At 41.3% G+C, this 72,089-nt stretch overlaps 1 protein-coding gene across 1 annotated transcript; it reads left to right on the top strand.

The window, feature by feature from the left end:
- Positions 1 to 45,398: 45,398 nt before the first annotated feature.
- Positions 45,399 to 58,484, top strand: LOC133800213 (uncharacterized). Its single transcript, XM_062238167.1, has 4 exons — positions 45,399 to 45,530; positions 46,171 to 46,269; positions 46,615 to 46,700; positions 57,758 to 58,484. The coding sequence occupies exons 1-4, from the start codon at positions 45,399 to 45,401 to the stop codon at positions 58,482 to 58,484; spliced, it is 1,044 nt and encodes a 347-aa protein (XP_062094151.1).
- The last annotated feature ends 13,605 nt before the right edge of the window (positions 58,485 to 72,089 follow it).

Genomic DNA, 72,089 nt, shown 5'->3' with positions numbered 1-72,089 from the left:
AGCTCCCATTATCTATGAGAACTCGGCGCACTCTTTTGTTGGCAAGCTGAAGAGTAATAACCAACGGATCATGATGAGGGAACTGAACATGGGAGGCGTCCCCCTCAGTGAAGGTTATTGGTTGTGTTTCAATCCTCTGGCTTTTCAGTGCCCTAGGTTCAGGTTCATAAGGAGACCCGTCCCCTGTCTTCAACTCGTTAACATATCTCTTTTGAGCATTTCTGCCCCCTCCTGCGAGGTGAGGCCCTCCCGAGATGGTTATCACGTCCTCTCCATCTATCGGCGGGGGCCTGTCTTCTTCCCGAGATCGGGAGTTATTATTTTGTGCTGTCGAAGGCGCGGCTACTCTCTGGCTTGCAGTAGTCTGTCCAGTACTCTGGTTTTTGACATACTACTGGAAGTAACCTCTCGAGATCAACCCTTCGATCTCATCCTTCAGCTGTCGACATTCATCAGTTGTGTGTCCGGTGTCTCTGTGGAACCGGCAATACTTACTGGAATCCCTTTTGGATTTTTGATTTCTCATTGGGTCCGGACGCCTGAAGGGGACCTAGTTTTCATTTGCCAGGTATATGTTTTCCCGAGACTCGTTGAGCTCGGTGTGCACTTTATACACGGAGAAATACCTCTCCCCTTTCTTTTTCTTTCCTCCCTCAGCTTCGGGGTTATTTCCCTCGCTCTTTTTCCTCTTGGAGGGATTCTCCGAGGTAGGCTGTGGAGCTGCTGGGTCAGCCGAGGTTGACGCGGAGTTGATGTTTATCGTTGTAGTTTCGGTCTGCGAGGTCGCCTTGAGCATTGACCTCGCCTCCTCTACATTGACAAACCTCTGCGCTCGTCTGTTAAACTCGGTTATTGACCTCACCGGTTTCCCTTGCATGTCATCCCAAAGGGCACTTCCGGGTAAAACACCAGCTCGGATAGCCATAAGGTGCCCACTGTCATCCACATCTCGAGCTCGTGCGACCTCCAGATTAAATCTTGTCAGGTAGCTTTTCAGTGTTTCGCCTGGCTGTTGTCGGACGTTAGTCAAAGTGGATGCCTCTGGTCTGACTCCCATCATAGCTCGGAACTGCTTCTTGAAGTCTCTAGACAACTGTTCCCATGAAGTTATTGAGTGTCTCTTGTACTTTTCAAACCAACTTTTGGCAGGTCCTGCCAATGATGTCGGAAACAACATGCACCTGAGCTCGTAACCCACGTTACTAGCTCTCATAATAGTGTTGAATGTACTCAGGTGACTACATGGGTCGGTTTTTCCTTCAAACGCTGGGACGTGAGGAATCCGGAATCCTTGAGGAAATTGAGTGTTGGAAATATGTGGAGCAAACGGCTCGAGCTCCTCATCAGAGTCCTCATATCGACCATTTCCCCGTTCATTCTTTAAAAGCCTAAAGGCTTTTTCGAGCTGATCGATCCTTTCTTGGACTGGGTCAATAGGAGGTGTTGTCTGGAATTGACTGTCATTGATCATGATTCCAGGCTCGCGTCTCCGTGAGGGATCTCTACGCCTATTCAAGCGGTCCCTCAGGTCCGAATTTGTCTGATCTCCCTTTCCCCTACTCTGATTCAGATGACTTCGCAGGTCAGGACGATTCTTGCGACTTCCAGTATTTTTACGACCTCGGTCGTGTTTACTGACGGACCTGGTCTCTCCGGACTCGTCACTGGTGAAACTCATTGATCGGTCATTTCGTGATGGATTCTTCCCATGTCGCCTCATCTCTGCAGTGCGAGACCGAGACGTCTGACTTTTCTCAGATGGTGCGCCTCTCCGCTCCTGGAATGTCTCCCTATTTCCTTGTCTTTCCCATGTACGCCCTTGATCCTGATCTCGAACAGGTTGAGCGTTTCTGCGGGGAGGTGAAGGATATCTTATGGGTGACGGAGGGAACCGTATAGGCGATGGTGGCTGCCGCCCTTGTCGCGGCTTAGAGGGGCCAGAATTTGCCCGAGATGGGTCAGTTGCATTCGGTGCACTCCCAGGTACCTGAGTCCGAGCCTCTGCAGGGGTTCGGTTATTCTCAGTTCCTGCAGGCACTTCCACAGGTGGGTTAGGCGGGACTCGAGCTCGAGTACTCCTCTGTGGCCTAGGAGGAGCAGATGGCTCTGCTGGTGCCGGAGGTTGAGTCGGCCTCCTTGTGGCAGCATTTTTTTGTGGACGTCCACGGGGCCTCCGGGGAGGAACATACACGTCCCTTGGAGGAAGGACTTGGTTTTTGCGTGGAGGCGGGGGCTGAGCCACCTGCGCCTCTGCGGCCATCCTAGTCAACTCCTCGTTCCGTTTGTTGGCCTCTGCCAACAGCTGTTTCAATTGCCGGTTTCCAGTTCTACAATAGGAACGTAACGCTCAGGATTGTAGTACATATCCTCATCCCTTGGTGGAGGCGGTGGTCCCCGAGAATCAGAGGACCCATTTCTCTCCTCAGCATCCGGGTTTTCCATTGGTTGTTTTCGAGGACGCCTTGGGTAGCTTTCATCAGGGGTGTTCTGATTGTTTGTGGCCATGGCTTTTTCAGGGATGAATGCTTAAGGCTCTCAATGAAAGCACCAAACTGTTGACGCCGTTTTTTGTCAAACAGTGAAAGAAGAGCACGTAAACAATAATTGATAATGGCCAAATACAATAAAACAAATCAAACACACGATTTTTACGTGGTTCAGCAGTTAAATCTGCCTAGTCCACGAGTCTCTGTTATTAAACTCAAGATTATCTCTGAAAATTCTTAAGCATGAATTCTTCAGAGTTTTCTCTCAAGGTTCAGAATTTCGGTCCCTTACAATGGTGCATGGCTTCTCTATTTATAGAGAAGGATGCAGAATACTATCCCACATATTTTGGGTAGTTACTCTTTTTGTGTAAATAAAATAAATGGCTTTAAATGCCTATAATCATATATAAAAGGAAATGTCCCTGAAGACTAGGAAACGCATAACTGACCAAATAATATCCCACGATTCTAGGGGATTTACATTAATAAATGAGGATTACATCTCATATTTATAGTACTTGTAGATATTCAAAGTGGTTATCGCGTATCTCTAAGGCTTTAGCTTCCCAGGTTTCCCGTCGTCGTCCGAGCTAATGACATCTCCCGAGTTCACGTGGCTTTCGAGATCGTACGTACATCGAGCTCGAGACCCCTGATCCGAAGTCGTCCCTGAAGATGAGTGTGTTCTCAGAGCTACCTTTCGAGATCGCAATCGTTTCGAGGTCACCATATTCGAGGTCATATATCGTACTTTGCAGGCTCGATATACCATCCTGGAGCATACTCTAATCCTTACGAGACCATTTGTTGCAAATCCAAATTTCGAGGTCACATTTACCATGGCTCGAAATCTGGGTATAACAACTTTGAATATCTATAAATGTTGATTATAAGGGGCGTGTTCTGCATTTATTATTGTAAATCCCATAAAATCATGGGATATTATTCGATTAGTTATACACCCCCTGGTCTTCAGGGGACGTTTTCTTTTGTTGACGCCGTTTTTCGTCAAACAGTGAAAGAAGAGCACGTAAACAATGAATGACAATGGCTAAATGAAATAAAACAAATCAAGCACGCTATTTTTACGTGGTTCAGCAGTTAAATCTGCCTAGTCCACGAGTCTCTGTTATTAATCTCAAGATTATCTCTGAAAATTCTTAAGCATGAATTCTTCAGAGTTTTCTCTCAAGGATCAGAATTTCGGTCCATTACAATGGTGCATGGCTTCTCTATTTATAGAGAAGGATGCAGAATACTATCCCACATATTTTGGGTAGTTACTCTTTTGTGAATAAAATAAATGGCTTTAAATGCCTATAATCAGATATAAAAGGAAACGTCCCTGAAGACCAGGAAACGCATAACTGACCAAACAGTATCCCACGATTCTTGGGGGTTTACATTAATAAATGAGGCTTATATCTCATATTTATAATACTTGTAGATATTCAAGGCGGTTATCGCGTATCCCTAAGGCTTTAGCATCCCAGGTCTCACGTCATTGTGCGAGCTAATGTCATCTCCCGAGATGACATGTCTTTCGAGATCGTACATACATCGAGCTCGAGACCCCCGACCCGAAGTCGTCCCCGATGATGAGTGTGTTCTCGGAGCTATCTTTCGAGATCGAGATCGTTTCGAGGTCACCACATTCGAGATCATATATCGTACTTTGCAGGCTCGATATACAATCCTGGAGCATACTCCAATCCTTACGAGACCATTCGTTGCGAATCCAACTTTTAAGGTCACATTTACCATGGCTCGAAATCTGGGTATAACATCTTGCCCCCTCAAAAGTATTTGTTCGAATCCTAAGAGATGGAAACTTTTGAACTACTTTCTTTGAGAACTGTACCGTCATACACTCTTGAAAATGGACACGCGTCAGCCGGGTATTGCTCACTTTAGGTACTTGAGTACCTTGGAAACACGCCCACGATCGTCCGTCTGACAACTTTTCGGCGCCTTCTTGTCATTGATCCCCATCCGTTCGATCTAGTGAGGACTTCATTCGATGCTCCTGATTAATTCCTTTTCCCCGCCTATATATACAAGACCCCACTCTTCATCTTCTTCACTTTTATCTTCATTCGCCATAAGCAAGAAAAGAAAAACAAGCCCATAAACCTCTTTGCAAAGTTCCTGTTCCGTGCATGTTTTCTCGACCAAAGAAGCAAAGGAATCCTGGTCTGTTCGAGTCAGTGAGTTCTTTCCTACAACCTCTTCTTCAATCGGCGATCTCTCTGCAATCACCATTACTGTGTAAGTATGCCATTTTTGTTCTCCATTTAAAATGTTCTTGCTGTGTGTGCTAGTTTATGTTCTTAACATGATACGATAGGAGGTTTTGAACCGATAGGCTTTTATGCTTTCTAGATTTTCATTTTGGATGTTCGTCTCTGGTTTATACCCAGTTTTGACGTTTGAGTGTGGTTCCCATTTTCTGGATTTTGAAACCCTTAGGCAGCGTTTCTTGTACATTAAGTTTTCGGATAAAAACATGGGCTTTGACAAATGCACGAAACCCAAAAACGCTTTTCTTGGCTAACCGCCACTCTTCTTTCCCTTGAATTTCGGAATTTTCAAAAAATTATCCACACTCCTTTTCTTTTTCGTGGAATACACGCCCCTGACTCTTCAATAAGGGTCTTAGTATTTTGTCTCGTTCCTAAACCTCCGAGCTCATTCCATCGGGCTCGTGACTCTTGCATGCATGGCCCTCACCATTTTTTCTTTCTCGCTAGATGTCACAGAATCTGGAAAGACGGTGGGGGTCATTGCTGGCAGTCCCATACGAGCCGAAATCTCCGAGCCCGGAATCGCTCTTTGCCCGGAACCAACGTCGGATAAGAGAATACGAGCTTGCACGTGAGCAAGAAGAAATTCGAGCTCACTATCGCCGCCAGATAGACGAAGTCATCGAAGGGAAGAGAAGAGTTCTTCGGGAGGCCATCTATCCGGAGCCCAATTCAGGACCTAGGCCTATTCCCCTCGACCCTGCGCTAAAAATCACTGTTGCGTATCACCCAGGGGAACTCCAGTTTTCATTAATGGGGGAAACTTCATCTTCGCAGCCGAGGAAGGAGATGTTCGAGACCGAGCTCTACTGGAGCACGGTTTCCACAACCAGCCAAATATCCGAAATATTGGCCTTCCATGGCCTTAGCTCGTCCGACGCCTTTAAGTGTCGAGTTCCGACCAGCCATGAACGGAGCTGTTTCGCTCCTGGCGCCCGCGACGCCACAATGAGATACGCGGCATGGAGCCAGGAGCACATGAGGGCAGGAGCTTTGCTGCCCTTGAAGTCTTTTTTCAAAGACTTTACTGATTTCGTTGGGTTGGCACCGTTCCAGCTCAACACCAATTCGTACAGGGTGCTGACTGCCCTGAGGTCCTTGTATCACGAGCTGCAGTGGAAAGGACCCTCACCTCAAGAGATTTTATATCTCTTTTGTTTGAAAAGTAACCCCTCCCGAGCTCGGGGAGGGGATGGTTTTTACTACCTCTCGAGCTACCCCAAGGAGACGAAGGTTTTTGGGGATCTTCCCAACCACCCACCTGATTTCAAAAAGGCCTTCTTCTGGACAGATGGTCTATCCCCGTCTCGACATTATTCGTTCAGGCGGATTCGTAAGTATTCTCGTTACTTTTAGTCCTGAGCTCGTGACTTTAGTTCTTAAATCCATATTTAGTTGAAATGTGTCTCGCCTTTCAGATAATTTCCAGCGTCCCACCCCCGATGAGGCAATGAAAGGCACAGAGAAGCCTTGCTCCGACTCCCTTATGGCAGGAGATCTCTTTCATATCTATTGCATGAGGACAAGCTCCGAGCCTGCGGGTTGTTGGGAGAGGGCCAGTCAACCTCTGACTGGTCCAGTAAAAAATATGAACGCTGGGAGGAAGTGCCACTGCCCACAGGCGCCCTTCCTACGAGGAGAGAAAGAAGACCATCACTCCCAGTTCGCCTGAGGAGTCCGCGATCGGGGAATGAGGCCAATGATGAAGCCTCAAGCTCGGATTCGGATGGAGGTAAAACCCTTCCTACTTCGCGAATGTGGTCCCCCACTTTACTAAAACACTGGCCCAATAGGTTAGTCTCGTGCCCACAGGATAGATACCACTTCTACATATGGAGTTGGGTAGATGACTGTGTCCATAGGTTTGATAGTGGGCTCGGGAAATACGATACCATGTACACCACGGACGAGGTGTGGAATGGGATAGCTGTGCAGTACGGGACCAATGATTATAGGGACCTCTTGAGGTTATCACCTACTTATAGGGAAGGCACTCCCCCCGCCTCCTCTGAAGACGGGGGAATTTCATGGTCCCCAAGCTCAAGCTCGGGGGAGAGTTCCAGTTAGGTTTCTTCTATCTTCACTCTATATGTCTGTGATACTGAAATAACTTGATGTACACTTTTCCTTTACTGACTCACTATGTTGTGACTTGTGCAGGCGAGATGGACTCCGACCTTGACACCCTTATCGACAATGCAGGCGCCAAGAGGAGTAAACTCCCTAGGGCGGGGTCACTGAAGACCGGCCAGCCGGGCAAAGGCTCCAAGAGATCCAAGAAGACACCTCCCCTTGCCCCGCCGGCTTCGAGCTATGTTGCTGCGTCGATTGTCCAGGCTAGCGCCTCCACGACAATGCCATCCTCGCAGGCCATCGTCTCCGCGGTTGCACTGACGTCGCTGGTTGGTGCCCCTGCCATTGCTGAGTCCCAACCTCCCGTGGTGGGTGAAACGTCTTCTGTTCAACTTTCCAGAAGACCTTCTGCTTCTCGAGTTCAGAAGCTAACAATCTCCACCCATATGGACTCATATGTGGTGGACAATGCTGCTGGTCCTCACGGATCTACTCTGATCTCGGATGTCATGTCCCGGATCAGCCAGAGCTATGGCAGTTTCAAAGCTCCCCAGTGGCAGTGCTTAACCGGCACCCGAGACCGCACTGTTCTTTACGAGAAGAGTATCGAGCACACTGCTGCGGTAAGTATTCTTCTATGTTCCTTTTGCTTACATTCATACTGACCCGAGGCTAATGGTGGTTTCTTCCTTTTTTCAGGCTCTTGCCTTCACTGCCCGGCTCAATTACGAGCTAAACAACGAGATCCATTCGATCAGGACTCATGCTCAAGAGGCGAAGGACCTCCACCTTAGAGCGAACGACGATCTGAAGGCGGCGAATGCTAAGCTCGAGGCAGTGGTTAAGGAGCGTGAGGACATGGCCAAGGAGCTTGGAAAGCTGAGAGCTGAACTCGAGGAGCAAAAGAAAGATAACTCCCAGCTTCGGGAGACCAATAAGAAACTTGAAGAGGACAAGGCCACCACCTTCGACGTCATAGAGGATGCCAAAACTCGCCTGCTTGCCGAGTACAAAGAAAAGAAGGAAAAGGCGGTCGACTCAGCTATGTACCAGATGTGGGCTTATAACGAAGAGCTGGACACCAGCTTCTTAGGTCCCCACGAGGCGCCGCTTCTTGAACGATGGAATGCTCGGCTCGAGAAGGAAGAGGCTGAACGGCTTGAGAAGGAGAAGGCTGAGCAGCTCGAGAAGGAAAAGGCTGTTTCGGGCACCGTTTCGGAGGAAGCTCAGGAGGATAGTCATGCTATTCTTCCTGAGGGGTTTGGTGCCACTGATGCAGAGAAGGCCAAGGAGACTCCTCTTCCTTGAATCTGACCTCGGGGAGATCAGTTATCGGACCTCGAGGAGATCAGTTATCGGGGCTGCGTCCCCTTATTTTTGTAACTATTTTAATATATGCCCACGGGGCTGATACAATTTCTTTTACCATTCTTTTATATGCTTTACATTTCTTGGCTCGAAATATTTTGCATATTTTTATATTGATGAACCGGTTATGTTTATTTATTCATACAAACATAGTTTGGATTTAGGCTCGAAATTCGATGCATTCATGCATAGTTTATTCGAATTATCCGCTTCCGACCTCGTTACTTATCAAGGTTGGATATTACTTTAACCATGAACTCAAAAGTACTTATATGGTATGTAATGTGAATGATCTGGTTATATCTTTTTTGTTTAGTCACTTTTCCTCATCCTCAGTTTTTGTTCCGAGGTTAAGAGTTTGAAACTATTTCTCTTAAGATATTCCAGCCTCGATCTCGACTTGTCTCGTTATAGGTTTAGGCTCCTACTTATCATCGATCAATTTTTTGGCTGGTTTGTTCCAGACCTGTTAAGTTTGCACATCTGGTTAACTCCAAACGTTTTAGGTTTTTGGTAGTTCGGTTTTCTCCGAACCATCTAGGTTCGCGTATTTGGCTATATCCAAATACTTCATATGTTTTTGATAACTCGGTTATCTAGGCTCGCGTATTTGGTTATCTCCAAAGACTTTTATCTTTTTGATAAGTCGGTTATGTCCGAACTATCTAAGCTCCCGTACTTGGTTATATCCAAATACTTTATCTATGTATATATATTTTTTTATTTTTTAATCTGATGGTATATATACCAATGATGCCCCCTTAATATCCTATGAGTGTGACCATAGGTTATTAAATTAAGAGAGGTTGCAAAAATAAAAAGAAATTACATATGGAACAAAATAGACCTTTTATTTGATGAAATTACAAAACAAACAAACAAACTAGTACAGATAGAAATTCATGGTTACAGGCAACACTTCCTACACTATTGATAGTAAGGTCTAAGGTGTTCGCCATTCCATGCTCGCGTTATTAGGCTCCCATCCAATCTCGCGAGTTTGTACACACCAGGTCGGATGACTGACTCTATCTGGTATGGTCCTTCCCAGTTCGGCCCGAGCACTCCGGCTGCTGGATCTCGGGTTGCCAAGAATACGCGTCTTAATACCAGATCTCCCATTCCGAACTTTCGATCTCGAACCCTTTTATTGAAATATCGTGTAGTTCGTTGCTGGTAAGCAGCATTTCTCAGCTGAGCCTCTTCCCTTTTTTCTTCGATCAAGTCTAGGGTTTCTTCGAGCTGAGTATGATTTGAATCCTGATCGTAAATTTGAGTTCGGATCGTCGGGATTTCGACCTCGATGGGCAACATTTCCTCGCAGCCGTACGCTAGAGAGAACGGAGTATGTCCTGTTGATGTCCGAGCTGTGGTCCTGTATCCCCAAAGGACTTGAGGCAATTCCTCGGGCCATCTTCCCTTTGCCTCCTCCAACTTTTTATTTAGAGAGCTCTTGAGAGTTTTGTTAACAGCTTCGACCTGACCATTCGCTTGAGGGTGAGCCACTGATGAAAAACTCTTTACTATGCCGTTCTTTTCACAAAAGTTGGTGAATAAGTCGCAATCGAACTGGGTTCTGTTATCGGATACAATCTTTCTCGGTATTCCGTATCAGCATACGATGTTCTTTTCCACGAAATCAAGGATCTTTTTCGTAGTTATAGTTTCCAATGGTTCAGCCTCCGTCCATTTCGTGAAGTAATCAACGGCGACTACAACATATTTCACTCCGCCTTTTCCAGTTGGGAGAGAGCCTATGAGGTCGATGCCCTATACTGCGAAAGGCCATGGGGATGTCAACATGGTCAGTTCGGATGGTGGAGCTCGGGGTATCGTGGCGAATCTCTGGCATTTGTCGCATTTCTTCACATACTCAAAAGAGTCTGTTCTAATGGTTGGCCAGAAATATCCTTGACGTATGATCTTCTTGGACAGGCTATGCCCCCCGGTGTGGTCTCCGCAGAACCCTTCATGAATTTCTTCAATGATCTTCTTTGCTTCGGGAGGGGTTACACACCTAAGCAGTGGCATGGAATATCCTCTTCTGTATAGCTTTTCGTCCAAAATGGTGTAACGAGGAAGTTGATACATCAACTTTCGAGCTTGATTTCGATCTTTTGGAAGAATTCCATTTTCGAGATAATCAACTATTGGACTCATCCAGGTTGGTTCTGTTTCAATCATACACACATCTTCCTCATCTGGCTCAGTAATGCTGGGTGCTGATAGGTGTTCTACGGGTACAACATTCAGCTCTTCATTTTCGGTGGAAGTGGCGAGTCGAGCTTAGGCATCTACATTTGAGTTTTGTTCTCGGGGAACCTGTTCGATTGCATAAAACTCGAAATACTCCAATGGGGATTTTGCCTTCTCCAGATAAGCTGCCATTCTTGTGCCACGAGCCTGGTACTCTCCCAAGATTTGATTAACCACGAGCTGGGAGTCGCTGTAGCAATGTATAGCTTTGGCCTTGAGCTCTTTTGCTATTCGTAGTCCCGCGAGTAGAGCCTCGTACTCAGCTTCATTATTAGATGCTTTAAAGACAAATCTTAAAGCAGAGTGAAATTTTCTCCCTGCAGGAGTGATCAGAATAACTCCTGCCCCCGCTCCATTTTCATTTGACGAGCCGTCGACGTAAAGTTTCCACAGCTCGTGGGCCGTGGTTATTACCTCGTCGTCGGCTATACCAGTGCACTCCAGTATGAAGTCTGCCAAGGCTTATGCTTTAATGGTCGTTCTTGGATGGTAAGTGATCTCGAACTGTCCGAGCTCGACAGCCCATTTAAGAAGTCGACCGGACGCCTCTGGTTTAGACAGGACTTGCCTAAGTGGTTGATCTGTCAGTACATGGATGGGATGTGCCTGAAAGTAGGGGCGGAGCTTGCAAGATGAGTGGATTAAGCTGAGGGCGAGTTTCTCCATCAATGGATATCTTGACTCTGCCCCCAGTAATCTCTTACTGATGTAATAGACGGGTTTCTGCACCCTCTTTTCCTCTCGAACGAGCACCGCGCTTATCGCGTGTTCGGTGGTTGAGAGGTATAGGTACAATACTTCTCTTGTTTCGGGTTATGATAGGATGGGTGGTTCAGCGAGGTGTCTTTTGAGCTCCTCAAATTCTAGCTCGCACTCTTCTGTCCATTCAAATTTCTTACTTCCTTTTAATAAGTTAAAGAATGGAAGGCCACGATCCGTTGACTTCGAGATGAATCTGCTTAGGGCGGCCATCCTGCCAGTCAAGCTTTGGACATCTTTATGCTTCCGAGGCGAAGGCATATCAATCAGGGCCTTTATTTTGTCGGGATTAGCCTCGATTCCACGAGAGTTGACAATGAAACCCAGAAATTTTCCCGAAGATACCCCAAAAGTGCACTTCTGAGGATTTAACTTTATGTTGTACTTTCTGAGCACGCCAAAGCACTCTTCGAGGTCATCAACATGGTTCTTGTTAAGTTGAGACTTCACAAGCATGTCATCAACATAAACTTCCATGTTGTTCCCTATTTGTTCTGAAAACATCATGTTTACGAGCTGTTGATATGTAGCTCCAGCGTTCTTGAGTCCGAACGGCATAACATTATAACAGTATAGCCCTTTATCTGTAATGAAGCTCGTATGTTCTTGGTCGGGGGCATGCATGGGAATCTGGTTATATCCAAAATATGCATCCATGAATGACATCAAGCCATGCCCCGCCGTGGCATCCACGAGCTGATCAATTCTCGGCAGCGGAAAACAGTCTTTTGGGCAAGCCTTGTTGAGGTCCGAGTAGTCAATACAGGTTCTCCACGTCCCATTGGGCTTTCGGACCAACGCTGGATTGGCTACCCAGTCAAGGTAAAAGGCATCCCTAATGAAATGGTTTGCTTTTAATCTGTCAACTTCCTCCTTTAATGCTTTCTTTCTGTCCTCGTCCAGTTGTCTTCGCTTTTGTTGCTTCGGGGGAAAGCTTTTGTCTATGTTTAATGCGTGGCTCGCAACATTCGGGCTTATCCCCACCATGTCTGAGTGTGACCATGCGAAGACATCCTGGTTTTTCTTCAGAAAGCAAATTAATTGCTATTTTGCTTCGTCTTGGAGGTGTTTCCCGACCTTCACCTTCTTTGAGGGATCAGCCTCGTCGAGCTGAACTTCTTCGAGCTCTTCCAATGGTTCGAGGTCAACTTTATCCTCAATCCTTGGATTGATTTCCTCGTCAATTTCTAAAACCGTTCCATCTTTATTTTGTATGATAACGAGTGCTTGAGCGCTCGTTTGTTTCTTTCCCCTCAAAGAAATGCTATAGCATTCTCTTCCTGCCAATTGATCTCCTTTTAATGTTCCGACCCCGCTTGGGGTTGGGAACTTAAGGGCCAGGTGCCTCACAGATGACACTGCCCCCAGCCCGACCAGGGCGGGTCTCCCGAGCAATACATTGTAGGCAGACGGTAAATCTACCACCACGAACTCCATTATCTTGGTCACCGAGACTGGATAGTCTCCCAAGGTCACAGGGAGTTCAATGGATCCCATACAGGCAGTCCCTTCTCCTGAAAAGTCGTACAAAGTAGTTGCACATGCCTTCAGGTCGCGAAAGGAGAGTCCCATTTTCTCGAGAGTCGCTTTATAAAGAATGTTGACTGAGCTCCCATTGTCTATGAGAACTCGGCGGACTCTCTTGTTGGCAAGCTGAAGAGTAATAACCAATGGATCATGATGAGGGAACTGAACATGGGAAGCGTCCTCCTCAGTGAAGGTTATCGGTTGCGTTTCAACCCTTTGGTTTTTTTGGTGCCCTAGGTTCGGGTTCATAAGGAGACCCGTCCCCTGTCTTCAGCTCGTTAACGTATCGCTTTTGAGCATTTCTGCCCCCTCCTGCGAGATGAGGCCCTCCCGAGATGGTTATCACGTCCTCTCCGTCTATCGGCGGGGGCCTGTCTTCTTCCCGAGATCGGGAGTTATTATTTTGTGCCGTCGAAGGCGCGGCTACTCTCTGGCTCCCAGTAGTCTGTCCAGTACTCTGGTTTTTGACATACTGCCGGAAATAACCTCTCGAGATCAACCCTTCGATCTCATCCTTCAGCTGTCGACATTCATCAGTTGTGTGTCCGGTGTCTCTATGGAACCGGCAATACTTACTGGAATCCCTTTTGGATTTTTGATTCCTCATTGGGTCCGGACGCCTGAAGGGGACCTGGTTTTCATTTGCCAGGTATATGTTTTCCCGAGACTCGTTGAGCTCGGTGTGCACTTTATATACGGAGAAATACCTTTCTCCTTTCTTTTTCTTTCCCCCTTCAGCCTCGGGGTTATTTCCCTCGCTCTTTTTCCTCTTGGAGGGATTCTCCGAGGTTAGCTGTGGAGATGCTGGGTCAGCCGAGGTTGAGGCAGAGTTAATGTTTATCGTTGTAGTCTCGGTTTGCGAGGTCGCTTTGAGAGTTGACCTCGCCTCCTCTACATTGACAAATCTCTGCGCCCGTCTGTTAAACTCGGTTATTGACCTCACCGGTTTCCCTTGCATGTCATCCTAAAGGGCACTTCCGGGTAAAACACCAGCTCGGATAGCCATCAGGTGCCCACTGTCCTCCACATCTCGAGCTCGGGCGACCTCTAGATTAAATCTTGTCAGGTAGCTTTTCAGTGTTTCGCCCGGCTGTTGTCGGACGTTAGTCAAAGTGGATGCCTCTGGTCTGACTCCCATCATAGCTCGGAACTGCTTCTTGAAGTCTCTAGACAACTGATCCCATGAAGTTATCGAGTGTCTCTTGTACTTTTCGAACCAACTCTTGGCAGGTCCGGCCAATGATGTTGGAAACAACATGCATCTGAGCTCGTAACCTACGTTACTAGCTCTCATAATAGTGTTGAATGTACTCAGGTGACTGCATGGGTCAGTTTTTCCTTCAAACGCTGGGACGTGAGGAATCCGGAACCCTTGAGGAAACTGAGTGTTAGAAATATGTGGAGCAAACGGCTCGAGCTCCTCGTCAGAGTCCTCATATCGACCATTCCCTCGTTCATTCTTTAAAAGCCTAAAGGCTTTTTCGAGCTGGTCGATCCTTTCTTGGACTGGGTCCTTAGGTGGTGTCTGGAATTGACAGTCATTGATCATGATTCCAGGCTCGCGTCTCCGTGAGGGATCTCTACGCCCATTCAAGTGATTCCTTAGGTCCGGATTTGTCTGATCTCTCTTCCCCCTGCTCTGATTCAGATGGTTTCGCAGGCCAGGACGATTCTTGCGGCTTCCAGTATTTTTACGACCTCGGTCGTGTTTACTGACGGACCTGGTCTCTCCGGACTCGTCACTGGTGAAACTCATCGATCAGTCATTTCGCGATGGGTTCTTCCCATGTCGCCTTGTCTCCGCAGTGCGAGACCGGGACGTCTGATTTTTCTCAGATTGTGCGCCTCTCCGCTCCTGAAAAGTCTCCCTGTGTCCTTGTCTATCCCCCGTACGCCCTTGATCCTGATCTCGAACAGGTTGAGCGTTTCTGCGGGGAGGTGAAGGATATCTTATGGGAGACGGAGGGAACCGTATAGGCGACGGTGGCTGCCGCCCTTGCCTCGGCCTAGAGGGTCCAGAATTTTCCCGAGATGGGTCAGTCGCGTTCAGTGCACTACCAGGAACCTGAGTCCGAGCCTCGGTAGGAGCTCGGTTATTCTCAGTTCCTGTAGGAACTTCCACAGGTGGATTAGGCGGGACCCGAGCTCGGGTACTCCTCTGGGGCCTAGGAGGAGCAGATGGCTCTGCTGGTGCCGGAGGTTGAGTCGGCCTCCTTGTGGCAGCATCTTTTCGTGGACGTCCACGGGGCCTCCGGGGAGGAACATGCACGTCCCTTGGAGGAGGGACTTGGTTTTCGCGCGGAGGTGGGGGCTGCGCCTCTGCGGCCATCCTAGTCAACTCCTCATTCCGTTTGTTGGCTTCTGCCAACAACTATTTCAATTGCCGGTTTTCCAATTCTACAATAGGAACGTAACGCTCAGGATTGTAGTACATATCCTCATCCCTCGGTGGAGGCGGTGGTCCCCGGGAATCGGAGGACCCACTTCTCTCCTCAGCATCCGGGTCCTCCATTGGTTGTTTTCCTGGACGCCTTGGATAGCTTTCATCAGGGGTGTTCTGATTGTTTGTAGCCATGAATCTCTCAGGGATGAATGATTAAGGCTCTCAATGAAAGCACCAAACTATTGACGCCGTTTTTCGTCAAACAGTGAAAGAAGTGCACGTAAACAATGAATGACAATGGCTAAATGAAATAAAACAAATCAAACACGCTATTTTTACGTGGTTCAGCTGTTAAATCTGCCTAGTCCACGAGTCTCTGTTATTAATCTCAAGATTATCTCTGAAAATTCTTAAGCATGAATTCTTCAGAGTTTTCTCTCAAGGATCAGAATTTCGGTCCATTACAATGGTGCATGGCTTCTCTATTTATAAAGAAGGATGCAGAATACTATCCCACATATTTTGGGTAGTTACTCTTTTGTGAATAAAATAAATGGCTTTAAATGCCTATAATCAGATATAAAAGGAAACGTCCCTGAAGACCAGGAAACGCATAACTGACCAAATAATACCCCACGATTCTTGGGGGTTTACATTAATAAATGAGGATTTCATCTCATATTTATAATACTTGTAGATATTCAAGGTGGTTATCGCGTATCCCTAAGGCTTTAGCATCCCTGGTCTCACGTCATTGTGCAAGCTAATGTCATCTCCCGAGATGACGTGTCTTTCGAGATCGTACATACATCGAGCTCGAGACGCCCGACCCGAAGTCTTCCCCGATGATGAGTGTGTTCTCGGAGCTATCTTTCGAGATCGAGATCGTTTCGAGGTCACCACATTCGAGATCATATATCGTACTTTGCAGGCTCGATATACAATCTTGGAGCATACTCCAATCCTTACGAGACCATTCGTTGCGAATCCAACTTTTAAGGTCACATTTACCATGGCTCGAAATCTGGGTATAACACCTTTTATATCGGATCGCAGGCATTTAAAGCCATTTATTTTATTTACACCAAAATGAGTAACTACCCAAAATATGTGGGATAGTATTCTGCATCCTTCTCTATAAATAGAGAAGCCGTGCACCATTGTAAAGGACTAAAGTTCTGAACCTTGAGAGAAAACTCTGAAGAATTCATGCTTAAGAATTTTCAGAGATAATCTTGAGTTTAATAACCGAGACTCGTGGACTAGGCAGATTTAACTGCTGAACCACGTAAAAAATCGTGCTTTATATTGTCATATTTTAGTTGGCCATTACTAGTAATTGTTTACGTGCTCTTCTTTCACTGTGGACGAAAAACGGCGTCAACAGTTTGGTGCTTTCATTGAGAGCCTTAAGAATTCATCCCTAAAAAGTCATGGCCACTAACAATCAGAACACACCTGAAGAAAATTACCCAAGACGTCCTGGAAAACTACCAATGGAGAACCCGGATGTTGAAGAGAGAAGTGGGTCTTCTGATTCCCAGGGACCACCTCCTCCACCAAGGGATGAGGATATGTATTACAATCCTGAGCGGTATGTTCCTATTGTAGAACTTGAAAACCGGCAATTGAAGCAGCTATTAGCAGAGGCCAACAAACAGAATGAGGAGTTGACAAGGATAGCCGCAGAGGCGCAGGTGGCTCAGCCCCCGCCTCCGCGCGAAAACCAAGTCCCTCCTCCAAGGGACGTGCATATTTCTCCCCATAGACCCCGTGGGCGTCCACGAAAAGATGTTGCCACAAGGAGGCCAACTCAACCTCCGGCACCAGCAGAGCCATCCGCTCCACCTAGGTCCCAGAGGAGTACTCGGGCTCGGGCCCCAGCTAACCTGCCTGTGGAAGTGCCTGCAGGAACTGAGAATAACCGAACCCCTGCAGAGGCTCGGACTCAGATACCTGGGAGCGTACCAAATGCGACCGACCCATCTCGGGCAAATTCTGGACCCTCTAGGTCACGACATGGGTGGCAACCACCATCGCCTATACGGTTCCCTCCATCACCCATAAGATATCCTTTGCCCCCCCGCAGGAACGCTCAACCCATTCGAGATCAGGGCGAAGGGCGTACGGGGGGAAGACAAGGAAACGGGGAGGCTTTCCAGGAGCGGAGAGGCGCCCCATCTGAGAAAAGTCAAACGTCTCGGTCTCGCACTGCGGAGACGAGGCGACGTGGGAAGAATCCATCACGAAATAACCAAGCAATGAGTTTTACCAGTGATGAGTCCGGAGATACCAGGTCGGTCAGTAAGCATGACTGAGGTCGTAAGAATACTAGAAGCCGCAAAAATCGTCCCAACCTGCGAGATCACCTGAATCAGAGTCGGGGTAATGGCGACCAAACAAATCCGGACTTGAGGAATCGATTGAATAGGCGTAGAGATCCCTTGCGGAGACGCGAGCCTGGGATTGTGATCGATGACAGCCGATTCCAGACACTGCCTCTCGCGGACCCAGTCCAAGAAAGAATTGACCAGCTTGAAAAGGCTTTTAAGCTTTTGAAAAACGAGCAAAGGAATGATCAGTATGAAGACTCTGACGAGGAGCTCGAACCATTTGCTCCTCATATTTCCAATACTCCATTTCCTCAAGGGTTCCGGATCCCTCACGTCCCAACGTTCGAAGGAAAGACCGACCCGTGTAGTCACCTGAGCACGTTCAACACTATCATGAGAGCCAGTAACATGGGTTACGAGCTCAGGTGCATGTTGTTTCCAGCATCATTGACAGGACCTGCCAAAATTTGGTTCGAAAAATATAAGAGACACTCAATAACTTCTTGGGAGCAGTTGTCTAAAGACTTTAAGAAGCAGTTCAGAGCAATGATGGGGGTCAGACCAGAGGCATCCACCTTAACTAACGTCCGACAATAGTCGGGCGAAACACTAAAAAGTTACTTAACAAGATTTAATCTAGAAGTCGCCCGAACTCGGGACGTGGATGACAGTGGGCACCTAATGGCTGTCCGAGCTGGTGTAATGCCGGGAAGTTCCCTTTGGGACGACATGCAAAGGAAACCGGTAAGGTCCATAACCGAGTTTTACAGACGAGCGCAGAGGTTTGTCAATGTAGAGGAAGTGAGGTCGACGCTCAATGCGACTTCCCAGCCTGAAACTACAACGATAAACATCAACTCTGCCTCAACCTCGGCGGACCCAGCAGCTCCAAAGCCTGCCACGGAGAACCCCTCCAAGAGGAAAAAGAACGAAGGAAGTAACCCCGAAGCCGAGGGAGGAAAGAAAAAGAAAGGGGAGAGATATTTCTCCGTGTATAGAGTATACACCGAGCTCAATGAGTCTCGGGAGAACATATACCTGGCTAATGAAAACCAGGTCCCCTTTAGGCGTCCGGACCCGATGAGAAATCAAAAGTCCAAGAGGGACTCCAGTAAGTATTGCCGATTTCACAGAGACACCGCCCACACAACCGATGAATGTCGACAACTGAAGGACGAGATCGAAGGATTGATCTCGAGAGGTTACTTCTGGCAATATGTCAAAAACCAGAATACTAGTCAGGTGGCCGCGAGCCAGAGAGTAGCCGCGCCTTCGACGACACAAAACAATAGTTCCCGAGCTCGGGAAGAAGACAGGCCCCCGCCGATAGATGGAGAGGATGTAATAACCATCTCGGGAGGACCTCATCTCGCAGGAGTGGGCAGGAACGCCCAAAAGAGGTATGTTAACGAGCTGAAGACTGGGGACGGGTCTCCTTATGAACCCGAACCTAGGGCTCCAAAAAGCCAGAGGATTGAGACACAACCAATAACCTTCACCGAGGAAGACGCATCCCATGTCCAGTTTCCTCACCACGATCCGCTGGTCATTACTCTTCAGCTGGCCAACAAAAGGGTCCACCGAGTTCTCATAGATAATGGGAGCTCAGTCAACATTCTTTACAAAGCAACCCTCGAGAAGATGGGACTCTCCCTTCGCGACCTGAAAGCGTGTGCAACTACTTTGTATGGCTTTTCAGGAGAAGGAACCGCCTGCATGGGATCCATCCAGCTCCCCGTGACCTTGGGAGACTACCCAGTCTCGGCAACCAAGATGATGGAGTTCGTGGTAGTAGACTTACCATCAGCCTACAATGTGCTGCTCGGGAGACCCGCCCTGGTCGGGCTGGGGGTAGTTTCATCAGTAAGGCATCTGGCCCTTAAGTTCCCAACCCCTAGCGGAGTCGGGACATTTAAATGAGACCAATTAGCAGGGAGAGAATGCTACAACATCTCCTTGAGAGGAAAGAAACAGACGAGCGCACAAGCACTCGTCATTGTACAAAACAAAGACGGAACTGTCTTAGAGATTGACGAAGAGATTGATCCAAGGATTGAGGAGAAAGTTGACCTCGAACCTTTAGAGGAGCTCGAAGAAATTCAGCTCGAGGAAGCTGATCCCTCGAAGAAGGTGAAGGTCAGAAAACACCTGCAAGATGAGGCAAAATAGCAATTAATTTTCTTTTTGAAGAAAAACCAGGATGTCTTCGCGTGGTCACACTCAGACATGGTGGGGATAAGCCCGAATGTAGCAAGACACGCACTGAACATAGACAAAAGCTTTCCCCTGAAGCAACAAAAGCAAAGACAGCTGGACGAAGACAGAAAGAAAGCACTGAAGGAGGAGGTTGACAGGTTAAAGGCAAACCGATTCATTAGGGATGCATTTTACCCTGACTGGGTAGCCAATCCGGTGTTGGTCCCAAAGCCCAATGGGACGTGGCGAACGTGTATTGATTACTCAGACCTCAACAAAGCTTGCCCAAAAGACTGTTTTCCGTTACCAAGGATTGACCAGCTCGTGGATGCCACGGCGGGGCATGGCCTGATGTCGTTCATGGATGCTTATTCTGGATATAAGCAGCTTCCCATGCATGCCCCCAACCAAGAACATACGAGCTTCATCACGGATAAAGGGCTATACTGCTATAATGTCATGCCATTCGGGCTCAAGAATGCTGGAGCCACATACCAGCGGCTTGTAAACATGATGTTTTCAGAACAAATAGGGAACAACATGGAAGTTTATGTTGATGACATGCTTGTCAAGTCTCAACTCAACAAGAACCATGTTGATGACCTCGAAGAGTGCTTCGGCGTGCTCAGGAAGTATAACATGAAGCTAAATCCTCAGAAGTGCACTTTTGGGGTGTCTTTAGGAAAATTTTTGGGCTTTATTGTCAACTCTCGTGGGATCGAGGCTAATCCCGAAAAAATAAAGGCCCTGATTGATATGCCTTCGCCTCGGAAGCATAAAGATGTCCAAAGCTTGACTGGCAGGATGGCAGCCCTAAGCAGATTCATCTCGAAATCTACGGACCATGGTCTTCTATTTTTTAACTTATTAAGGGGAGGTAAGAAATTTGAATGGACAGACGAATGCGAGCTGGCTTTTCAGGAGCTGAAAAAGCACCTTGCAGAACCACCCATCCTGTCGAAACTTGAAACGGGAGAAATACTGTACCTATACCTTTCAACCACCGAACACGCGATAAGCGCGGTGCTCGTTCGAGAAGAAGAGAAGGTGCAAAGACCCGTTTACTACATCAGTAAAAGATTACTGGGGGCAGAGTCGAGATACCCATTGATGGAGAAACTCGCGCTCAGTTTAATTCATTCATCTCAAAAACTCCGCCCCTACTTTCAGGCGCATCCCATCCATGTGCTAACTGATCAACCGCTTAGGCAATTCTTGTCTAAACCAGAAGCTTCAGGTCGACTTCTTAAATGGGCTGTTGAGCTCGAACAGTTTGAGATCACCTACCACCCAAGAACGACCATTAAGGCACAGACATTGGCGGACTTTATAGTGGAATGTACTGGAATAGCCGACGACGAGGTAATAACCACGGCCCACGAGCTGTGGAAACTTTACGTCGACGGCTCATCAAATGAAAATGGAGCGGGGGCAGGGGTCATTTTGGTTACCCCCGCAGGGAGCAGATTTCATTATGCCTTAAGATTTGTCTTTAAAGCATCGAATAATGAGGCTGAATACGAGGCTTTACTCGCGGGACTTCGCATAGCAAAAGAGCTCAAAGCTAGAGCTATACATTGCTACAGTGACTCCTAGCTCGTGGTTAATCAAATCCTAGGAGAATACCAGGCTTGTGGCACAAGGATGGCAGCTTATCTGGAGAAGGAAAAATCCGCATTGGAGTATTTCGAGTTTTACGCAATCGAACAGGTTCCCCGAGAACGGAACTCAAATGCAGATGCCTTAGCTCGACTCGCCACATCCACCGAAAATGAGGAGCTGAATGTTGTACCCATAGAACACCTATCAGCACCTAGCATTAACGAGCCAGAAGAGGAAGATGTGTGTATGATCAAAACATAGCCAACCTGGATGACCCCAATAGTTGATTATCTCGAAAATGGAGTCCTTCCAAAAGATCGGAACCAGGCTCGAAAGTTGATGTATCAACTTCCCCGTTGCACCATTTTGGACGGAACGCTATACAGAAGGGGATATTCCATGTCGTTACTTAGGTGCGTAACCCATCCCAAAGCTAAGAAGATCATTGAAGAAATTCATGAAGGATTTTGCGGAGATCACACCGGGGGGCATAGCCTGTCCAAGAAGATCATACGCCAAGGATATTTCTAGCCAACCATCAAAGCGGATTCTTTCGAGTACGTGAAGAAATGCGACAAATGCCAGAGATTCGCCACGATACCCCGAGCTCCACCATCCGAGCTGACCATGTTGACTTCCCCATGGCCTTTCGCGGTATGGGGCATCGACCTTATAGGCTCTCTCCCGACCGGCAAGGGCGGAGTAGAATATGCTGTGGTCGCCGTGGATTACTTCACAAAGTGGATGGAGGCTGAACCATTGGCGACTATAACTTCAAAAAAGATCCTTGATTTCATGGTAAAAAGCATCGTGTGCCGATATGGGGTACCAAGGAAGATCGTATCCGACAATGGAACCCAGTTCGATTGCGACTTGTTCACCAACTTTTGTGAAAAGAACGGCATAATAAAGAGTTTTTCATCAGTAGCCCACCCTCAAGCGAATGGCCAGGTCGAGGCTGTAAACAAAACTCTCAAAAGTTCTCTGAAGAAAAAGTTGGAGGAAGCGAAGGGACGGTGGCCCGAAGAATTGCCCCAAGTCCTTTGGGGATATAGGACCACAGCTCAAATGTTAACAGGGCATACCCCGTTCTCTCTAGCATACGGCTGCGAGGCAATGTTGCCCATCGAGGTCGAAATCCCAATGATCCGAACTCAGATTTACGATCAGAGTTCAAACCACACTCAGCTTGAGGAAACCTTAGACTTGATTGAAGAAAAGAGAGAAGAGGCTCAGCTGAGAAACGCTGCTTACCAGCAACGAACTACCAGATATTTCAACAAGAGGGTTCGAGATCGAAAGTTTGGAATGGGAGATCTGGTGTTGAGATGCGTATTCTTGGCAACGCGAGATCCAGCAGCTGGGGAGCTCGGGCCGAATTGGGAAGGACCATACCAGATAGAGTCAATCATCCGTCCCGGTGTGTACAAACTTGCGAGATTGGATGGGAGCCTGGTACCACGAGCATGGAATGGCGAACACCTTAGACCTTACTATCAGTAGTGTAGGAAAAGTGTTGCCTATAACCATGAGTTTCTATCTGTATTAGTTTGTTTGCTTTTTGAATTCCATCAAATAAAGATTTATTTCGTTCAGTATATTATCTCTTTTTATTTTTTATTTTTGTAATCTCTCTTAATTTAATAACCTATGGTCACACTCATAGGAGGGGGCATCATTGGTATATATACCATCAGCTTAAAAAATAAAATATATATATAAAGTATTTGGATATAACCAGATACGCGAGCTTAGATAGTTCGGACATAACCGAATTATCAAAAACATAAAGTATTTGGATATAACCAGATACGCGAGCTTAGATAGTTTGGACGTAACCGAATCATAAAAAACATGAAGTATTTGGATATAACCAGATGCGCGAGCTTAGATAGTTTGGACATAACCGAATTATCAAAAACATAAAGTATTTGGATATAACCAGATACGCGAGCTTAGATAGTTCGGACATAACCGAATTATTAAAAACATAAAACGTTTGGAGTTAACTAGATGTGCAAACTTAACAGGTTTGGAACAAACCAGCCAAAAAACTAATTGACGATAAGTAGGAACCTAAACCTACTTCGGGATAGGTCGAGATCGAGGCTGGAATATCTTAAAGAAAAATAGTTTCAAACTCTTAACCTTGGAGTAAAAACCGAGGACGAGGAAAAGTAACTAAGAAAAAAAATATATAACCAAACCATTCACGTTACATACCATATAAGTACTTTCGGGTTCATGGTTAAAGTAACATCCGACTTTGATGAATAACGAGGTCGGGAGCGGATAATTTGAACAAACTATGCATGAATGCATCGAGTTTCGAACCTAAATCCACACTATGTTTGTATGAATAAATAAACATAGATGATTCATCAATATAAAATGTGCAAAATATTTCGAGCAGAGAAATGTAAAGCATAAGAGAAATTGTATCAGCCCCGTGGGCATAAATTAAAATAATTACAAAAATAAGGGGACGCAGCCCCAATAATTGATTTCCCCGAGATCAGATTTAAGAAGGATGAGTCTCCTTGGCCTTCTCAGTATCAACAGCACCGGACTCCTCAGGACGAATAGCATGACTATCCTCCTGGGCTCCCTCCGAAACGGCTTCCCGAGCAGCCTCTTCCTTCTCGAGCCGAGCATTCCACCTGTCAAGAAGTGTCGCCTCATGAGGACCTAAGAAGATGGTATCCAGATCTTCGTTGTTGGCCCACATTCGGTACATGGCCGAGTCAACCGCCTGATCCTTCTTCTCTTTGTACTCAGCAAGGAGATGAGCTTTTTCATCCTCCATGATGTCAAAGGTGGCGGCCTTTTCATCTTCAAGCTTCTTTTTGGCCTCCTGGAGCCGCGTGACCTCCTTCTTAAGATCTGCGAGCTCGACATTCTCCTTCTCAAGCTCCTCGAGCTTGGCTTTCAGCTTCCCGAGCTAGGAGGCCATGCCCTCACGTTCCTTAGCTCCTGCATCAAGCTTTGCATTGGCTGCCTTCAGTTCATCGCTTGCTTTGAGGTGGAGATCCTTTGCCTCCTGGGCATGAGACTTGCTTGAGTGGATCTCGTCGCTCAACTTATAGTTGAGCTGGGCAGTAAAGGCAAGAGACTGGCAAAGGAAGAAACTATCATTAGCTCCAGGTCAGTGTGTTTATAACCAAGAAGTAAGACTGTAGTAGGACACTTACCGCGGCGGCGAGCTCGATACTCTTCTCATAAAGGACAGTGCAGTCTTGGGTGTCGTTCAAGCATTGCCATTGGGGAGCTTCGAGACTGCCAAAGCTCTGGTCGATCCGGGACATAACATCCGAGACCAGCGTAGACCCATGAGACCCAGCGGCATTGTCAACCACATATGCGTCCATATGGGTGGAAATTGACAGATTTTGAGCTCGAGAAGTAGAAGGCTTCCTAGAAGGTGGACCGAGTGTCGATCGAACCACTGCAAGAAGTTGGGGCTCGGTCGTGTTAGAGGCATCGATCTCCGAAGTCGATACCACAGTTGCGGCACCGACCTGTGAAGACGGCGCCATGATGGATCTGGTAACAGGAGGAGCTGAGGGAGGAGGTGTCTTCTTGGTCCTTTTGGGAACCTTGGCGGGCCGGTCCACCCTTCGCGATGGTGCCCTGGGACGATTGGTCCTTTTGGCACCACCGCTCTCGATGATATTGTCAAGATCGGAGTCCATGGCACCTGCACAGTTCCAATAAGAGTTAGACATAATGATAATAAGCTTGGAAAATAAAAAAAATAAAAAAAAACCAAGTGAAGAAAAAACCTAACTGGAACTCTTCCCCGAACTAGTGCTCGGGGACCATGAAATTCCCCCATCTTCAGAATAAGAAGGGGGAGTACCTTCCCTATAGGTGGGTGATAACCTCAAAAGGTCCCTATAATTGTTGGTCCTGTATTGGACAGCTATCCCGTTCCACACCTCGTCCGAAGTATACATGGTGTCATACTTCCCGAGCCCACTATCAAACCTATGAACACAGTCGTCTACCCAACTCCATATGTAGAAGTGGTATCTATCATGTGGGCATGAGACTAACCTATTGGGCTTATGCCTTAGTAAGGTGGGGGACCACATTCTCGAAGTATGGAGGGCTTTACCTTCATCCGAGTCTGAGCTCGAGGCTTCGTCATTAGCCTCGTTCCCCAACGGCGGACTCCTTATGCGAACTGGAAGTGGGGGCCTCACCTCTCTCCTCGGAGGGAGGACGCTTGTGGGCAGGGTCACCTGCTCCCAGTGTTCATACTTTTTATTGGACCAGTCAGAGGTAGACTGGCCCTCCCCCAAAAGTCCGCATTTTCGGAGCTTATCCTCATGTAAAAGGTACAGGAGAGACCTCCTACCATGAGGGAGTTGGAGCAGGGTCTCCTTATGTCCCTTCATTGTCTCGTCGGGAGTGGGACGCTGAAGATTGGCTGAAAGACAAGACATATTTCAACTAAGTACGGATCTAACAGCTAAAATCCCGAGCACAAAGATAAAGAAAACTGGAATACTTATGAATTCGCCTAAACGAGTAGTGTCGAGACGGGGACAGACCGTCTGTCCAGAAGAAGGCCTTTTTGAAATCAGGCGGATGATTGGGAAGATCTTCAAAGTCCTTCTTCTCTTTGGGATAGCTCGAAAGATAATAAAAGCCATCCTCTCCCCGAGCTCGGGAGGGGTTGCTTTTCAGACAAAAGAGATATAAAATCTCTTGAGGCGAAGGCCCTTCCCACGTCAGCTCGTGGTATAGCAACCTCAGGGCAGACAGCACCCTGTAAGAATTGGTGTTGAGCTGGAACGGAGCCAACCCAACGAAATCCGTGAAGTCCTTGAAAAAAGACTTCAAAGGCAACAGTGCCCCCGCCCTCATGTGTTCCTGGCTCCATGCCGCGTATTTCAGCTTGGCGTCGCGGCCCCCAGGGGCGAAACAGCTTCGGTCGTGGTCGGCTGGAGCTCGACACTTCAAAGAACCTGACAAGCTGAGGCCATGGAGGGCCAAGATGTCAGTTATCTGACTAGTCGAGGTAACCGAGCTCCAATAGTGCTCGGCCTCGAACATTTCTTTCCTCGGCTGTGAGGAAGAAGGTTCCCCCATTAGTGAAAATTGAAGTTCTCCTGGATTGTATGCGACAGTGACCTTTAGTGCAGGGTCGAGGGGAATCGGCCTAGGCCCTGAATTGGATTCTGGATAAAGGGCCTCCCGAAGAGTTCTCCTCTTCTTCTCTATAACCTCGTCTATCTGACGGCGATAATGAGCTCGAATATCCTCCTGCTCGCGCACAAGCTCGTACTCCCGAATCCGGAGTTGATTCTGAGCGAACGGCGACTCCGAGCTCGGGGTTTTTGGCGAGTAAGGGATTGCCAGCAACGACCCCCACCGTTTTTCCAGATTCTGTGACATCTAGCGAGAAAGAAAAAATGGTGAGGGCCATGCATGCAAGAATTACAAGTTCAATAGAGCGAGCTAGGAGTTTAGGAACAAAACGAGCTCGATACTAAAACCCAATAAAAAAGTCAGAACGTGTATTCTACGGGAAAAAGGAGGAGAGTGGGCATAACTTTTTGAAAATCCCGATGTATCAGGGAAAAAAGGTGGCGGTTATTCAGAAAAGGTAGCGTGGGGTATCGTGCATTCTTTAAAAACCAAGATTGTGTACCCAAATATCTTGGTGTGCAAGATACGTTTTTTAAGTTTTGAAAACCCAAAAATGAAGAAACCATGTTTGGGTTCGTTCTACACAAAAATTGGATTTGAAACCAGAGATTCAACACCTAATATGGGAACGTAAATGTAGAAGCCTATTGATCAAAAATTTCCTAGCATATAATACTAAGGAAATATATCAGCGCATTCCCAGAAACAACAAGAACACTATGGACAGAAACTGGCAAAAGGGAAAATAAAAATTGCACACTTACACAATAATGGCGATTGCAGAGAGATCGTTGACCGAAGGAGAGGCTGCAAATATGAGCTCACGGACTCGAACATACCGGGGGTTCTTTGTTTTTTCGGCTGAGAGAACATGCGCGGGAAGAAAAATTCTCTGAGATGGCCTCTGGTTTCGTCTTTTCCTTTTCTTTGTTTCTGATGCGTGTAAAATGAGAGGAAGAAGAAGGCCTTGAACATATAAAGGAAGAAAAGTGATAAAGACGATTGATCTGGGCCGTTGGCCAGAATCCTCATAAAATCCAACGGTCAGGGGTCAATGACAAGATGGCGCCGAAAAGGTGGCAGACGGATGATCGTGGGCATGTTCCCAAGGTACTCAAGTACCAAAAATGAGCAATACCCAGTTGACGCGTGTCCATTTTCAAAGTGTATGACGGTATGGTTCCCGAAGAAAGTATTTCAAAAGTGTCCTTCTCTTAGGATTCGAACAAATTCTTTTGAGGGGGCAAGATGTTATACCCAGATTTCGAGCTATGTTAAATGTGACCTCGAAAGTTGGATTCACAACGAATGGACTCGTAAAGTTTGAAGTATGCTCCAGGACTCAATATCGAGCCTGCAAGACTGAGACGACCTCGAATGCGGTGGCCTCGAAATATTCACGATCTCGAAGGATAGCTCCCGAGACGCATCTATCCTCAGAGAAGACCTCGAATCAAGGGTGCCGAGCCTGACACACGTGCGACCTCGAAGCCATGTGACCTCGGGAGATGTCATTAGCTCGAAAGCTGATGAGAAACCTGGGAGATTAAGGCCTTGGAGATATATGATAATGATTTTGAATATCTATAAGTGTTGATTATAAGGTGCGTGTTCTGCATTTATTATTGTAAATCCCATAAAATCATGGGATATTATTCGATTAGTTATACACCCCCTGGTCTTCAGGGGACGTTTCCTTTTATATCGGATCGCAGGCATTTAAAGCCATTTATTTTATTTACACCAAAAGGAGTAACTACCCAAAATATGTGGGATAGTATTCTGCATCCTTCTCTATAAATAGAGAAGTCGTGCACCATTGTAAAGGACCAAAATTCTGAACCTTGAGAGAAAACTCTGAAGAATTCATGCTTAAGAATTTTCAGAGATAATCTTGAGTTTAATAACAGAGACTCGTGGACTAGGCAGATTTAACTGCTGAACCACGTAAAAAATCGTGCTTTATATTGTCATATTTTAGTTGGCCATTACTAGTAATTGTTTACGTGCTCTTCTTTCATTGTTGACGAAAAACGGCGTCAACAATTATCTAAATAAATAATTTAATTTAATTTGTTTATAGAATAATATTATCTAATAAAACATCATAAAATAGCATAAGATATTATAATATTGCATAAGATTTCAAAAATGATAACAAATCTCATTTATTATCAATTTCTATTCATGTCGAGTTTTTATTTCATATATTTGTTGGTAGCTTTCATTTATATCAGCAATAATAAATTGCTTTATTTTTTTTGTATGTAACTTATCCAGATCATATTTTATACTTTCATAAACTTAATTCCTAGAATTTAGTTACTCAATGTAATTGATTTTATTATTTTAATTTAAATCAAACAAGTGCATGCATTTTAAGTACTTGCAAAAGTTAGATTAATAAATTGACTAAAATAAATATACTTGTGTAGGTCATTGTTGTAAGTGGTATAGAAATACTTGTTTTATACTAGTTACTTTTGTGCTCTCTGCTTTAATCATCTTCAATGGTGAATAATGGTGTATTTTATACTTATTTGCAATGTAATGCCTAACCAACATATTGCATTTTTTTATACTTAGTTTTATATTATTTTGGTTTGAATTTTTTTCGTGTATCTTTTGGTATTAATTTTTTTTTTATCAGGACAGCGACACACCCACGACCCCGACACACACACGACCTTGGCACACCCTGAACAGGTGTGGATATATTTTTTGTAATTAATATCTTTTGTATTTTTTGAATAATTTATTTTGTATTTGTTTAGTGTATAATATTTGAGTTTTGAGTCCTTTAGTTAGTATCCTTGGTATGTAAATCTTGACATCTATTGTTAAGATATATGTTTGTTCTTACTTTATTTTTTAATCTTGGTATGTAAATAATTATAGGACTGTTTTGGTTAAAAACAAAATTTAAGTGATAATTTAAATTAATTTATAAAATATAATGATAGATGATTTAGTATTAAGTAAAATATAGTGTTTTTGTTAATATTGAATAAAGAGGATTTAAACTTGATCAATGAGATTATTAGCACCCATATTTTCTTTATCACCATTTTCTTAATTATATAATATTAATTAAACTAAGTGCTAGAAAAATATACAAATTCAATTAAAATTAATTTAAATTTTAAAATATTTTTTTAATGTTTGAATCATTTTTAAATTTTAGTAATAAATTTTGAATTATTTTTTATTTTAAAAAAATTTGTAATTATTTTTTAAATTAAAATTGAAACAAACTAATTATATCACGTCTGTGTTTCTCCATTGCTATTATTAGCGGCTACACCAAATTTTTTGAACTACTTATTAATTTTTGTCAAAAAAAAAATATTTAGCCAAATAAGTGAAAGCTTTTATACTACTAACTAACTTTCATCGCAACTTGATATTTTTAATAGAGAAACTAATTTTGTTTAGATTGTGAAATTTTTTGAAAAATTTTAAGATAGTTTATTGAATAAAAAAAGTGAGTATAGAAAAAAAAAAAAGCAACAATAAGTGCATATTATCATGTTATTTTGTTCTTTTTTCTCCTTTTTGCTTGAACATATGTTATTATTATTATTATAATTTGTAAAAATAGAACAAAAAAATTAATTAGTAGTTAATTTATTTTCTTAGTCTCGGTATGTTTGTGATTGATGGTTGTTGACTACAACCATCAATTACATGGATATCGGCACACAAATGATAAGTTTAAAATATTATTAATAAAATTTATCTAATTATTTAAAAATATAAATTAGTCTTAAAGTCAAATAATAATTAATTTATAAAATTATTATTATTATTATTATTACAAATTAAAAAATTATGAATAAATAATCATTTATAAATTACATGAATATAGAAATTGATAATTATATTTAATAAAAGTTTAAAAAATTAAGAATAAATAATTATATAAATAATAATTTATTTTTTAATTAATTTATAATAATTTAATTAATTAAATAATAAAAGTTAGATATAATATTTAATAAAATTTTAATAAATAATAAATTAGTTTAGGAAAAAAAATTAATTTTTTTATAAATAACATTATCAAATAAAACATCATAAAATAGCATAAGATATTATAATATTGCATAAGATTTCAAAAATGATAACAAATCTCCTTTGTTATCCATTTCTATTCACTTTACTAAAACTCACACTCTTATAACACTTTAGATGGCGATTGACAAGACTTGGACAACATTGAGAAATCGTGGTTGTCAAGAATATTGGAATGGTCTGCAAGCTTTTTTGAGGATGGCGTCGGAACATAAAGATTCTGATGGAAGAATTAGGTGCCTGTGTGTGAGATGCAATAATAATAGATTTGAATCTTTGGATGTAGTTCGGGCACACGTATTCGATAGGGGTTTTCATCAAGCTTATGATAAGTGGATTTTTCATGGTGAGGTGGAAGAAATTGTTGCTGATGAGGTGGTTGATGAGAATGAAGACGATGAGATGATTCACGTTGTGGAAGACTTCCTTTTACCGACAACTGAGGAAGTAGAAAGGGATCCCGTTGGGAGTCAGTATTATGACGAGTTATTTGAGGAGATTGAAGCGGAGTTGTATCCTGGCTGTGATTGGATTTCATCCCTGAACTTTTTAGCAAAGTTATTGCATCTAAAAGTTAGAGGGAAGATGCCTAACAACATATTTGATGAATTGCTGAAGTTGTTAAAGCTTGCATTTCCTAAGGAAAACAAAATCCCCGGATCGTACTACCAGGCGAAAAAGAGATTGAAAAAATTAGGGTTGGGATACGAGTCCATTCATGTGTGTCAGTATGATTGCTGCTTATTTTACAATGAGCATGCATCTAAAGAGACATGTCCAGTATGTGGAAGTAGTAGATGGATTACTTCCGAAATGACGAAAGGAAAAAAAGTGCCACACAAGGTGATGCGTTACTTTCCGTTGACCCCTCGGTTGAAAAGATTATACAGTTCAAGGATTACAGCAAAACACATGATATGGCATCACGCCGAGAAATCAAAAGATCAAGGGGTGATGCGACACCCGGTGGACGGCTCTGCGTGTGTAGAGTCCAAGAACTTTACTTAGCTAGTTAGATAGTAGTATTATAGTATTTATAGTATTATCTTTGTAACTGTGGATTTTTTGTTCAGACCGGGAATTATTTGGACACTCATAGTAGTACTTATAGATTTTCTAAGTTTAACCTATAGTTTAAGAATATTAATGTTAACCTAAGGTTTGATTATATGACTGATATTAAGGATAATATTTATTATACTATAAGGTTTAAATAAGGACCAATAGGATTTTAAGCACATGTTATGAATGGGTGATTAAGGATTAAGTATTTTGAGGATTAAATTTAATAAGGAGTAAAGTTTGAATGCTATAAGGTCAGTCAGCAGCTTTGAATACGTTGAGGGCTTAGTCAAGGCTGTTTACTCCATTCAAACTTAGCTAAAAATGTGTAATTTCGTGTTTAATTAATCAGCGTGTGCCGATATATCACAGCTATAGGGGGCGATATATCGCAGCACGTAGATACGGAAAACACGAGACGATGCACGACAACCTCGGGCATACTGGCCCAGGCGATATATCGCCTACAGGGGGCGATATATCGCCTCCTTCAGCATATTTCAAAAGTTTTTGAATTCTTTTTCCTTTCAGCCATTCAACCTCTTGATAAGTCTAGCACCTTTTTGAACGAGTCTTCAGCCTCTGCTGAACGATTATTCAAATTATTTTCACCTAAAAAGCTATTATTTTTATTCAAGTAAAATTAAGATCCTTTCATTCCTAAACTCTATAAATAGGACCTAGTACCCAGCCATTATTCATCTTTTGCTCTAAGTTCAGAGGCTGCAAGTGCTAAGTGAGTGTGAGAATGTAAACACCTGGGTTGGGGAATCATAAGCTTGATCACCATAAGCTTATCAAACACTTTGGGAAGTAAGATTTCATAGTATTTTGGTTCGAGGTTTAGATTGGTCTACAAGTCTTCAAGGTATTTCCACACTCTCTAGTTCATTGGTTTCATGTTATTTTTCCTTCTCATAGTCTTCTACTCAGTCTTCTAACCTCACTCTTATTTTGGTTAGGAAATCTAAGAACTTGCTCATAAGTTTTTGGTAAGTATGTTTCTCAAAGGTTTAGTCATTCCATTCCTTCCATTCTTTTCATTACTTTTTCTTCAATCTACTCACCCTGTTATATATGGTTTTAGGAGTGTTCCAAAAGTCCCAACGCTGTCCTCTTATTCCGGTAACTTTGGTAAGGAAAATAGGATAGAAATGCATATGTTATATGTTCTATATGTTATCTTATGTTTCTTATGTTATGATATGTATGTTTGTAGGCTTGGGCATATGACCCATATGACTAACAAGACCCCAAATAGATTATGGGCATATGACCTACTTAGCTAGTAGGACCCCACTAATCATAGTTTTTCTTCTTCTCTTCTTCTTCTTCCTTTACTTTCTGCTATATTGATGTTTATAACTAGTTTTATGGATGCATTTATGTTCAGTATGAACTAATATAATTTTTAGGGTGTTAATGAATTCTTCTTGAAGCCTTGTGATTGATTTGCTACCAATTTCATGATTTATATGAGTTTAACCTAAAATCTGAAAAGTGAAGGATAAATATGACTTAGTCAAATCATCATAGATTTGTATTGGACAAGAGTACTCGTATGATTTGTGTAGCTTAGGATTACGTATTTAATGCCTACAATTTCTTTAATTTACCACGTAGAAGTAGGAAGTTTGCTTATTATAGAGAGTTATATGTCATAATAAGAATATAATTTGTATTTGTAATTCGCTATCACGATAGAGATAGAAATTTTTGGAATTTGTATTAGAGAAGCATAGGTGGATAGTTAATGAAATTTATAACCCTATATATTTTATCCATTGAATTAGAATTTTATCGTTGAGTTCTTTTATGTTTTTTTTTATATTTATTTTATTTTATTTGTTTAGTTATTCCTGTAATTTGATCTTGTTATAACCAAATAAAGATTATAAATTAATTATTGGTAATTGATAATTCAGTCATCGTGCGACGATAATCAGATTTACTGAATATTACTTGTTCACCCAAAAAACGGCTCCTGATGATGTGGCAAGATAGACCTACACGTGGAAGGCACGTGTTGGCATTAAGTGAATGAATCATGTTCGACCAACGACCAGAACGTCATTGATTTATCAAGCATCATGTTTATGTGCGACCAGCCTGGTCGCGTACTTTCACTTACTTCCTTTCAGATGTGCAATCTTGTAATATTTGCATTAATTGAAATTTATTTTATTACCTAGATACGTGAGTCTTAATAGTAATTAAGGCCCATTGGCCCATGTAATCTTCTTGAGCCTATAAATAAGAATCAAAGGGCTCAAAGACAGGACTTTGGAACTTTTGATCTTTGTACTCTGAGAGAAAAGTATAGTGTGGTTATTCACCAAGGTTGTAATCTTCCCGAGACTTGTGAAACTCGTGAACCCTAGTTCATTGATCACAGTGTTGGGATTCAACATCAATAAGAATACAAAGTGGACGTAGGTCATTACCACCCAACTAGGGCCGAACCACTATAAATCATTTGTGTCGTTTGCTTTCCATTTGATCTTTCTTTTTGATTTCATCTCATTTCATATCGTTTATCTGACTTTGTGTCGTTGGCCAATTTGAGGGTCAACCTTTTGGTGCTTTCATTGAGAGACGAATTCTAGACTTCAAGAAAATCAAATGGCTAAAACATCCAGGAAGACGGGGCAGACTTCAGCAGCTGCATCCACCCAGCCTCCTCCACCAAATGTGGCTGAAGATGAACCACAGTTGGATTTTGAAGAGGAGGAAATGGATTCCGAAACCCTGAGGACAACACTAAGTGTGTTGCAAGAGGATTTGGCCAATCTAAGGGCCAATCAGGAGAATGCGGCTGAGACGTTAGTGTTGTAGCAAAGGGAAATCGAACGCCAACGCCAAAAGTTGAATGAGCGGTAGGCGGACATGGACCGCCGGCAGAGAGATGCCACTGCAGCCCTAGAAGCAGCCATTCAGTTGGTCTGGGGGCAAGCTGTGCCGACTTTTCAACCAGATCTGCCACCAAGTGCACCACCACAACAGGCCCCAAACCCGAGTCCACCGCTTCAACGGGCAAGCACGCAAAGGGCGGAGCAACCACCTGCTGCTCAACAGGATATCCCATTTCAAGATCCTGAGCAGCAAGCACCTTCTCGTGCTGGTCAAGATAATCCCCAATGGAAAAGGCAGAATAGAGTTGGGCAGCCTCCCTGAAGCCCTAGATGTCCAATGGCTGAAGAGCCAAATCCACCGAGCAGGGGGCAACGTCCTTCTGCTAATAGAAGGCATGCTGAGTCAGGCTCTGCGGTCAGGGGACCCCCACGGCATAATAATGCCTGGGGACCCACCGAACAATTCATGCCCCCCTCTGACGCTCGGGAGTTGCTAGCTAGAGGATGGAACAGTGTGACCAACTGGTCGTGCCATAGTCGGTCGCAGTTCAGGGACGGGCATGACTATAATGAAGTTGATTTCGACAGAGGGAATGCGGGTCAAGGGCAGGAAGAAATAGGTGGAGAGAGGAATCCCCCACCAAGAGAAAATAGGCCTGCAAGCCAGAACGCTGGGGGGCAACCTAATGTCTTTGATCGGTTGGGCACTAGCGAGCAAAGGTGCAGGGATGATGACTTAAGGGACGTGCTGAACGATAGGCACGATGAGTACGCTCCTCCAGAACTAGTCTCCCCAGCAATCTCGGACGTCATGCAGGCTCAGATCGATGCACTAAACTAGGCTGTCCAGCAGCAGGTGGGAAGTCGGACATCCCCCAGCAAATTCAAGATGCCAGTACTGCCAAACTTCGATGGGTACGGGGACCCAGTATTTGACGTGAATAAGTTCGAAATACAAATGGACATACAGAAGGTGTCAGATGATGATCACTGTATAATCTTTTCGGCCACCCTATTTGACACTGCTCAGGAGTGGTTTTTTATATTCCCTCCTGCTAGCATAGTATCATGGGAAATGTTCGTGAAGGAATTCTATGCTGGTCGTGCTCACCCAACTGAAGCCAACTAGCTGGTCAAGATACATCAGAAGGAGGGAGAATCCTTAAAGGAGTGTGTCTAGCGTTTCCTGCGAGTAGCGGCTGGGGCTAAAATAGTTGGCGATGAAGGGCAAATGATGGCCCTTACTGCTGGAGTAAGGCATCATTCTCCCCTTTGGAACAGCTTAAGAAAGAATGGGGTGAAGAGTACCCAGGAATTCCTTGATCGAACAGACCGGTACATTAAACTCGAGGATGTGATTGCCAATGAAGGGGAATTGCCTGCGAAAGACAAGGGACCAAAGGAAAATCCCGCTAAAGCCGCCAATGGGTCGGATAAACCCAATGGCAATGACAAAGGCAACGGAAATGGTAAAAATGGTGGAAAAAGGGCAACCGTTGAGCTATCGACATCCGAGAATAAGCGCCCTAAGGGCAACAGGAAGAACCAAGGCTCACCAACTATACCGCCCTTGTCGAGATCAGAGCGGAGGTGTACCAGGCGACCAGCTCCAATGTCCCTTATAAGCGACTGATACCAATAAGGAAGGATATCTCCAAGAGGGATACAACAAAAAATTTTCGTTTCCAAAATGACCATGGCCATGACACCAATGAGTGTAGCCAGCTGAAAGATGAGATTGAGTTTCTTATCAGACAAGGACACCTGAGGAGATACGTACGAGCCATGGGAGGTTCTCAGCGAGAGGCTCAAGGAGGAAATGAGCAGGCGCCTGTACGCCAACGCCCGCCACCTTTACATCCAACTCATGTGGCAGGTACATTGCTAACCATCTGTGGCGGCCCACACCTTGCAGGAGAGAGTGGGAAGGCTAGGGAGCGATACGCTTGAACCTTATGCCACGACCAGGAAATAGAGATGCTAAATGTGGAAGAGCGAACTCCTGAAAACCTCGAATAGAGGAGGAGCTAATAAATTTCTATGAGCTTGATGCTCAACATGTCCGATTCCCTCATTTGGACCCTCTGGTTGTGGACGTCTAGATAGCCAGCATGATGGTTAAGAGGGTGTTAGTTGACACAAGGAGCTCAGTAAACATCTTGTACAAGTCTTCACTAGAGAGAATGAAGTTACCCGTGAAGGATCTGGAGCCATGCAACCAAATAATTTATGGTTTTTCTGGCGAAGGGCTCGCGCCAACAGGGTCGATTAGGCTTCCGGTTACAGCAGGAACTGCGCCTGCGAACAGGACATTGCTCACTACTTATATAGTAGTTGATTGTCGTTCTGCGTACAATGTTGTAATTGGAAGACCTATTCTGGTCGACTTGCGAGCAGTAACCTCAGTTTGACACCTTGCCATGAAATTCCCAACTGATGTAGGGGTAGGATGTGTGTTGGGAAACCAATGAGAAGCGAGAGAATGCTATAATTCCTCGATTTCTAAGGCAAAGAGAGGTGGATCAAGGGAAGTCGTCTGAAAAGAGTTGCAGTTGGCCGAGGAAATACAAGCCCAATCATGTGAGCACGTCACCAAATAGGGTGTTGCCCAAAGTGAGGATATGGATTTAGATCCTCGCTTTGGGGATTTTGATGAAGTAGGACCAATCGATGACCTCGAAGAGGTCCACCTTGATGAGGCAGATCCGACCAGGGTTGTGAAAGTCGGTAAAAACTTAGAGACAACAATAAAGAAGTAGTTGGTGGAATTTTTTAGGAGAAACCAGGAAGTCTTTGCCTGGTCACATAAAGACATGGTTGGAATTGACTCGGTAGTTATCCGCCATATCCAGAACATAGATAAAAGCTTTCCACCAGTGCAACAGAAAAGAAGGTTGCTCGACAAAGACAGATTAAAGGCTCTAAAAGAAGAAGTCAATAAGCTAAAGGAGAATGGATTCATCAAGGTAGCGTTTTATCCATCGTGGGTCTCTAATCCCGTACTAGTACCCAAGACGAATGGAAAATGGAGAACATGCGTGGATTTCACAGACCTTAATAAAGCCTGCCTGAAAGATTGTTTTCCGCTCCCAAGAATCGACCAACTGGTCGATAGCACTTCAGGACATGAGATCCTATCATTTATGGATGCATAATCTGGGTACAATCACATCAGTATGCACCAACCTGATGAAGATCACACTAGCTTTCAGACCGATACAGGGCTTTACTGTCACAAAGTAATGCCCTTCAGTTTGAAAAATGCTGGTGCGACTTACCAGCGACTAGTCAATCACATGTTCAAAGGGTTTGTCAGTAAAAACATGGAAGTATATGTTTATGACATGCTGGTTAAGTCAAAAAAGGCAGAAGAACACATAGGGGACCTGCAAGAGTGCTTCAATGTCTTGAACAAATATCAGATGAATCTGAATCCCCTCAAGTGTTCCTTTGGGGTTGGATCAGGGAATTTTTTGGGATTTATAGTGAACTCACGAGGTATTGAAGATAATCCCAAAAAAATCAAGGCCTTGGTCGATATGAAATCGCCAACAAAGATAAAATATGTTCAAAGTTTAACCGGGAGAATCGCCGCCCTAAGTAGATTTATCTCCTAATCGACGGACAAGTGCGTCCCATTTTTTAATCTACTTATGGGCAATAAGAAATTTGAGTGGACGGAGGAGTGCGAGTAGGTTTTCCAAGCTTTAAAGTCTCATATGTCGCAGCCACCAATCCTGTCTAAGCCGGTTGAAAAAGAAACTTTGTTCATCTATTTGGCGGTCACAGAATATGTTGCTAGTGCTGTCTTGGTAAGAGAGGAGGAAAATGTGCAAAAAGTTGTATATTATATAAGCAAAAGGCTAATAGGAGTAGAACTGTGGTATCCACCTATTGAAAAATTAGCCTACTGCTTCATCTTAGCCTCCAGAAATCTGCGGCCATACTTTCAAGCTCACCCCACCACAGTACTAACCGACCAGCCCCTACGGCAAGTTTATCAGAAACTAGAAGCTGCTGGTCGATTATTTGAATGGGCAGTCGAACTTGGGTAGTTTGAAATTTCTTACTCACCATGAGCAGCAGTAAAAGAACAAGCTCTAGTCGACTTTGTCGCAAAGATCACTGGTCTTCCAGACAGTGAACAGACAAAAGAGTCTGAGCCTCAAAGCCAAACTCCCTCATGGAAATTGTTCACAGATGGCTCTTCTAACGAGCACCACGCTGGAGCAAGAGTGATTTTGGTAATGCCTAAAGGACATCGATTCCACTGAGGAATCAGATTCGACTTTACAACGTCCAATAACGAAGTCGAGTATGAAGCACTGCTCGCAGGGTTACGATTAGCCAGAGACATGAACATAAAGTCACTTGAAATCTATAGTGACTCCCATTTGGTGGTTAATCAAATTATTGGAGAATATCAAGCCCGGAGTCTGAAGATGGTTGCTTACTTGAACAAAGCAAAGGATTTTTTGGCGCAATTTGAAAAGTATACTCCCCAGCAAGTACCTCGCGACCAGAACTCAAACGCTAATGCTTTGGCCATATTAGCAAGTGCAAAGGATGCAGACACCCTGAGTATAGTACCTGTTGAACGGTTTTCCACACCAAGCATCAAAGTAGAAGAAACCTCTCTGGAAATTTAAGTAGCAGACATGTGGATGACACCCTTCATTAAGTACTTGACGCACAAAGCGCTGCTGATAGAAAGAAACAAAGCAAGGGCCCTCCAGAGGCAGTTTGCTCGATTTATCCTGGTCGACATAATTTTGTTCAGAAGGGGGTACTCAATGCCACTCCTAAGGTGTGTCTCAAAAGAAAAGGCCAAAGAATTAAAGTCCATGAAGGTTTCTGTGGAGATCACACTAGGGGCAGAGTTTATCAAAAAAGATCCTAAGGCAAGGATACTTCTCACCGACAATGAATGAAGACTCTGTGAATTTTTTTCGAAAATGTGACAAGTGTCAGAGATTCTCTATGATACCGCGAGCAGCCCCCAACGAATTGAAGCAGATGCAAAGCCCGTGGCCATTTGCAGTATGGGGAATAGACTTAATCGGGTCTTTGCCCATAGGAAAAGGCGGTGTCAAATATGCCGTGGTGGCTGTTGATTACTTCAAGAATTGGGCCGAAGCTGAGCCACTTGAAACCATAACAACCAAGAAAGTGTTGGATTTTGTGGTCAAGAACATAGTGTGTCGCTATGGATTTCCAAGAAAAAGTGTCTCAGACAACGACACGCAGTTCGATAGTGATCTATTCACGAATTTTTGCGAAAGACGTGGGATTATCAAAATCTTTTCTTCAGTAGCTCATCCGTAGGAAAACAGACAAGTTAAGACTATCAACAAGAAACTAAAGGATACTCTGAAGAATAGGCTTGAAGAAGCAAAAAGGGCATGGCCAGAGTAGTTTCCTGAAGTCCTCTGGTCGTATAGAACATCCCATCAAACAGCAACAGGCCATACTCCATTCTCCTTGGCCTATGGATATGAAGCTATGTTGCCTGTTGAATTAGATCCGCCATCGCATCGGAGGATGGCATACGATCAAGGCGCTAATAATAGCCAGTTATTAATGGAATCTTTGGATTTGGTTGATGAGAGGCGCGAGGAAGCCCAACTCTAAGTAGAAGCTTACTAGCAAAAGGTCGCCCGATATTTAAACTCTAAAGTACATGAAAGAAAATTTAATCTGGCAGATCTGGTACTTAGAAGAGTTTTCCTTAACACGTGCGATCAAGCTGCTGGAGTACTCGGACCTAACTGGGAAGGACCATACCAAATCGAAGAAGTCCTCCATCCAGGCACTAATAAACTTGCTCGCTTAAATAGAGATCTCATTCCTCGCTATTGGAATGGAGAACACCTGTGCAAGTACTATTAATAAACAATTCTTCTTAAAGAATTGACTTGTATTAATTTTACTTTTTACAAGTTTATGAACAAGGGTTAGTCAATCATGTGACTGGTCGCTTATAAGTGTAAGATCATACTTTGATCACTCGTACAGACACGATTGTCCATTTATTACGAGAAATAAAAGGGACTGTGCACAGCCAGTCAATCTTACCAACTATTGTATTTATTACAAGTATTTGCTCATTACGTGTTGTTTTGCTATATTATCATTTTAAAACTCTATTACAAGCAGAAATGTTCGAGCAGATATTGGTCAAGGCAAGTGACCGAGGACCTAAAGCTCCTCAATCACTTAGGGGGCATATAAGGTATCTAGTAAGCAAAGCATATCGACAAGTATATGTAATCACACGAGCAAAATAAGGGAAAGCATACTATGGTACTTAGAGTATTTTTCAAAGTTTTGTTTAAATTTTGTTAAATCAAACCAAAGTGCTATGCTACATTTGGTAATGCGAACATATGTTATAATAAAATGAAAATATTGTAATATCAAAAGAGAAATCCTTTACACCGCGAGCAGTTACTACTCGGATGTAATTGTCTGTTAAAAGGAAAAGCTGCCCGTGTAGCAATAAAATTATAAGTTGTCTTGACATCACGAACCGTAGTTTGTGTGTCTTAAAGTACAAATTAAACTTAAATAAATGAAGCGGCTGGAGGATCCCGCTGAGGCTCTTGTGGCTGCTGATTGACTGTGACCCCAACATCTTTGTTGGCACCCTCAATGCCTGTTGCTAGAGAGATCTTGGGAGACCCTTGAGCCTTCTCCTCCTCTAAGCGAGAAGTGCACCTCGCCAGCTCAGTCTGCCTTATATGATCTGGTAGGTAAGAAAAGTCAGCCTTGGGGTTGCATTTCCAAAACACATAGAAGCACTGAAATGCCGCTCCCTTGTATTTTTTGAGATTGCGGGCGTTCGCCTCCTCAAGATCAACAGTCTCCTTGTGGCTTATCTCCAACTCCGTTTGAAGTTTTTTGGCTTCTCGGTAGTTCATCAGCGAGGCCTCCTTATGCTTCTCCTTTGGATAAGTTATTTTGGTAATTGCTTCCTCTTTCTTCTTCACTTCCTCCTCGAGCGTGGCAAGTTTGGTCTAAGCTGTTTGCAGTGCCTCATCATGCTTTGCCTCGACCTCCGTGTACTGCTCGGTGTGCTTAGCTTCGATTGTTTTGAGCTGCTCAGTATGATTGGCCTCCACCGTGCTGAGCTGATCGCTAAGACCCTTTTCAAAATGAGCAGCCAGTGCCCTTGAGCGCCGCTAGCCAGAGCTCATGGTGAGAACTCCCTGCGACCATAAAAAGATAAAACTGTTAGTGGGAATAAATTGACAAGATAAATTAGTAAAGCACGGTAAGAATGGCGACTCACGCTAAGCACTTCGTTCAGTGCACGGTTGAAGATCTGGTCGACCTCCATAGAGAGTCTTGAGGATGGCCTCTCGGCTACGCCTGTGCTTGGTTAGCCTTGTCAGCCTATCCTTGGCTAAGCTGAGGACCACGCTCATAAGAGCTTCTCCTGGAGCGTTTTCTGGATGACCAGAAGGTGTCTGGTCAGTAGAAACTAAAGGAGTTATGTCAGTAGGAGCTGCAGGAGGAGTCTGGTCGACTGGAGCTGGTGGATGTTGATTGAATTTAGTTGGGGCAGGAGTCGTCTCTTTTGTTGGAGTTGGTGCAGGAGGGTCTTCCGTTTGAGCCCTCTTTGCAGAAGGGTCGCTGCAGCCCTCCCCAGGATGGTGCCTGCTAGATTTTTTCTTGCTCGATGAATTGGTGTACAGGTCGAAAGCTCTCTTGGCAGGCATGTCTGCAAGGAAGGAAACATACGAAAAGTCAGGCAATATAGTTAGAGGTGCTTACTAAATCAGATAAATGAGAGCAAATAAATTATAAGTAAAATACCCGAGCTACAACCACTGGTTGCTACACTATTTACTGTACTACTGCTACACTCACTCTCTAGCTTGAAGAAGTCTGAATTTAAATTAGGGATGTATTTAAAGTTTTTGTCCCCGTCAAATAAATGACAGGGAATGGGCAAATTGTCTAAGAGTGAGAAGTCAGTACCGTTCTCAACCAAAGACTCTAGAATAGGCTCGGGATGCTCATAAGCCTTCTGCTTGCCCTTTCCTGATGGAGCAGCCGCGGCAGCTGCTCGCGTGGTGCTGGAGGGTTCCCTTATTGTCACTCCCGTTGTCCTCGTCCTTGGAGGTTGCGACACATCTTGGTGCTGCTCGAGAACTTCTCCACTTGTAGCACTCCCCGTAGTTGATTCCCTCATATCCTGGTGAGGGGCCAAAAGGCCAACCAGCCTTAGATTATTCTCTGTGACCAACTCTTTGACACTTTTTTCTATGTCGATCATCCTGGCCAGGGAAGCTGCTCATATCTCCATTTCTGGAGTAGGAATTGGTCGACGCCATGGACCTGAATGACACCAAAGTTCTAAGGAGTGCAAAAAAGCTAAAGGAAATTAAGCAACCAGTGAATAAAGAATTTACCTCCTTGAGTGAAGGCCAGATTGTTGGCGACCAAGTTCGGTGTTAAAAAGTACTCCTGGAAGTACTTTCTCACGTTGGACTTGTGGGTGATCCCACTTAGGAAAATGCGAGCAGATTCCTGGTGGTAAAAGTAGAAGAACCCTGTGTTGTTGTGATTGGGGTTGGAATTGAGATCAAATAAATAATTGATCTCGTGTGGCGTAGGAACGGGCCACTTCTTATGGCTATATAGGATATAGAGAGATGAGAGCACTATATATCCATTTGGGGTGATTAGGAAGGGGGCGACCTCGAAGTAGTTGGCCACCCCTTGGAAAAATGGATGAATAGGCAAGGTCGCCCTTGCCTCAATATGGTATCTCGACCAGGCGTTGAAGGCGCCCCTAGGTAGGTTTTCCCGCTGGTCGATGGTAGGCTTAATTAGGGTTATCCCAGGAAGTCCGTACTTCTTGAGATAATTCCCTACCATCCTAGCTGTAATATTGCTAGGAGGTAACATGTACCATTCAACCTCTGGTCGAAAGACGTCCCAAGGTTGGGCCTTTGTTTGAATTCATGGCTGAGGAGTGTTTTTAGCTTGTGGGCTGGTCAAAGGATTTTCGGCCCAAGGAGCAGGCTGTTTGGCAGGAAGAGTGGTTGTTTTCTTTCTCTTTTGAGCAATGGATTTTACTCGACCCATGTTTATGGGACAGGTCGAAGGTTTATTTGAAGGGTTATGAGAAAAAGGAATTTCCAGGATTAGCAGCAAAGGTTGTTCCTGATCTTCGAGTAGCTATGCGAGCAAGTCATCGTCGATCGGCCTCTCACCTCCCCACGGGTCGTGCATGAAAATCTGCGAACTGAGAAGGGGAGATGAGAATCTACAGCCAAAAGACCAAGAAGAGTCAAAGTTGGAATAACGTTGCTTGTGTATAAAAGTTAAGCTTTTATACGACCAACAACATTCTAACAAAAACACTAAATTATATGCAAACAGTTTGGAAAATTGATTAAAAAGCAGAAGTGAAAAGTTTTTCAAGAAAAACTTTCCGACTCTGAAAGGGCAGGTAAAACCCAATTTTTTCTACATGCTTAAAAATTGAATTTTTCTTCGATAACTCCCAAACCAACTCCTAAGCCTCCTATAGTGTTATTTCCTTATCCTATCGTGATCAGACCTATGTACCCATTTACCCCCGAAACGTGATTTTTCCAAGAACATGCAAGAACTCAACATCCAAAACAGATATAACACAGATATGATATATCAACGATGGAAAAGTTCAAGGAACTTACTTGGATAAAGATTGGAGCAAATTTTTGAGACGCTAAGTCAAGTGGCTGGGCAGAAATTCCGTGGGTTGTCAAGATTGTCTTTGTTTCTGGGTTTTTTACGCTCTGCTCTTCAGTGTTCTTGAGGAGAAAGTAAAAAGTAAAAAGTGATTTTGAGGGGTTATTTATATTGGTCGAAGGGCAATTGCCGAGGTAATGACGAGATGTTATTTTTTCGAGGCATGGGAAAGTGTGATAGCCGTCAAACACCTTTTTGGGAAACTGCAGTGATATAATTGGTTGCCTTTTTTGAAAAGGCATGGATGGCTCTGACATATTTGACAGGGCATGCAAAAGGTCGGTTGTCTAAGTTTATTTTATGCTGGTCGTAGTATAATAAACTTGAGGGGCAAATGTTTACACAAAAAACAGCTCCTGATGACGTGGAATGATTGACCTGCACGTGGCACGCATGTGACGACAATAAGTGCATGAATCTTGTTCGACCAACGACCAGAACGTCATTAATTTATCAAGCATCACGTTTATGTGTGACCAGCCTGGTCGTGTACTTTCACTTCCTTTTGGATGTGCAATCTTGTAATGTTTACATTAATTGTAATTTCTTTTATTACCTAGATACGTGAGTCTTAATAGTAATTAAGGCCCATTGACCCATGTAATCTTCTTGAGCCTATAAATAAGAATCAAAGGGCTCAAAGACAGGACTTTGGAACTTTTGATCTTTGTACTCTGAGAGAAAAGTATAGTGTGGTTATTCACAAAGGTTGTAATCTTCCCGAGGCTTGTGAAACTCATGACCCCTAGTTCATTGATCACAATGTTGGGATTCAACATTAATAAGAATACAAAGTGGACATAGGTCATTACCACCCAACTGGGGCCGAACCACTATAAATCATTTTTCATTTTCTTTCCATTTGATCTTTCTTCTTGATTTCATCTCATTTCATATCGTTTATCTGGCTCCGTGTTGTTGGCCAATTTAAGGGTCAACATTACTACATTGCGATTATGTGTACTTGCGTAGCTTAATTTTCGCAACAAGTTTTTTGCGCCATTTCCGGTGACTGAAAATTTATTAATATCTATACAACTAATTTTTACTCTAATTTGGTTGTTTTTTTTATTCAAACAGAGTTTGTGGCTAGATTCTCCGATCTCGGGTAGATTCAGTTTATGCAATGTGGAAAGACATTTGAGATCATACCAGTGAATCTTGAGATAGAGAGAACTTGCAGACATAACCATAAGAATAAGAGGTTGGAGGCAATAATGGCTGCAAACCAAGGGAATGCAGTAAATAATGCTGCCAATAATGCTCAAGGAGCAGCAACTATTGCAGAGGTCCCTGTTGTACAAAGACCAATGACTCAAAGAGATTATGTACCTCCTATAGTTACAGGAGTACATTCGTGCATCCAACCGACGATGGTTGCGGCCAATAATTTTGAAATCAAGCCGAAAATATTGCAAATGGTCTAGTCTACAGTTCAGTTTGGTGGACTCCTCACTGAGGATCCCAATATGCACATAGTCAATTTCTTGGAGCTGTGTGCAACATTTAAATACAATGGGGTGAGCGACGATGCTATAAGACTACTGTTCCTGTGTTTCACTGAGGGACAAAGCTAAAATTTGGTTGAACTCTCTTCAATCCAATTCCATAACCACATGGGAGGAACTCGCTCAAAAGTTCCTTTCCAAATTTTTTCCTCCTGCAAAGGCAGCCAAATTAAGGTGAGAATTTAATCATTTCTGTCAGATGGAAGGGGAATCACTGTATGATGCATGTGAGAGATTCAAAAACTCTTAAGTTAGTTCCATCATCATGGTATAGAGAAATGGATCTTAGTCCACAATTTATACAATGTTTTGTGCGGTACTACTCGCACTATTATTGATGCTGCAGCAGGGGGTGCTTTCATGAGCAAAATGAAACTATCAGTGGCCCAGAGAAAGATAAAGGAATAAAAAGGTAGTTGGAATACATGAGTTGGATGCTGTTATTGCTCTCACTGCCCAAGTGGTTTCGCTCACCAAGTAGTTGCAGCAGAACTCTATTGCAGCTCAAGCCATGCAGGTCCAAGCCATATGCAATAATTGTGGTGGTCCTCACCAATTTGAGCAATGTATGGCAGCAGAGGTGAACAATTATATCCCTACGAAGCAAGTGAATATGCTGGGAAATTATAATAGGCAAGCCAACAACGATTTCTCCAACACTTACAACCTAGGGTGGATGAATCACCCTAATTTTTCATGGAGAAATAATTAGGGCCCTCAACAAAAATTTCAGCAGCCTGTGTCTCAAGCTCCACCTCAAGAAATGTCACAACCACCGATTTCTCAATAGAAGACTAATGAGTTACAAGTTACATTGTTGACTTTGACTAATAATTAAAGTCACTTAATGACCAAAACTAGAGCATCCGTCAGAAATCTGGAAAGTCAAGTTGGTCAATTGGCAAGTATGTTGAATAACCGACAGCAAGGAAATCTGCCTAGTAATATTGTAGTGAAACCAAAGGAGCAATGCAATGCAATATTCTTGAGGAGTGGTAAGGAATTAGAAGAGTAAGTCAAGAAGACTATTCCGTTATCAAAAGTGTTTGATGAGAAGAAGGATAAGGTGGAAGAATAAGTTAACGAGAACTTTGAAGATAAGCAGTTTTTATGATTGGTTAAATACAAATGATAAGTGTTAAAATACAAGAAAGTTATAAACACTTAGTAAAATTCACATAGTGAAGATGTGAAATTTGAGCTTCAATTGTAGGCACTTATAAAATGCAATTTTAGGTCCAAAGTGATGCATGAGACTATCTAAGTGTTCCCAAAAAGTTTGGTAGCATTTAGAGCACTTTTAGGACCTTTGTAAGTGTCCAAAAAAGGAGAGGGTGGTGATACGTCACCACCCAAGTGGCGTAGCATCGTCTGATGCTTAGGGTTTCAAGAAACCCTAACAGGTAATGCATCGCCTACTGCAGTGTGTGAAAGTTACGTGAAATGCTCTTAATGACATGTTTTACAAGTCCAATCCTATTGGTTAGATCTATGACAGTGCCTACTCTATATAAGGGTCAAAATAGTCTTTTGGGAGACTTGATCACTCTCTCTAATCTCTCTCTACCCTCTCTTTCTCTCTCTCTCTCTCTCTTTAGCTCCAATAATCTCTAGTTTTTCTCCAAGAACTCTCAAAGAAAGTGCTTGACTTTGAGAGTTGAAGGCTTGTTCAATCTCAATCCTCATTTTCTCAAGAGAATGTCTCAAGCATCCATGGTGGCTAGGAAATTGAGTATTAGGACAGTGTTTTGCAACGTGTATTGGTTTTGTGCTCTTGGTTTGCTCAAAGGATTTGCTCAAATTGGTTGTTTTGCCTAGGGTTTTGAAGCTTCATCAAAGTTGAAGAAAATCATTGATGTACTTGGGTTTGCATGTTCTTTCTCAATCTTTTTTAAGTCTCTGTCAATCTAATTTTTGTGTAGATTCTGTTTTTTGAGCTGATGTTATCTCACTCTCCCCAAACATTCTAATACTCTAAAATCTGAGATATCATATCATGGAAGAATCCAACTCTCTTTCTGCCTTAAAATTCTTTACTCAAGACTTTGTTAGACTGGATAGGTTTGATGGTACTAACTTTGTTCATTGGAAAGACAATGTCTTGGATAAAAACCTAAAATCCTTGGAAGAGCCCAAGGAGATGATACTCAAGAATTTGTCAAAGAAAGGAAGAGGCACAAAGAAGATGAATTGATATGTAGGGATCACATCCTCAATGCCTTCTCGGACAGGCTCTATGATCTCTACACCAACACCAAGACCGCCAAGGATATTTGGGACGCTTTGGAAAAGAAGTACAAAGCAGAAGAAGAAGCTACTAAGAAATTCCTTATTACTCAATATATGGAATTTAAATTTCATGATGATAACACCCTTCTCCCTCAAATTCATGAGTTGCAAATTATTGTGAATAAATTGTCTACTCTTAAGATTGTATTTCCGGAACAATTTCTTGTTGATGCCATTATAGCCAAGTTACCTCCTTCTTGGAGAGGTTGTAGAAAGAAAATTCTCCATAGAAATGAAGAGATTTATTTGGAAGAAATTATCACACTTGAGAATTGTGGACGAATCTCTCTCTAGAGATATGAATGAAGAGAAGTCCAATGGAGAGACTTCTAAGGCCAATGTGGTGGCTAACCATCCTAACAAGGGCAAAGGAAATGGTAAGAACAAGGGCAAGGGTAAAAAGCCTTTGGGGCCCAGAAGAATGAAGGACAATTCAAAAGTTCCAAGGGACATTGCTTTGTGTGTGGCAAGAATGGCCACTTTGCTAGAGGTTGTAGATTCAAGAGGAGCCCAAACAATGAGGCAAGAGTCAATTCAACCCAAGAGGAGCTAGTGGCAACACTAAGTGAAGTTAATGCCATTCATGGAAATGTGAATGGGTGGTGGTATGATACTTGTATCAGCATTCATGTTACCTATAATAGAACTCTCTTCAAGACCTTTGAATCTTCAAAGAAAGGGCATGAGATCCAAATGGGCAATGAGAAAAGGTCCAAGGTTTAAGGACAGGAAACTATTGATTTGTTCTTCAAATCCGACAAGAAGGTTCTGCTCACCAGTGTTTTGTATGTACCAGAAATGAGTAGAAACCTTATGAGTGGCAATTTACTTGGCAAACTAGGAATCAAGGTTGTGATAGATTCCGACAAGATCATTTTATCTAAAGACAATGTTTTTGTGGGAAAGGGATATGCTTGTGATGGCATGTTCAAACTTTGTACATCTATTGACAATGTGAACAATAAAGTTTCTTGTTGTTGTTGTTGTTGTTGTTGTTGTTGTTGTTGTTGTTGTTGTTGTTGTTGTTGTTGTTATATTCTTGACTCAAATTCTATAACTTTGTGGCATATTAGACTTGAACATATATGATTTAGCACAATTAAAAGGGCTGTCAAATGTGGATTAATTGATTGTGATAATGTTGAGCATGACAAATGTGAATTATGTGTTAAATATAAAATAGTAAAGAAACCTCTTCCTAGTGTTGAAAGGAACTCTAAGTTGTTAGATTTGATTCATAGTGATCTATGTGAACTTAATGGAATGTTAACTAGAGGAGGAAGTAGATATTTTATTACTTTCATTGATGATTGCTCTAGGTTTACATATGTACATTTTCTTAAAAATAAAGATGAATCATTTAATGTATTTAAGGTTTATAAAGCGGAAGTTGAAAACAACTTGAAAGGAAAATTAAAGTTCTTAGAAGTGATAGTGGTGGTGAATATTTTTCAAATGAATTTAAATGGTATAGCGGAAAGAAAAAATAGAACATTTATTAAGATGATTAATGTTACACTATTACACTCTAAATTAAATTTTAGTTTGTGGGGTGAAGCCTTGCTATTGACTTGTCATATTTTGAATTTTATTCCCATGAAGAAATAAAATATATATCCATATGAGTTATGGAAAGGAAAGAAACCAAACATTGGTAATCTTAAAGTGTCGGGTTGTCTTGCTTATTGCTAGAGCACCGATCCTAAAACGACCTAGTTGGGTACAAGGGCTATAAGATGTGCATTTGTGGGTTATGCCCAAAATAGCAATGCTTATAGATTATTAGACTTGGAGTCTAATGTAATAATTTAATCTAGAAAGGTTGAGTTCTTTGTGAACATGTCATGTGATGACAACAAGTTAGAACCAACTCAAATAGAGAGACTCAAGAGGAGACTCCTAGAATAGTTGCTGAGCAACCTCAATTGCCTAGAAGGAGTCGAATGCTCAAAGATTTGGGATCAAGCGAGAAGTGTTCTCCAATAGAGACACTATACCTTGTTGAAGGTGATAATGAGGAAGTCGCTTTTAAACATCCAATAGTACTTCAAATAGAAGATGTTCCCAAAACCTTCAAAGAAGAAATGTCTTCAACAGACTCATCTTTATGAAGGAGGCAATTAATGATGAAATTGATTCAATTATGTCAAACCACACTTGGAAATTGGCTGAACTTCCAAAAGGGTCCAAACTAATTATGTGTAAATGGTTATTTAGAAAGAAATATCATACCAATGGCACCATACAAACCTTTAAGGCTAGGCTAGTAGCCAGAGGATTCAAACAAAGAGACGGAATAGATTACTTTGACACGTATGCACCGGTAGCAAGAACTACTTCCATACGGTGGGTGTTTGCCTTATCATCTATATATAATCTTTATGTTCACCAAATGGATGTCAAAACAACATTCCTAAATGGGTATCTCGAGGAGGAGGTATATATGGAACGACCGGAAGGTTTTGTTCTTCAAGGAAATGAACATAAAGTGTGTAGACTTGTCAAATCATTATATGGTTTGAAACTAGCTCAAAAACAATGGCATGAGAATTTTGATAAAGTCATTGTTTATAATTGATTTAGACACAAAAATGCAGACAAGTGCTTATACTATAAGACTTGTGGTGACTTTGTCATACTTGTGTGTCTATATGTAGAAGATATGTTGATTTTGAGTAATGACATGAAAGGGATAATAAAAACGAAGAGGTTTCTATCTTCTAACTTTAAAATGAAAGACCTTGGAAATGTGGATACCATTATAGGTATCAAAGTTAGAGGAATAGTGAGGGTTTTGTGTTGAGTCAAACCCACTATGTTGAGAAAGTGCTCGACAAATTCAGTCATCTCAAAATCAAAGAGGCACATACACCATTTGATTCAAACATGAAGTTTGAAAAGAATGAAGGAAGAGCGGTGGTTGTAGAGTCCCAGAACATTACTAAGCTAGTTAGATAGTAGTAGTAGTAGTAGAAATAGCTAGTAGTAGTTATAGTATGTTTATTACTGTGGATTTTGGTTCAAGCCGGGACTTAGTTGAACACTAGTAGCAACACTTATAGATTTTATAAATTTAACCTATAGTTTAAGAATATTAATTATAACATAAGGTTTGATTAATATAGCTGATTATAAAGATGTCATTTATTATACAATAAGGTTTAGATAGAACTAATAAGATCATGACACTTGTCATAACCATGAATATTAAGGAATTAAGCATTTTTTATGAATAGTTTTAATAGAAGAAAGATCTAGAAGCTCTAGAACCTTCCAGCAGCTTTAAAATCGTATTATGACTCAGTCAAAGTTGTTTATCCAATTCAAAATTAAGCTGATAAAGTGAAATTACGTGTCTAATATTTCAACATATGTCAATATATCGTAGCTATAGGGGCGATATATCGCCACACGGGAGATAGGAAAACCACGTCAACTTCTCACGATCGAAACCACGAGCACTCAGGACATAGGGCTAGGCAATAGATCGCCTAGGGTGGGCGATATATCGGCCCTAGGACCAATTTTCAAACATTGTAGAAACCGAGCTTGATTCATCCCTTAACCTCTTTACTAGCCTCTGAACGTTTTTGACCGAGTCTTAAGCACCTGTTGAACGAATATTCATATATGTTTCAATTAATATTCATTATTTTATTCAAGTTAAAAGAAGATATTTTCACACCTTAAACTCTATAAATAGGACCTAGTACCCAGCCATTTCTCTCATTCTTCAAGTTGTGTTCAGAGCCTTCAAGCTGCTAGGATTACTATAGAGTGATAAACACTTGGGTTTGGGATAAAAGCATTATCATCTTAAGCTTTATAAACACTTGGGAAGTGAGATATAGAGTGTGTTTTCAATATCGAGGTGTAGATCAGTTCTAGTACATCCAAAGGTATTCCTATTCTTAAGTTCATTTCTGTATCGTTTTTTAGTTTCTTTTAGTTTTCTTTACTCAAATCCTAACTCATTGTTTTCGATTCTTGGTTAGGTATTTAAGTTCATTGAACTTAAGGTTTCTTTTCGGTAAGCTTCTTCTTGGTGGTTTAGTTCTCTTCTTTATCATCTCTTTTCTTTAGAAATACTCATCATTCTTATTGTTGGTTTTAGGAGTGTTCCACATCCCGTCCTTGTTCTCAAATATCCCGGTATTGGTAAGGAAAATAGGATAGATTTTGTATGCTTTTATGTTTTGATATGTTTATGCTATGATATATGTATGATATGTTTTTAGTTTTTTTCTCAAGCATATAATTTGTTTAGATAACAATCCCATAATTTGTTTAGATAACAAACATATAACTTGTTTAGATAACAAGTCCCAATAATATATTCCTTGGGCATATGCTTGTTTAGATAACGAGCCCCATAAATTTATATGACTTGTTTAGTTAACTAAGCCCTGTAAATTTATGGGCTTATGATTGCCTAGCTAGAAAGTCCCAAGAAGTATGATGGCCATTATAATACATGTTTTTATAGTCATGTGTTTTGTAGTCTTATGTTTATGTTTTATGATATATGTGTTAGTAGATTTTCCTTGCTGGGCATTAGGCTCACTCCTTTATTTTTATGTGATGCTGGAAAGTAGATATGGGAGGAAGGATTCTTGGTAGCTTGGCTTGTGTATTAAGGATGAAGGGATTCGATGGACTGTGTGATAATTCAAGGACAACGTTATTTTTAGTCTCTTTAAATTATGTTTTATGTATTTTCCGCACTTAGCTTTGTAAGCAATTTCCTTTAGTTTAAAGTTATGTTTTATTTTAAAACAATGAGAACCCATACCGCCCATTTATGTATTTTAATATTTTCTTTGGAGTTTTTAATAAAGTTATGAATATTTCTTATGTATGTTTTCTCAAAAATAGTTGCTATGTCTAGTAGTTTTAATTGTCTAAGGTCTTAGAATTAGTTGGGTCATTACAGTGGCTCAATTGGAATATGAAAGTGCAATAGAAAGCCTAATGTACGTTGCTCATTGCACAAGAGCAGACATTGCATATGCGATTAGTAAACTTAGTAGGCTTACTAGAAATCCAAGTATCAAGCATTGGAAAGTTATTGAGAGAATTCTTGGTTATCTTAAGGGTACCAAAGAGTATAGTCTTCACTATACAAATTTTCCAAAGATACTTGAAGGATATTTCGATGGTAATTGGATATCGAGAGTTGGAGATAATCTCTCCACCACCGGTTGGGTGTTTACTCTTGGAAGAGGTGCAATCTCATGGGGCTCCAAGAAGCAAACTTGTATATCATACTCAACCATGGAAGCAAAATTTATAGCTTTAGCAGCAACCGGCAATGAGGCATTGTGGCTTAGGAATCTCATGATGGATATTCTTTTAACCACAGATATCGTATCAACAATTTCAATAAATTTTGATAGCCAATTCACACTTGCTAGAGCATATAATAATGTATATAATGGAAAGTATAGACACATTAGTCTAAGACATGAATATGTTAAGACAAGTGAGAACTTAGTGGATCAATTTACAAAACCTATTGTGAGAAAGTTAGTAAGTTCTACTTCAAAAGGGATGGGATTGAAACTCCTAGAACAATAGATTCACCAATGATAGAAACCCAACTCTCAACTTGTATAAATCAAGGGAAAGATTTCAATAGGTAAGAACAAGTCATTGATAAGTGAATAATTTCAAGATTAAAATTTATGATGAGGTCTATCCGAGATGGTTAGCGTTGGTTACTACTAAGTTAGGGTTAAGCCTAGGGCTTTTAATGAAGTTCAGTTTAGTGTAACATGCATCTATAAAGGTAGCAAAGATGTTGTAAGAACTTCTCCTATGTGGACTTAGAGGTGGTGCCGCCTCTCATGGAAGTTGGAATTTCTCCCTGAAAAGTTCATGAAGAGATGAGCACATGGCAATGACGGTGCTAAGCGAGAAAGGGGAAAAACAAAAGATGTGGTGGAGGTGTGTGATGTATCATCGATTTTATCATATGGAGTACTTGGTTCAAGCTTTAAGCAAATAATGATTTCGATAAGACCACTACAATAATTTTCACTTTTAATGACTCTCTATGATCACTTACACCTATGGTGTAAGACATTATAAGTATTTAGTGATATTTTAAGTCTAAGGAGGTAAGTCATTAAAAGTTCTTGTTTATGACTAAGTGGATTAGTCATTAAAAATAGTGGGAGACATTAATGAAAAAATTCATAATAAATTGATTAATTTATAAAAATTCAGCTTATGAAGACTCTCAACGTCTCCCCTAGGAAGACGTGTAGGACATCTAACGTCTCTCCTGGGAAGACGTGCCACATCAGATGTCTTCCCAGAGGAGACGTCAAATGTCCTACACATCTTCCTAGGGGAGACGTTAGAGGTCTTTCCCTGGTATACCTTCACCATTCCTCTCCTTCTTCCCCGAGCCACACAAACCAGAGAAGAGCTGCGTTTCTAGGGCGATTTCAGTTGCGATTTTTAGGTGCATTTTTGCAATTTTGGGCTCTAAAAGTCTAATTTCAAGTATGGTTTCAAGATTTAATGAATGATTTATAGTTAGGATAATATTTTTGTTTATTTTCTTTAATTATTACTGGTTTAATACTGGGTTTTTAGGGTTTTTGTATGTTGGGAATTTTGGCAAATCTTGGCTCAATAAAGTTGATTTCAAGCATATTTGAGGTAAGATTTCAAGATTAAAACAATGTATTATAGTTAGAATGATAGAAAAAATGATATTTGTGCATTATTATTTTATATAATTTATGGGTTTATTAGAAATATATGTTTAAAGTATGAAAAATCATTTTAATATAGATTTGAGATACCACATTGTTTACTTTTAAGATGATACAAATATGTTTACTATTTAATCTGAAAATTATACATTTTTCTAATTTTTTAATTATTTTTTTAGGTTGATTAAGTATATATATGTTTTGCTAAAATTTATTTAATAATTTTGTCTAAAGTAAGGAAAATTATTTGAATTTTATTTTTACATAGAAAATTGCATTTATGGATATAAGTAATTCAAGTATACATTTTTATGATTTTTTTAATTTTAATTTTTATTTAATTCAAAAATATATATATTTGTATGTATATTTTAAATGTTTTTATTAACATTTAAGTAGGTTGATTATATATAGTTATGTTTTTTTTTATTTGTTTAGTAATCTTTTATTTATTAATTAATTTAATTTTGTATGTTGTGGTTTTAACTAGGGTGATTTTTGTGAGATTTTTGCCTCAAAATTTATATTTCAAGCACACATTTGAGGTTTTTAAGTTTCTAAAATTGCAAAAATAAGTTATTGATAATCCAATTATTTAGTGATATTTGTTTAGTAATATTTTTTTAATTAATTTTGTAGGTTGTGAATTTAATAGCAAAGTGCATTGAAAATTAAAGTAAATTTGCTAGCTAGGACTATTAATTGCAAGAGGTACATATATTATTTAAATTCTTGTTTTAGTATTATTAAACTTTTTTTTAGAGGAGTTTGAATATCTTAAATATTCATCCATAGTGAAGTAGGTTGCCGAGATTAAAATTGTGTATTGCGGTGATAAGAGAAGGACGAGAACTATGTGTTTTAGTGAAGTAGGTTTTGGAAAATTTGTTTGTGTGTTGTGGAGCTATAAGGAATACATTACTTACTGTGTGTAGTTTGAATTGTTTGACTTGTTGTTCACAAATGATTAGATCACTATTATAGGGGAAATGCTGCCCGATTTTGTCTAGAATTATGTATTCTATTATTATATTTGAATTGTGTTGTGCTTATTTGATTGGATTTGATTAGACTGATAAATTGTTAGGTTACTAATATAGGGAAAATACTGCCCAATTTTTGTATGCTCGGTCGTATGCTTTTTTAGTTTTTTTTGTTTAATTTTTCAAAGATATAGGAGAAGATATGTATAGAAAATAGATGTCAGCGAATAGATTATCCGTGGAATATAAAAATGGGGTTCATTTGTTCTTAATATTTTGTTCGGAAAATGTGGCATGTGGATATTATGTGATGAGGATGTTGAAGGATTACATTGAACATTCACGACCTGGACATTACTTGAAGAAATATGTATGTATATAAATTTATAAAAAGTTTATAATTTATTTATTATTAAAGTAAATATAATCAAATAATAATAATTAACTAATATATTTTACTTTGTATTTTTTGTTGCTGAACACTACGCCATACACACCAGCACAAATTAAAAAAATGCGACAACAATGGGCGAACGATATGCTACCGATAGTTCAAAGTCATTATCCCAAATATTACGTTTTTGTTGTTTACTTTATCTTTCTTATTATATGTCTTGCTAGGTAGTGTAATACTTGTTAATTTTGTATGTGTAACAATAAATATTACCTTTTCGTATATTTAGCGAGCTAAAACATATTATGTACACATTTCAGTTTTATTAATGAAAAGTCACAATTTAAATTTGCATATAATTTAGATTTTTTAATTAATATATTTAATTCCATTTCAAAAAATATATATAATTCTATTAATTAATATACTTAAAATAATTATTTAAATTTTTTTTTAAAAAAATACAAAAACTAATGATGACTTGCAACAGGAGACATTGAATATATACAAAGTCTTTCCAAGGGAGACGTTGTAGGTACCCTATGATGACTCCCATGGGGAGACTATGTAGACATTCAACATCTCCCCATAGGAGTCATCATAGGGTGTAAACCGTATATTCTATGATGACTCCCAGGGGGAGACATTGAATGTCTACAAAGTCTCCCCATGGGAGTCATCGTAGGGCCACTTATGATGGCTCCTCCAACAACGTCTCCCTAGGGGAGACATTAAATCTCTACAATGTCTCCCCCATATAGCCATTAAATACTTATTTTGTTGCAGTGGACTTTGTGGTATTTTCGCTAAGGTAAAGTTCAAACCAATAGACACTTTATTTTATGCACCAAAATTGTTTCAAGCTAGAGTATGAAGCTTGTATTTAACCAACTGGGGGATTGCTATGATTGGTTAAATACAAATGATAAGTGTTAAAATACAAGCAAGGTATAAACACTTAGTAAAATTCACATAGTGAAGCTGTGAAATTTGAGCTTCAATTGTAGGCACTTATAAAATGCAATTTTGGTAGCATTTAGATCATTTTTAGGACCTTTGGAAGTGTCCAAAAATGGAGGGGGTGGCGATACGTCGCCACCCAAGTGGCGTATCATCGCCTAATGCTTAGGGTTTCAAGAAACCCTAACAGGTGATACATCGCCTGCTTGCAGCGCATCGCCTACTGCAGTGCGTGAAAGTTACGTGAAATGCTCTTAATGACATATTTTACAAGTCCAATCCTATTTGTTAGACCTAATGACGGTGCCTGCTCTATATAAGGGTCAAAATAGACTTTTGGAAGACTTGATCACTCTCTCCAATCTCTCTCTACCCTCCCTCTCTAGCTCCAAGATTCTCTAGTTTTTCTCCAAGAACTCTCAAAGAAAGTGCTTGACTTTGAGAGTTGAAGGCTTGTTCAATCTCAATCCTCATTTCCTCAAGAGAAGGCCTCAAGCATCCATGGTGGCTAGGAAATAGATTATTACGATAGTATTTTGCAACGTGTATAAGCCTTAGTTTTGTGTTTTTGGTTTGCTCAAAGGATTTACTCAAAGTGGTGGACTTGCCTAGGGTTTTGAAGCTTCATAAAAGTTGAAGAACACCATTTATCAACTTGGGTTTTGCAAGTTCTTTCTCAATCTTTTTTAAGTCTTCGTCAATCCAATTTTTGTGTAGATTCTATTTTTTGAGGTGGTGTTATCTCACTCTTCCCCAACAGCATTCACTAGTTAGTTTTGAGCATCACATCAAGATCCCATATCCACAGAGGTTGCAAAAGAACAAGCTTGACAAGCAGTTTTCCAAGATTTTAGATGTTTTTCGAAAGCTTCACATCAACATTCCTTTAGCTGAGGCATTTGAACAATTGTCGAGTTATGTGAATTTCATGAAGGAAAGTTTGTCAAAGAAATGGAAACTGGAGGACTATGAGATAGTGGTACTTATTGAGGAGTGCAGCACAATACTCCAAAAGAAACTGCCTCCTAAGCTTGAAGATCCGGGTAGTTTCATCACTCCTTGTACCACAGGGAATGTGGATTCTGAGAAGGCACTCTGTGATTTAGGGGCATGTATGACATTAATGCCTTTATTTCTCTATAGAAAATTGAAATTGGGAGAAGCTCTCCCTACTACCATGTCCCTAAAATTGGCAGATCATTCAATTAAATATCCTCGTGGAGTGATTGAGGATGTATTGGTGAAAGTGGCCAAATTCATCTTTCCGACAGACTTAATTATTCTTGATATAAAGAAAGATGAAAATATTTTTATTATTCTTGGGAGACCATTTTTAGCTACTGGAAGGGCGCTAATAGGTGTACAAAAAAGGGAATTGAAGATGCACGTGCAACAAGACAAGGTCACATTTAATGTTTTTGCTGCAACAGAAATTCCCACTTGATGTAGAGTGGATGTGATAACACGAGGCAGTAGCAAGGTGGAAGTTAGCACAGTGCGTAGTCGTTTGAAAAGGTTCATTAGTGGGAAAGCTCGATTGTTACATGAGTTGTGGCAAGTTCCACAAATTGGCAATAGCAAGAAACAAGCATCCACTTATAACACTATGGTCCTCAAGGACTTGAGAGGGGGCTTGGATCCGGGTTGAAATGAAGAGGAATTCAGCATTCAGCTAAATGATGTTAACGACAATGCCCTTGGGAGGCATCCCAATCTATTTATTGTTTTGTTATTTTTTTTTAAGTTTGGACAAATTTTCTATGTTTAGTTTTAATTTTTATGCTGCTTTTGACATTTTTCAGAATTTTGGACTTTAGTTTGTAATTTTGAAACGTGGAAATCATGAAAACTTGAAAAAAAAATTATGCAGACTATTTTGAGCCGCGATTCTTGGAGGAAGCATCGCGACCCTTAGGAGGCAGAGTGGAAAGTGGTAATTTAGAGGCGCAGCGCCCCAAATTAGATCCGTAGCCCTTACGAAGTCAAAGGCTTAGGGAATTTTCGAAGAAACCCAAGCATCGTAGCGCAACAGAACTGAGCTGCGATGCATAAACCCAGTACATACCCTTAAAATTGTATTCGGGTCGCGCCACTATTTTGATATCAGCCTAAAAATACCAATTTTCTCTTTCTTTTTTTTCCTACAAAACACTCCCATTCCTCCATTTTCTATGGAAAACCTACAAATATACCCAAAAAAATCCTCTCCAATCATCATTTAAACTTTCTTTCCACCCTTTTCCATCAATATTTTAGCCAATCCCATTTTCCCCATTTCTAAGCCCTAAATTCGAAATTTGACAGATTTTGGAGGGATCATTGCGATTTCTTGGGGGAATGGGGAAATTTGGAGTAAAGTTAAACTATTCTTGTATTGGGTAACAACTTTTCTATCTTACTCTTTGATTTTTGGCGTGTTGAGGGTTTTTATTGTTTATTGGATGAGTAAGATTGCAGGTTGAATTTTTGGGTGTTATAGTTAATTTAAGTGTGGGGGGAAAGGAATTGTGATTTTGTGTTGGTGATTTTGGGAGAATTCTGTGTTGTTTGTTATTTGGGGAAAGAGAAAAATTAAGGGGAGGTGCTGCCCAATTTTTTGGAGGAGTTTAGAGTAAAGATTGATATGGGTCCAAAGAGAGCAACATGAGGTGCCTTATCTTCTAGTGGGTCGGGTAGTTTTGATCGAAGAAGGATTGTCAGTAAAGATACTCAAGAGCGGCATGAGCAGTGACAACGCGTATGAGTTTCTTCGAGTGTGGGTTTGCCTTTGGACCAATAGGGCGTCGCGACCCCTTAGAGAGGGGGCGCCAAAAAATTGGAAAGTTTTTAGGAAGGTCATTAGTCAGTTATGGCACTGTGGCTCAAAATGCACAAATTTCTAAAGGGATATCTCGGTCTAATGTGGAGCTGCAACGCGACAGGGGGGCATCGCGGTGATAATGTAGCTTTAAGGTTCATTTGTCTAGGGTTTTTAAGAGTTAACTTGGGAGGCTTGGGGGACAATTTTGCAATCTGGTTCAGTGGAATCCGAGGTCCTGAGGGCTAGGGCTTATTCTTGAAACCCATTATCAAAATTAGTTCCTAATAAGAGTACCATTTATGTTGTGACAAGGAGTTCTATAGGGCCTGGGAAAGAGGATCACACTCAAGGTCTCTTTGTCGTCAATATAGGATTTAAGGTAAGAAAACTAGCATACGCACATAGAGCTGATTATTTGCTATGTATGAGCATTGGTTTATTTGTGGGTGATCAATATGATGTATATTTGGCCAATGTATTGAACGTGGGGCTAGTCTGCAAGCGTGTGTAAGGAACGCCATCGGCAAGCTTGTGTAATGCAGGCCGTGAAAGCGAGTCCATTTTGATGGTGCAGTCCCTACTCACTCGACTAGGCCGTTCGACACAGCTGTTTTCCTGGGCCGTGTAAATGATTCATGTGACTAAAGTGAATATACTTATAAACTATGAAACATGTTTACGATTTATATGATTGGAATAAATGTGTTTTGTGTCTTTGAAGCATGTGATTATTGCTTATGAATAAATGGATCACTATTATGCCTTGTGGGGATTTTCTTGCTATGCCTCAGCTCAAGGTTTCTCTATTGTGCAGGTAAGGGCAAGCCAAAGGTAACCAACCATGAGTTATAGAGCTTTGGAGCAAGACGTACATATTAGGTCAACTCGGCTGCCACAGTCAAGATATTTTGAGGGCTTTTGGTACGAGTTTGAATTTTTCCTTTTAGGCCGACTACTTTTGTAATCCTGGTTGTATCCACCTTTCAATTAAAATCTCATTATTGGGATCCAATGTAAATGTCCAAAGTTTAGATAAAAGTTTATATGTTTAGCCAAAATATTTAATACCTAAATCTTTGATTAGCTTTAATTACACTTTTGATTCCAAATGATTCACTTAATGAGTTAAGCACTATTTTAAACAATCGATGTAATGGTATTTGATTAGTATCAGAGTCTCCAAGGCATATGGTTCATGAAGATTGACTGAATATGTGCGTTCGCTGCTAAAGACAAGCTCGACTCACGGTTCTATGGGTAATGGGTTGAATACTAGTTTAGTTGTTTAATTGAACTATATGCCTTATCTACATTCTAGAATAGATAGCGTGATATATATTGTTAGAGCAGGGCCTATTGATTTATACACGAATGTTATAAACATGTGTTTTAGCATTATTGTTGTATGTGGATGTTGTGTTGTTTGGTTTTGACTGTGGGACGGTTTCTAGATATGATTATCATGCATGATAGGTTGAGTCATTGATTGCAGACGTACTTAGGAGTTATGCATCCAAGGCACTCAATTGGACCAGACAGTATTAATATCGAGGTCAAAAATGATATTCAGGGCCAAAACCCTCCATCTGCACCTTGGAATTGGCAGCAAATGTTTACAAATATGAAAGCGAGACTGCAAAGGCAAGAGGAAGAGATCAGGTGGGTGAGACAGCAGGTTCTGCCAGGGAACGCTGCTCCGTTTGTTCCATCGATAGTGGCACCGATTTTTGGCTCAACCTGGGGTTGAGAATAGATGGGAACCACTGGTCAAGTTCAATTCTTGTTTCTCTTTTGGATAATAAATTGATCAATAGTCCTCGTGGGTTCGACCTGTATTTACTGTTATACTAAATAATTGGTAATAATGAAAATAAAATCTTTAGTAAATTTTATACGACATACGGTACACATCATTTGGTCATATTGATCAAATTTTAGCCTAGGGTATCAAATTTGTACAATTTCAAGTTACAAGATGCTAGATGAGTATTATTGAAAACATAGGGTACCAAGTCTATATTTCGATAAAACACAATGCCAAATGATTATTTACCCTTTTAAATTTTGTAACGACTTAAATAAATGAGATAAAATGTAAACGTATTTGAGATCAGGGTAAAATAAAGAAATTGATAAAATGAGAATATGAAGGTGAACAAGAGAAAATAGATATAATAAAGTAGAAGATTGAGGAGAGTGTGTAAGGAGAGAGAAAATGAAGTGAGAGCGTAACGAAACACTTCTAGAAAAAGAGTTTTTGGGGCATCAATTAAAAATTGAAGTAACAAATATTAGATGTTAGTGGCGTAAGTAATGCCAGTGCTAGTTGTAGCATCCCAAAACTTTGATTAGTGTGCCGGGAGGACACGTGGGGGGTAATTTTGTGAATTATAGTATTATATGATAAAGTATGCATGATTATGTGCATTAAATGTTTTTAAAGACCCGCTTTTGTTAAAAATGGGCATTTTCGTATTTTGACTCGTTAATAGTATATTTTTAATTTTTATGTGCTATGTGCTTGAGTTCACATTATTATGTGTATATGTGTGATTTTTGGCATAAGTGGATCCTTTCGAACGATTTTAGCGGAAAAGTCACAACAGGGATAAATACTCGGCTCTAGTTGAGCCTAAGGGTATTTTGGAAATTTCTAGTATTTTGAGAGTATTTGTAAAATAAAATTAATTGGTAGAATGATTATGTTTGATGGAATAGTTGATAAATTTAGAGATTAGTGGTGTAGTTAGATTTATAGGCAAATGACCAAAATGCCCTTGGGGTTAGTTTTGAGGTTAAAAAAGGCAAGGGGAAAAATGGTCTATTGACCTTAAAGTCGGACAAAATGGTCATTCGGGTTTACTCCTTCTTACCTCTTCTAGTTTCCTTTGTCAAATTCATTCAAGACTAAACACTTAGGCCACTAATCAAGTTCTTGAGTTTTTTTTAAGAATTCTTGGAGGAGTTGAGTAGCAAGGGAGGAATTGGAGCTTCCAAGGTCACCTTTGGCACAAGGGTTCAGAATTAAAACTAAAGCAAAGGTAAAATTCTTATTGGTTCTTCATCTTTTTAAGGTGTTCTTGCGTAAATTTGGGCTTTTTTGGTTGGTTCTGAATTTGGAAATTTGACGCTATTAGGATGTGTATATTGATGTTTGAAACTATTTAAGCTACTGAATTGATGCTTGAATTTGGATTGGAAACATGAATTTGAGTGTGGATTTTTGGATTTTGAGTAAAATTCTAAGTTTTAAACTTAAAGTTTTAAATTGTGATTTTAGGTTGTAATTTGGAGTTTTTATAGTGTCTTGATGTTGTTTATAAGCTGTTTGAATTGTATTAAGGTTGAATTTTGTGTAAAACTGCTGAAAATCTAGTTTAGGGTCGAGAATTTTGGTCTAAAAGTTGTGGGTTTGAAATTGTTGAAGACCAAAAAGTTATGGGCTGCGTTTAGAGGTTTCAGGGAGCTAACGCGACCGCACTAGTGTCCTAAAAGCACTTAATTTCACAGTAGCGCGATCACGCTAGGGGTCTGGAAACCCTAAAAAATTTTGTGGGCGCCAAGTGCCCAAAAATAACGTTTTTTAGATTTTTGGGATTTAGGGTCGGGGTTTCGAGGATATGTTTAGGGTCCCATTTAGGGGTTCGGGCGACAATTCCATTACCATATTGGATGGAAATTGAGGCCTTGAGAGTTAGGGTTTAGTTTTGGAGCCCATAATTGGACTTAGTCCCCAATAAGCGTATCATTTATGTTGTGACTAGGGTTTTCGTGGGGCTCAGGAAAATGAACGTAGTCGGGGTCGTCCACTCATCAGCACATGACTCGAGGTAAGAAAACTAGCACATGCAGCAAGAGTTGGGCATTGGTCATGATATCTGAACACGCTTGCAACCATGCATTGAATCTGTTTAGGGTTATGTGCCCTTGTTTTGTGATTGTATATGTTGCATCTGATTTCTTTATATCTATTTGTGGTTGATCGACATGGTCTGTATTCGACAATAAGCATTCAAAATGTAGGTCGTAATGGTGGGGCCACCATGAGGGTGTTGTACTCACTCGTTCGGCGCAGGCCGTGTAAATGATTTATATGCTGAAATGAGTTGTTTATTATTTGTGAAGCATGATGTTTATTATTTATGTTTAATTGGATATTTTTTATGCCATGTTGGTTTTCTTGGTGCACCTTGGCTCACAGGTGCTTTAAGGTTTAGGTAAGGGAAAGGGGAAATTCAGCCAGCTATCCATGAGGTTGAGGGCATTGGAGCGGCGCTTACATGTTTGGCCTGCTCGGCTGCGATGGTCGGGATATTTTGAGGGACTTAGAGTATAAATTTATTTGATCACTAAGGTCGACTATTTTTGTAACCTTGGTTGTAATTAGGTTTTGTTTGAACTTTTTTTTGGATCCTTTGTAAATGTTTACATTTTTAAATGAAAAGTTTATACTCTTTGGCCAAAAAATTTAATACCTAAGCCTTATTCAATTTTAATTACACTTTTGAGTCCAAATGACTCACTTAACGAGTTAAGCACTATTTTAAACATACAGTGTAATGGTCCTGGATTAGCAGGGCATTACACTAGCGATGCTATAGATTTGAGTATGGGTGTCAATCTACAACTAACACTATACTAGTATAGGTGTCAATCTTAAACTGATGCATGTCAATAGTAATTTTTTTTAATTAATTAATAATACAAAAATGTGATTTTTTCCCAAAAACAACGAACTTAAATTACTAATTGTTTACCGAGTTTTTCGGAAACTAGAATTATGAAAGATAAGAGAGCTAAAAATAAAGGATTTAAGATATCCAAGCAAGAATTTTTACGTGGTTGGGGCTATAATGAGCCTTAGTCCACGAGTCTGTTGTATTAGAGTTTGGAGAGCTTTTGAAAATGGAGTTTTCTGCAAGTTTGAGCAGAGTAATTGCTTACAAGACAAAAATATGGGGGCCCCTTGCTACAGTGCACAACTGGTCCTATTTATAGGCAGTTAAGTACAATGGGCTTGGGCCGGACTAAGCCTGGCCCAATAGGGATGTAATCATGGATTTCTCGCTAATGAAGGCTTAATACAAAGGATGTTGATAAATAATACATATTAATCAAGGCCCATTGGGCCAGCTTGGGCGTGGCCAAGCCGTACAACTGTCAATAGTACATAACCTCAGACTTGTCCGTGTGGGATTCTAAGGGGATCCTAGGGACAGGATCTATCAGAGTAGTGGCAGTATTGTTTCCTGGTAGTAGCGTACATTCTGTATGTAACCTCTTCCGCAGGTTAGTTGAGGAGACCAACTTTCGTGTTTCTTGGGAATGTGTCAGCATCAGGGAAGATCAATCTTGCCCCATCTGGACGTCTGGTCCAGGTTCCTTTACTAATGCCCAGGTTAATTTACCGGGATCCTGGTTCGTTCACCAAGGCTCGGGTTCATTCTTGACAGGATTGTATTCCCAGACTATTGAGCTTGCCACCTCTATTCGCATCCCGGAGGATACGGGTAGGGTTGGACCGAGAAGATGAGTTGGGTCTGCATCTTGGTCCCAGTTCCCTCGTTATGGTTGCGCACATCAAACACTGTTGGGCTTACTGACGATTGGGCCACTGAGACTTTCTTCTTCCCCGTTCATTGGGCTTAGGATGGGCCTTCGGTCTCTTTGGGAGAGCCCACAGGTCCATTATGTCATGCCACGTGTCCAGGGGGAAAATAGGGATAACATTCACCCCCGAAGTCTTCATTCATGTTTTCATGGTGAAGACTTGCCTCATTCTCCTGGATAAAAGCCAAATATCCCATTTTGTTTCCTAGAAGACTGGTTCACTTACTTGGGGGCCACTTGGGTGATTTTGCATGATGGAAATTTTCCTCATTCTCCTGGATCAAACCCAAATATCCCGCTTTGTTTCCTAGAAGACTAGTTCATTTATTTGGGGACCACTTGGGTGATCCCCATCCTTTTGAATTCACCACATTTTATACACGTGTCTTCCAGTAATTGGTACATCCATACCCTTCGTGCCTTACAGATCTGGAAAGGATCTTGTAATTGTCACAGTGACTGATGGGTGACAGCGTAATCTTCGAGGTGTCCCGTCTGCACGAGCGATGTTGATAGGGTACTCAAGTAGGCTATTTAATGCCTCTGTACCATTTGGGACTGTTGGATGGGGAAAGGTTTGAAAATTTCTTATTGTAGATCGTTGGATCAGGTAGGCGCGAATTGTGGATTGGTGAATCCACGATCTGGTGCTTGATGGGGCTAACTAAAACCTCTGCGTTACCCAGGACCATTAGATGGGGATAGTCACTCTAAACTGTTGGATCAAGCACTGGGTTTTTTTCCCTATAAATACCTCGACAATTTCATTTCTAACTTTTACACATTCTAAACATTTAGAGCAAAACGAGAGCTTTTTATGTCCCAATTTGCTGACAAACTTTTCCAGTGATTAGTTCATCTCCGCACTTGTTTATTTCCAACTCGACCTCTTTCTGTTCAATCATCAAATGGTTTGGTCTCGGTTCGACCAATAGACGACCTGCTACACCACCTTCTCCGATTTAAGGCCGAGATTTTGCCGAGCCTGTCGCTGGAGACTTTACAACTTTCAAACCCAACACTTCTTAGTAAGTTTTCTTGTCATTTTTCTCTCTAATTTTTTTTTATTATTGTAACGTTATTTCCGCGACCATAGAACTGTTAGGGCTGTGACCGCTGTGTAGGGAAGTTCTAGGTAGAATTGTGTAGGTTTTAAGTATAGATTTTCTAGGTTATAACTCTTGTATGGTTGTCCCAGATCACTTCGGATGTTTGATGCTTGATTCGGGAGAGTTAGAAAAAAACCTCTTATTTTTAGTTCCCGACTAAGGTTCCTGGGATCTTTATTGATCCCGGATCTAGGTCTAGACGGGACTTCTCCAAGTAGTTTTAGGAGAATCCCAGTACCTTAACCAATTTTTGATGTTTGTCCCAGATCACTCCAAGTAGTTTTATAACTCTTGTATGGTTGTCCCAGATCACTTTGGATGTTTGATGATTGATTCGGGAGAGTTAGAAAAAAACCTCTTATTTTTAGTTCCCGACTAAGGTTCCTGGGATCTTTATTGATCCCGGATCTAGATCCGGAGGGGACTTCTCCAAGTAGTTTTAGGAGAATCCCAGTACCTTAACCAATTTTTTGGGTTTTGGTGCTAACTGCTTGGTTTTTGTTTCCTTTGTTGCTTCCAGGTCCTTGATCAAGAGTTGCGGTGTTACTCTTCATCTGGAAGACTTCGTTCAGTCGGGCCCATAGTTCTGGAAGGGAATAAGCTTCCCACGGGAAATGTATGGGAGATGGACGAGGAGAGGAATGAGTTCTAGAACTACTAGATGTTGCATGCTTTGGAGAAACACTTGGGAGTGGAATTGACTCTAGGACTCTTCTACAATCGGCTATCCCGGAAGGAAGAGAAAGCCCATACCAGTGTGGGCGTGTTAGAGGCCTGGAGCATAGGCCATATTAGATCGGGAGCTATGCTCCCGCTTCATAACTACTTCGTGTGATTCCTAAAGTTCATGGGGATCGCATCGTTCCAAATTCTTCCCCAGGCGTACAAGCAGCTTGCAGAATAGAGCATCTTCTTCACGAAGGTGTACTTCTACAAGTTCATGGGGATCGCATCCTTCCAAATTCTCCCCCCCCCCCCCCACGAAGGTGTTATACTTCTACAAGCTAGAGTCACAGCTTAATACTAAGGACAAAACCTAGGACAAACTCTATAGATTAAAGCCCCTTGGTAATTATCCGACTCTATTCAGCACCTGGAAGCACCCCTCGGATGTTAGACACTACTGGTTTATGACATCCGGGTTCCTCTTGGAGAAGAACCCCACATTGGTGTTGGATTTTCAACACATGGGTAAGTTACTTTTCTTCCTCGCTTGTTTAGTATTTTAGTTTTGTCTGTTCTCCACTCAAGTTCTTAGAAAACAGGACCGTACACCCAGACCCTCCTCACCAAATCCATTATGGACCGCAAGAAGTACTACGCCACCCTTAGCACCGAGGAGCTAGACGTGCGAGTCCACGTGACCAAGGACAATCATCGATTGGTTGGGATGCTTGCCACCAACCAAATGAAAGATGCCCCTAACTTCCGGGGGCTACAATGCAAGAAGGATCTCGTCTTGAGGGAGGAGTTCACCCTCATGTACATCGAGGTTGTGGAGGTCACGGCCAAGGCGGACGTGGAGAAGAAGAAGAAGGAGCAGGCCCGCCAAGCGAAGAGGGTCGTGTCTGAAGAGCTGGACACCCTTATCTTGGGGGCTCAGCCAAATACTGGGGCTTCCGGATCTAGCATCTCTGAGCAAGGTAACTCACCTCTACTTTTAACTTGTGCTCATCATTTTGAGGACATAGTTAGGGATATGCAACAGTATCGAAATTACTAGACCGGGGCCGTCAAAGAAGTAGGCCTTCCTTACCCCATTGTTATAGATACATCAACCCTCATATATTCGTCTGGGTTCTTACAGTACGATGACTTTATGGACATGGACGACATGGGGGACATGATTCACTCTTTCTCCTTTAGGGAATTAAGTCGTGCCCGTTCTTTAGATAGGGGTTCATCCCGGAGAACTTTAGCCCTTAATATTTCCTTCAATTTTTTTTACTTCCGTCCCCGTTCGTATATTTTGCTGATTAGTTTCTCTGTCTATATCAGGTGATCTGGAAATTTCTAACACCGTGGCCAAGATGAAGGAAATGATTGAGGCCGGGGCAATGGCAGCCAAGGCGTTGGCGAAGAGGGCCGCCAAAGGCCAGGCCAAGAAAAAGCTCATCGATCTGATCCTCGGGGATTCGAGGTCAGACCCGGAAATTTAAAAGAAGACTCCAGTTGTTGGGAAAACTTATATATGATCTTTATTAATTTTCATGTAGATCTAATATTAAACAAGTTAATATGATACAACCTAGAACATGTTTCTAAAATTGAATTCAAAGAGAAATAATGATAAGAATACTTACATTATACCCAGCGGAATGAATGAGTCATTCCTCAGTTTCTCTAACCCTTGTATCCTTTCTGTTGCAGAGTATTACCAAGAAACTGAACCGTTCTTCTATTTTCTTCGCAGCCTTCCAAAGTATCCTTAGAATCACCTAGATTAGGGTGGGCAATTATAAACACATGAGATAGATACAGAGAGAAGAAGAGAAAGAATAAAGAGGCTTAGAAAATGACTTATGTTTATAGAGAGAATCTATCAGAAAACTAGTGATTAAACTTGTGTTTTTACTTGTGTTTTCAACTCTCAATTAATATTCCTTTTATAGACTCAATTAGGTCATTTATTTAATTAAAAAATCAATAAAATAATAGCCAATTAGCAGCTCTAGGATGAAATTATCATGGGCTTTAGGCTCGTGAAATTTCCCATTTGATTATAAGCCCATTGGACTTAAAAATCAAGGTCTGTATTATATTCTATTGATTTAATTATTTAAATTATTTATAAAAATTATTATTTATAATTTGAATCTTTATTTAAACTTATTTATTAATTTAGATACCAATTTATCTTAATTAATAAATATGACCTAATTTCTCGTTTATTCTCTAAATTGTATAACTCTGTGAAACTATTCAAAATTGACCTAGTCAACTTTGATAATTCTAATTGATATTTAAATAAATTAACTGAGACTATCTAGATAATTTTATCCAAGGTACAGTGGGGACCATGAGCCTATGAAATCAAGCTCCAATAAGTTATCATAAATCTAACAAATAAATTTACTAACTTATTAATTCCTCGTGACTCCACTAAAAACTCTTAATTGCACTCTTGAATTCATAGAACACTCTATAAGCAATATAGATGTGTTATTAATTATCCATTGTTACAACCATAATTGTCACTCAATCATCTATAGACAGTCTACAATGAGATGGGACTAAAATACCATTTTTCCCATCATTGTATTTTATCCTTAAAACACTTAGTTCCTTGTAAATGATATTTCAGTAAACAAATATTAATTACTGAAATGAGATCTCTATCATTTAGCACCTTGAACCAAACTAAAAGGAAACCATCATTTCCCTTCTACATCAGAAGCTATAGATGTTCATATCTATGATTAACACTCCCACTCAATTATACTACTAAGTTCCCAAGATATATGTATGGGCTAGCCTGTAGGGTAAGCTTGTAACGAACAAGTCAAAGAATTCAAATAATACAATCAGTTAGAATACTAACCACTCAGAATTGAGATTTAATTGACCTATGGTCAACTATATGATATGACTAGAATAGATAATAACGGTATGTTTACTTATCGTATCTATTGTCAATATCGGTTCAGTCCGATGTAACAAATACATCCGATCTAATCTACTTTGCTAATGTTCTGAAAAGAACATAACACTACGATGTGTAAGTAGATCATATCATCGATTGGAAAGTCAGTGTAAATCATGTGCACTGACTAATCTTAGGACTAACTTATATTTGAACATATAATCATATTTATATACCACTCTGAATACATCACTATAAATACGATTAGCTATATGCTCGAGATTTAAAATAAGTTTCTATTAAACAAATAATCATGAAAATAAAACATGTGAGCAAAGTGATTGCCCAAGTCAAAAAATGATTTATATTCTTTTATTGATAATAAATGAGATTACAAAGAAATCGAGTTTTAATTAGGGCATAAAAACCCCAACAAACTCCCACATGCACTAATTGAAACTAATCGAGTCTTTGTAAACGGATCAGCAAGATTGTCTTGAGATTCAATCTTCGTAACCTTCACATCTCCCCTGGCCACATATTCTCGAATAATGTGATACTTCCTTTCTATATGCTTACTCCTCTTGTGAATATGAGGTTCTTTCGAGTTTGTTATCGCTCTTCTATTGTCACAAAACAACACAAGCAGTTTATCCATTTCTGGAATAACATCAAGATCTGAATAGAACTTCTTTAGCAAGACTATTTCCTTAGCTGCTTCTGACGCGGCTCTATACTCAGCCTCCATGGTGGAATCTGAGATTGCAGACTACTGTACGCTTCTCCATATCACAGGTCCAACCCCAAGAGTAAACACCATTCCAGAAGTAGACTTCGTGTCATTGACATCAATCTGAAAATCTGAATCGGTGTGGCCTACAGGGAACAGAACACCACCCTTGTAGACTAACATATAATCCCTAGTCCCCCTTAAATACTTTAAGATATACTTAACTATTATCCATTGTTCTGGTCCTGGGTTTGACTAATACCTACTCACTAGTCCCACTGCATAGTAGATATCTTCCTCTTCAGGAGTCTAGTACACAACATAGCATACATCAGACTTCCAACTGTAGATGAGTAAGGAACTTTTGTCACTGCATCTTCCTCTTCAGGAGTCTGGGGAGACTGCATCTTTGAAAGATGAATTCCATGGCGGGACGGTAAACATCCTTTCTTGGATTTTTTCATTGAGAAACGTTCAAGCACTTTATCTATGTAAGCTGCTTGAGAAAGAGCTAAGAGTGTGTTCTATCTATCGCTGATGGTCTAGACACCTAGAACATAACTTGTTTCCCCCAAATTCTTCATCTGGAATTGAGTGCTCAGCCAATTCTTCACATCAGACAATTTCTTAACATTGTTTCTAATGAGTAATATATCATCTACATAAAGAACCAAGAATACCGCTATTTGATTTGCCTTCTGGTGGTAAGCACAAGGCTCATCAATATTTTGTTCAAAGCTATAGGTTTTGATTATTTCATTAAACCTAATATTTTACAAACGAGAATCTTGCTTAAGTCCATAGATGGACCTATTCAACTTGCATACTTTTCCTTCTTGTCCAGCTACTTTAAATCTTTCTCGCTGATCTATATAAATGTCTACGTCAAGCTTTCCATTAAGAAAAGTTTTCCTGACGTCCATTTTCTAGATCTCATAGTCGAGAGTGGCTGCTATGGATAGGAGTATGCAAATGGAATTGAGCATTGCTACCGGACTAAAAGTTTCTTCATAGTCCAAGCCTTCTCTTTGGGTATAACCCTTTGCCACTAATCGAGCTTTATAAGTCTCGATATTTCCATCAACACCTTGTTTCTTCTTGTAGATCCACTTGCACCCAATGGCCCTAAAGTCACTAGGAGCCTCCACAAGAACCCAGACGAAATTTGAGTACATGGACTCCATTTCCTGTTTCATGGCTTCGAGCCATAGTTCCTT

This window comes from Humulus lupulus, chromosome 9, assembly GCF_963169125.1.
Source record: "Humulus lupulus chromosome 9, drHumLupu1.1, whole genome shotgun sequence".
Lineage (NCBI taxonomy): Eukaryota > Viridiplantae > Streptophyta > Magnoliopsida > Rosales > Cannabaceae > Humulus > Humulus lupulus.
The sequence above is the reverse complement of the archived record's forward strand: the minus strand, read 5'-3'. Positions and strand labels throughout refer to the sequence as shown.

Coding starts and splice junctions, on each gene's coding strand:
- LOC133800213 (XM_062238167.1), top strand. CDS start 45,399: ATGGCTGCAAACCAAGGGAATGCAGTAAATAATGCTGCCAATAATGCT. Junction 46,270..46,614: donor AGCAATGTATGGCAGCAGAG/GTGAACAATTAT, acceptor AATAACCGACAG/CAAGGAAATCTGCCTAGTAA. Junction 46,701..57,757: donor AGTGGTAAGGAATTAGAAGA/GTAAGTCAAGAA, acceptor ATTTTTGTGTAG/ATTCTATTTTTTGAGGTGGT.